The following is a 60948-nucleotide window of genomic DNA, read 5'->3' on the forward strand; positions in this document are numbered from 1 at the left end:
TTCATTATTGTCTAGGTTAACCTGAGGGGGTTTCCTGTGGTGGCTGCATGTCTTTAGACATTTTCCTTAAAATAACAGCAATGATGCATCTGCTTTTTTAAAGTAGTGTATCCAACTAGAATTCCTCTAAGGGTATGTCGACATGGCAGCTGAGCGGTGTGATTCCCAGCACAGGTTGACAGATTTGCACTAGCTCAGCTCCAGCTAGTATACTAAAAATAGCAGTGTGGACCTTGTGGCGCTGGTGGTGGCTCGGACTAGCGGCTCAAGTTCAGACCCTGGGGATGGGCAGGCTCAGACTCTGGCAGCTAGCTGGACCCACCACCGGTTCTGCCACACTGCTATTTTTAGCATGCTAGTTTGAGCTGACATAGCACAAGTCTGTCTACCCATACTGGGAATCGCACCTCCCAGCTGCAGTGTAGACATACCCCAAATTTTCCTAATTGTCTCAATTATCTCTGTAATAATATCCCAGATTAGAACTCTGTGATTTCCACTGACCTGTGCTCTGCAGGTTTGTGAAAAGCTTTTCTATGGGTTTCTTCTGTCCTTATTTAGGTAAAATTCCTGTTAACATCAATAAAAGACTGCAGGATTTAGCCCAATGACTTCTGTGGGAGTTTCACCTGAGGGAAAACTGAGGCAAGAAGGATTTAGTCCATTAAAAAGGGTTTGAGGAAGAAGTAATGATTTTTTTTTTAAATAATTCTGATAGTAACTATAGAAAATCATGCCACTGATGGTTCAGGGCTACATTGGACTAGATAGGACGTGGGCTCTGCCCATGCAAGGGAGTAAGGACAAGTAAGAATTTGCCTTACGCCCCTCTGCAGCATTAGTGAACAACACATTTTCTTTTTAATAAATAGATAAATATTCGCCCCATCATCTTCTGCGAGGAGACAGGTTTTTACCACCTCTACCATGGAGCAGCAGTTTCTATTTTAAATTATTCAAGTGGGTGTCTGAGTTCTGAGGCTGGTCCCCCCCCCTCCCAAATAAGTGAAAACTAAAGCCATTGGTTACCAGGTAATGGAGTGATCTGAGGAAAGCTTTGCTAGAAAGAAAATTCTTAATTCACTGTGAATATTCTGGAACCAAAGATTACAGATATGCTAATTTACACCTTCTGAAGATCTAGCCCTATAGCTCCTATAGGACTTACAGGGCCAGATCTCAACTGGTGTGAATTGGCATATACTGTATAGAACAAATTCCTATAGGATATATAGGGCTAGATCGTTCAGTAAACTCAATGGAGCTACACCAATTTTTAGCAGCTGAGAATCTGGCCTATAGTCTATAATTAGGTATTTTATAGATGCTATCACAATGTCTTATGGTCACTTATATTTTCAGTATAAGTGGCATAGTCCTGCTCCCACTGAAGCTGATTGGGATTTTTCCATTAATGTCAATGGGTTTGTAGTATGGATGCCCAAGGAATATGCAAACACACTTTTGACTTAAAAACGACTAAAATTGAAAACAAAAATCTATCCCTGAAACCATGGCACAGAGTTGTCTTGGGCAACCCTCGTTCTACTTTTTATCAGCTGTATAACTTGTGTACAAGAATTAGTTTGCCTAAAAATAATTATTCTATCTTAATGAGTCATTGTTCTAAGCACAGAGATATTGCACCTACTCAGCTTAAAAAAAAAACTATTAATATATGAAAATTAACTGAGACAAGTTAGCAACAACTGCTCTGTTCTCTAAATTGTCTAATTCAAAATAAGCTTTATAGACTGGTTTAAATAGGCTGTGATTTAAGTAGTTGGTTCCCTAATTTATTAGTCCCCTTTGAAAGTCCCAGCCATAGTCCCTTGCTGGATCTCAATATAAATAGATATGTGTCATTGCATGGTTATCTCAGAATTTTAGAGAAACATATTTGAGCTCAGGAGGAGTAATACATGGACTGACTTCTTTCCATTCTCTTATTCCTTCTCAACTATTTTCTTTCACTGTATTTTCCTGGGAAAATATCCCAAATCTGATCAAGTGGCTTGGAGTGGTGTTTGGTTTATAATCACTTGCACAAGCTGCTTTCATGATGCGTTTGGCCATCCTTCAACTCCAGATCAATAGCTGGATCTGTGTATTATTGGAAAACTTGTAGCATTACTACATTGAAATTCTTCATTATAGACGTGCTGCCTAGATACAGCTGTTGATGGGTGCTATGCCTTAAAGTTATCAGGGAATCATGCCCTTTGTACTTGGCACAATTAATGCATTTCCATTTCTGTACTTGCTGCCGTTCAATGGCTAAAAAGCATAGCAATAGAGGCAGAGTATACTTTAATGCTCATATAACTGTTTCAGAAATGCCTGCTCAGAGTGGCTCTTTTTAAGGTCTTAATTTTACTGTGCACACTGTTTTAAGTCCTGAACAGGAATGAACAAGCTAACAGGTTTGGATAAAATAAGAACCAACCTGAACCTGTGACCAAACTTTGAACTGCACCTGAATCTTTGAGATCTGGAAATATTCAGTCATCTATTTTTTTTTCCCTAGAGATGGGCTTGAATCAACCCCCAGATCTGAACACTCTGCCCCTTAGGTTTGTATTGTGAACTCCCTATTTTGTAGGTTGGACCCAACTCTTTGTGTTTTCCATTTCATGTGTGGTTTTTCATTGGACTGGAAGTGGATGTGCTAAAGAACAGGTACTACAAGAACACTTTAATCGTATTTCTGGGAAGTCTGGGGAATCTCAAACACGATACTGTTTTTGTGACTTTTCCAATCCAATAAACAGACCAAATAGGTTAAGCTTTGACTAGACTCCATACTTTAGAATGTTTTGTGACCCTTTTGAGATTTACCTGTCAATAATCCTGGGCTCACAAATCCCAATGAGAAAATAATGGACACAGATAGGATTCCAGCATACAAGTGTTTGAGTTCTCTGGGAATTCTAGTGGACTTTGTACGTGAGAAATGTGCCCAAGCTGCACATTAAAGATCTGAGTGCAACTTTCCTGAAGTTTGAGGGTGTTCTGATATGGGACGGTAGTTCAGCCCAAAATAGAATTCAGAGTAATAGAATTTGGATTTAGATCTGGTTCTGAACATACTTAAAGTTTGGGAATTTGTCCCAGCTCATCTCTAGTTCATTGTATATAAATGAATGTATGCAATATTTGTGACATACTACCAAGCGGGAGTAGTTAAGCTCTGACCTTACAGTTAAACATTTTTAACTAAACTTAACTCAGAAGATTTAGTAACTTCTTTCCTTCAGTGAACAATGTACTTTCCCTCAATTAAAATAAATGCATAGCTGGTAGTACATTCCATTGGAAGTTGGCTTCATCCCTAAAACAATAAGATGTCTGCTATAATCTTCACGTTATCTGTTAATTTATGATCTGTTTTGTTTTTTCTTGACTGCACATTCATCCCAATGCATTCTTTAATTTCTGCCATTCACAGTGCATTCTTATGTGAAGGTATGAGGCTTTTATACATATACCTCAACATGACTTTCCTGAAAGTAGGAATGCGTTCATCTCTGCATGCAGTCTAAGGAGTTTTGACCTTGATAGGTACATCTTACTGTTTTAGAATTGCTGACTTTTTCCATCTTGTTGCAACCTGACAGGATACTGAAAAGTCTTAAAAAGCAAGTGTAAAATAGAACTAGAAAATCTCTTTGCACTCAGTGTGCACAAAGATAGACACACTGGAGCTGGCAGTAATTACTGGACCAAATGTGCACATTCTTAATATTTCAGGATTGATTTAATTTGAAAAGCAAATAGTAATAGGGGACAGGCTAGCTAGACAGTAAACAATGTATCCCATGCTGATAACTGATTTAACAGGTTGTGGGATTAATTTCTAATATAGACTGTAGACAGGTTTCATGTAGGCATTACTGTCTGTTTGGCTGGTCAAACGGGAAGGTCTTTAGTGTTAATTTTTAAGTGGATTGAGGGTACAATTTTGTAAGCGTATATTTCAGACGTGACCTGGGCACTTAGGTGCCTAAATCTCATAGACTTTTAATGAGAGATGAAAGAATACTGGAATGAACCCTAAAGAAAACATAAATCAGACAGCACAATTGTGATGAATAAATGGCTGTCTTCATGCTATTCTAAAGACTTATCCACAGTTCGTAGGATCAAAAATATTTCTTTGGATTGCCAAGGGCTTAATTGCTTAGAGAGATAACTAATGGGACTCTAGTTCCTTTCACCTCTAGTCCAAATCCAGCCCATGGTGATAGTGTTTGAAAGGCCATCTCATGTTTGAACAATAGATTAGTGAACTTGCTTCAACTTTTGTTGGATGCATGGCCACCTCACAAAACCCACCAGGCTAGTTGGCAATTTTTGCTTCCCAAGTGGTGTTGGTAGCATCCCTCTTTGACAGTCTCATCAGAAGCCAAGAACTGATTAAGATTTTGGGTCAAATTCTGCACTTGATCAAACCCATTGGAATCAACAGAATGTGACCCATTTTCAATGACTGAATTCTCGCCCTCAAGAAGTAATTAATCCAAAACAAGGCTGAGGCACACGGGTGTGTGGGGGCAGAGGTAGCCTGAAGCTTACATACAGAACAGCCTGAGTGCTATCAGGGAGCACCCTGGGGTTGAGGCTACATTTAAACAGGAAAAGGAAGCTAATCAAGACAGAGAGAAGGGGCAACAGCTATGCTAGCTGCTATGGGTTGAAGGCTCCTGGCCCCCAGCCTGACCTAGGCCTTAAAGAACTTGGTTAAGCTGTGCCTTCTCTGGATAGGGTCCAGAGTGACCTAGACAAATTGGAGGATTGGGCCAAAAGAAATCTGATGAGGTTCAACAAGGACAAGTGCAGAGTTCTGACTTAGGAAGGAAGAATCCCATGCACCGCTACAGGCTGGGTACTGACTGGTTAAGCATCAGTTCTGCAGAAAAGGATCTGGGGATTATCGTGGATGAGAAGCTAGATATAACTGAGAAGTGTGCCCTTATTGCCAAAAAGGCTAACGGCATATTGGGCTGCATTAATAGGAGCATTGCTAGCAGATCGAGGGAAGTGTTTATTCCCCTCTATTCAGCACTGGTGAGGCCAAACCTGGAGTATTGCATCCAGTTTTGGTCCCTCCACTACATAATGGATGTGGACAAATTGGAGAGAGTCCAGCGGAGGAAAACAAAAATGATTAGGGGGCTGGGGAACATGACTTATGAGGAGAGGCTGAGGGAACTGGGGTTATTTAGTCTGGAGAAGAGTGAGGGGGGATTTGTTAGCAGCCTTCAATTACCTGAAGGGGGGGTGGGTTTCAAAGAGGATGGAGGTAGGCTGTTCTCAGTGATGACAGAACAAAAAGCAATTATCTCAAGTTGCGGTGGAGGAGGTTTAGGTTGGATATTCGGAAACACTATTTCACTAGGGGGGTGGTGAAGCACTGGAATGGGTTACCTAGGGAGATGATGGAATCTCCATCCTTGTAGGTTTTTAAGGCCCGGCTTGACAAAGCCTTGGCTGCAATGATTTAGTTGGTGTTGGTCCTGCTTTGAGTAGGGGATTAGTCTAGAAGACCTCCTGAGGTCTCTTCCAACCTTAATATTCATGATTTTATGACCTCCTGCTTAAGGGAATGGAAGAAAATCAGCCTGCCTCCTGGAACAAGAGAACAAGGAATGCTCCTGGCTGGGGTTGGTTTGGGTTTTGGCCTCCCCTCCTGAGACCTTGTGCAGTGGGTATTGCCACTAACCTTGTCATGTTTATTCTGTGGAGAACTACATTCTTTAGAGAGAACTTTGTGCTGAATTCAGCTGATAAGGAAATTGAGCCATTTGGATTTGTATCACCGCAATCAGGTTCCAACCAGAGACACCACTAATGTATTTCTAAATGTAAGCTCATGTATCGTACCCTTAGCTATGGATTTTGTTACCACTAGCAATCAGAATAGTCCTGAGCCTTACCAACTTTAAGGAGCATTGCAATAGCATGGCCCGTCTAGAAGTTACAATATTGGGAATAAACTCCTGCACATCAGTATTGCAACACAGCTCTTTGTAATCCAAAATATAACTTTCTTATTAGATACCTAGATCCAGAGCCTCTCAGACCAAGTCAAGTTGTTGGGCTCCAGCAATGTAAGTTCTGGCTCCACGGGGGAACTTTGAGATAACTGGTTCAGGAGGGAATAGAACCAGGCTTGTAGGAGATGTTTCTTTCTCAGATAGGAACCCTGTTGGTGGAAACTATGAAGCCCTGACTGGTTTAAATTTGCTCTTACCAGGGCTAAATCCTTCATTCAGGGTAGCCATTGTCCCACATGATTGGGGTGCAGAATATTCCCTAAGTTTTAGCATTTAGTGTCACCTCCTTTTACTAGCTCATTTTAATGGTTACATATGTTTTCATATAATTATCTATTAAAATGTATGTTTGAAATCTTTAATTTGTAGTTCTAAAAACAAAACCAACCCCTCCCCCCACAGATTCCTTGTTGTGACAGTTCCTACAGTGCTTTTCAGAGTTGGTTGGTTTAAAAAACCACAATCAAACTCAAAATCCAGATAACTTCAGCCAGCTCTAGTACTTGCCCAGTGATACATCTTTCCTGCTGTAATGAAAGAGCCTGTTTAGTGGCTGAGGACTGGGAGTCCTGGTTCCTCGGTTCTTTTTCTACCACTGAGTAAATTGTGAGTTTGGGACAAGTTGCTTACCTTTCTGTATTTCAAACTACCAAGCTGTAGCATGGGCATAACAAGTCACCTACCTCTAAGCGGTGTTGTGATGTGTAATTAATATGAGGAAAATGCTTTGAGATCATAAGAGGAAAGAATATAAGTAGGGAAAATAACACTTGTAATACATCGCAGCATTCTTCTAGCAGAAGACAGAAGAAGTCTATAGATATGGTGAATATGGTTAGTTTTATTTACATAGCTGAGTTGGTGAAATTTCATTTGAAAACTATTTGAAAAGCATCAAACACAAAAAGATCCATATGCAGCTGTTTTAATATTAATTCAGTAGCTGAATCTAATCTTTTCACAAAATACAACTGTGTGCTTTGCAAAATGGAACTAAATGCCGATTTGCTTAATGTAGTTAGCACCATACTTAATAGTGTAATAATGCTGCTTTATACTCTCCTCATATTTATTTTGTCTGATTGCTCCACACTGAAAGAAGCTATCAATATAGTATTTGCTGGTATGAATAAAGATGGGAGGATTATAGATGCAGTTTTATGGAACACGACTAGAGATGGTGATTCCTCAAATTAAGAACTCTGACATTTGGGAGGGAACATCCAAACCACACAGGTTTACAATGTTTATATATTTCATTATCTAAATGAAATACATAAAAACTTTAAGTGGGTTAACATTAAAAATCAAATTAGTCTAATTATTGGGTTGATTAAACCATAAAAGATAAACCAGCCATTCCTTATAAATTCTATGTAAGGAATGTGAGAAGGCAGCATTCTTGTCAAGTTAACACCCAAAATAACAGGGCATTATCAATCTCAGTGCCAATTGATATATTTAGGCTCCAGCCAAATAGCTGATATAGGGAGGATCAAATCATTCCCAGGTTGAAGCTAATTTGAGGTAGCTTGCCCAGGTTAATAGTGGTTAGGTGATAGCCAACCCATACAATGCAGGGTTATAATGAATTCCAGTATAATTCAAGATGACAGATTTTTGAATATTGAATGTAATAAATTTAGGTGAAAATAACATGATTTCTCAGGATTAAGCATACAACTCCTAACCCATGAAATGTGTGTGATCTTTTAGATAGCAAGGGTGTTTAACTTAGTGCTGGTTTTCACATCTGAGGAACTATTCTATAGTCACTTCTTAAATTCTAAGAGTTCTAGCCATGGCTCTACTAGCCATCTGCTGGAGTTAAAAACCAAGTACAAGGAGGCTGAGGTACAAATGTTCTTCTGCAAAAGCATCAACCTTTTTGATTTGGTTTTCCAATGTCTATTAGTAGGCGGTGGTTGTGACTTTTGTGGTTTCATTCAGCTTCAGGTATCTAGTTGAAGAGATTACCTGATGGTCTTGGTGATTCCAGTGTTTAATGTTGATAGAATTGCTGGCTAGATGTTACTTGCTTGTAGAGTATGTTGATGTTGTATTCTGTTGGACTCCCCCTTACCAGACAGGAGGGTGGAGGAAGCACTGGCCTCTTTGTTAGGTACAGTAGCCACAGACCAACCACCAATGGCCATAGCAACAGCCGTGGCAAGCAAGCAAGTCAGCAGCAATGTTCCTTCCTTCCACTTTTTGAACATGGTGACCTGGCTGGTATTTTCTCCTTTGAAACTTCTCTTAGGAGCTTTTTGGTACATCAGAATAGAGAATTATTCTTCTGAAGCCATTGACATCACCCAAAGGGGTCTGATTAGGTCCCCTTCATAGAAATGAAAAACCTTCCAGTCACTTCAGGCTCGGAATGTCCACAGATCCAAAAAAAATAGAGCCAGTCGGTCAGCAGGTCCCTGGGTATTTTGAGGTCATGGGTCAGTCCACAGACAGACATTCTTAACCATCCTAGAATGTCCTGACTCAAAAATTACACCCAAATGCAAAGGTAGCAAAAAGTTCTAACTGAAATCAGGAATACACCACTCAGACTTGAACTCATCCAGACAGGGACAGTTCCTGTTCTACAGATTCATGTACCTTCCCCTTTATATTTTGATCAACTCAATTTTGAACAGTGTTTTTTAAATACACCATCTGGGAGAAAGGTTGGATTTTAACTTTGAGTAAAAAGTCTTGTCCTCCTTAAATCACAATTCTGGCCTTCAATTTTTATGTGCAGGCCTGTCTGCTGCAGAATGGATTATAACTAGGCACGAAGGAGATGCAGAGGGAAGATTCCTGGCCCCAAGCATGTGGAGTGGTTGCAGATGTAAAGCCCACACTGTGGCCCCATTGTGAATGTTATGCCTCCAGCAGGGCCAAAGGATTTCTCTGCAATTTCTCCTCTTAGCCACTGAGGCTGATACAGTGCAGGGGTTCAGAAAGTGAAGTTCCTCCTCTCCTTCTGCTAGCTGCACTCCTCCTAGATCCAAATCAGCATGGAGCTGTGGTGATGAGGAGTTGATCACAGTTGCTGCCTCAGTGGCTGTCGTCAGTGAAGAAGGCAGGCAGAGCCATGTGGCCTGGGACCTTATTGTAGAGTAAAAATAGCACACATTTGCTGCACACCTTCCATTTCAGATTGTTGAAATATTCTGTGATGTACTCATCGCTCTGAGAAATGAGAATCCTCACATATAGAAAGTTCATCCATTCTAAATACTAAGACCTTTACTTAGTTTTCACTCCTTCCTACGCAAGTTCACACTAACTTCATGCACACGCCCACTAAAAGACTGAGTGATAACTGAATAAAATCTTTAGGGTTTGGCCATTGGATTTGAACTCCAATATATCAGAGAGTATGTTAATACTGGAAGTGCTCCCGTTGGATGTATACATTTTCTGTGTGTGCCATCTGCTGGAGTGTGATCACAACACAGTGCCCACTCTTAAATCTTTTCAATTGCCATTGTAATTAAACAATTACAAATTAAGTAAATAAAAAGAAGATGGTAAATATGTGAATAACACATCCTCTAGTTTTTTTGAAAGCACCTTTAAGGGGACTGTAGTGTGTGGTATGTATGTACTTACTAATAAGTGTCAATGCTGCACATACTTTAAAAAAAAGTCAATTTGTCTTAATAATGTGGAGCTGCTACAAAGTAAAAGGCACAATCAAAAGTCTCCATTTTAAAAGACAAACTTTAAAACTGAAAGATAAGTTGTCACAGGGTCACTCACCACACTGGTGCCTCCTGCTGGGCATTTCGGGAATTAGCTCAGTCTTAGCAGGTGTGCCCTTGGGTGGTGGAGGCTCTCCCATCCTCCCCTTTGCCTGCAGACCTGTTACGTCTCCTTTCTCTCAGCATCTGCTTTGTGGCACCATGTGTCTGGTTTTTGACTGGAACACCAAGTTGAAAAGGGACCTGGTGGCTTCAGTCAGCACAGCTGACTGGACCGTTAAAAGTCCGGTCGGCAGTGTTGCGGCACTAAGGCAGTCCTGGCACCATGCTGGGCCTTGGAAGTGGCCAGTGGGTCCAGCTCCTAGGTTGTGGGGGGGTAAGGGGCTCCACACGCTGCCCTCGCCCCGAGCACCAGCTCCGCACTCCCACTGGCCGGTTCCCAGCCAATGGAAGCGGGGGGGGGGGGAGGACAGTGCCAGTGGGCGAGAACAGCATGCATGGAGCCCCCCACCTGCCTACTAGCGCTGGACCTGCTGGCTGCTTCCAGGGCACGCGTAATGCGGTGTCAGGACAGGCAGACAGCCTGCCTTAGTCCCCCCACCCCACTGCACCGCTGACCGCGAGCTGCCCAAGGTAAACCCATGCCCCAACCCCAAACCCCTGCCCAGCCCTGAGCCCCCTCCTGCAAACACCTCATTCCCAGCCCCACCCCGTAGCCTACACCCCCGGCCCAAAGCCCTCACCCCCCTGCACCCAACCCGCTGCCTCAACCCACAGCCGCCTCCCATATTCCGAATTGCTCAGCCTCACCCCCCCAACCCAGAGCCCCCTCCTGCAAACCCCTCATCCCCAGCCCCACCCCAGAGCCAGCACCTCCAGCTCAGAGCCCTCACACACCCCAACACCTTGCTCAGCCCCCTCCCACACTCCAAATCCCTCAGCACCATGCACAGCCTGGAGTCCCCTCATGTACCCCAAACCTCTCATCACCGGCCCCAACCCAGAGTCTGTACCCCCTCCCCCACCTTAACCCCTTGCCTCAACCTGAAGCCCCCTCCCACATTCCAAATCCCTCAGCTCCCCCCCACACACATACCTGGAGCCCCCTTCTCCAGCTCAATCCCCTCATCCCCAGCCCCATCCTGGATCCTGCACCCCCAGCCGGAGCCCTCACCCCTCCCTCACCCCAAGCCTCAGCCCAGTGAAAATGAGTGAGGGTGGGGGACAGCAAGCCACCAAGGGAGGGGGAATGTAGTGAAGGGGGGGGCAGGGCCTTGGGGAAGGGGCAGGACTAAGGTGTTCAGTTTTGTGCAATTAGGAAGTTGGCAACCCTTACACCTCCAAGGAGAGTCCAGCCACTCCTCACAGTGGCTTGGCAGTTCACAGCCGGGCCGCTCCTTTAGCAGCTAGTGGGGGAGGGCCTAGGCCCACCCACTACTCTGTAGGATCCCTGGGCCAGGGCCCAAAGAGCAGCTTCCTGCTGCTTCTTCCTTACAGCTCCACCAGTCTGTCTTAATCCCCTGGGCCACTTCCCCACAGCCTCAGCATATTTGGCTCCTGCCTCTGGCTCCTTCACCATCTTCCCAGGGCCTCAGGCCTGCAAGCCCTAGCATCCCTGTTCATGGTGCAAGTCTCTTCAGCCCTCTAGGAAGCTGGTCCCTTCCTTTGAGCTTCCTGCAGCAGATTGACTTGCGCTGGACTACAGCTTCCTTTTATAGGGGCCAGCTGGGCCCTGATTGGCTGGGCCAGCTGCTGCTCTAATTGGCTGCAGCCACTGCCCTAATTGGCTGCTTCCTTGCAGTCCTCCAAGCTGGGTTTTAACCCTATCAGGGTCAGTGCTGGACAGATGCCCCATTACATAAGTAAACAATATTTGTTTAGAAGTTCTTTAGTATCGAGTTTAAGGCTGATGCAACTAGTAGCTGGGTTATATTATTTTCAGCCTTAATAGTTTTAAAAGCCCTGAAGTCCTGGGAAATGTATTCTTCCAATACCAAATTCTACTCTGCTACACAATGGAGTTGCTTCAGATCTTTACTGGTGTAACTGAGAGCAGAATTTGGCCCGATAGCTGGATTGTTTTCCTGCCCATAACAATATTAAATTCCTTTCCTTCCACAAAACTGTAATTTTAATAAAGGCTATAGTTTAAGATTTAATGTTTCAATCCAGTGGAATAGTAACTGAAAGGATAAAATTAAAGCTATTGGAGAATCCAGAGAGTGAACAATCTGAGTGCTATTGTTCTAATGTTAGTTTGTCCACTCTGACTTTTGGCATTTGTATTTTGTTAATAAATAATAAAATATAAATTTAAGCCTTTAAGACATCAAATCTTAGTTCTTTCCTTCAGACCTATGCTAGTGTGCCCTTCTCGATTTGTAGTGCCAGACCAAATTCTTCCTTGTTATACCTGTGCAACTGTATTGATTTTAGTGTACTGTCACAGGTATGAATGAGGTGAATTTCGCCCACTTTCTTTCCGTTGAAGACTTGTGCCATAATTTCACAGTGCATTCCGGAGTAAACAGACAAACTCATGTTTGAATTTTAATGATTTAATCTCTCATGATTTAATCGAAAACCATTGTGTGAAATCCAGGTCCCATTGAACAAAATGGGAGCTTTGTCATGGACCTCCATAGGGCCAGGTCTTCACCTATTGTATCTAATATTTTAAGTACTGATTGTGTAAATATACACGTTTTATTTTATTTTTTGTAGTTTGAGATCATGAAGTAAAGTGGACAATTTAAAACTTTTTTTATGCACAATACTTTTATTTGTACTTTTATTTGTCAAACACCTTTTCCATATTTAAGGTCTGTTCATCTATAATGACACTAACTTGTAAAATACTGATCTATATGAATAGATTTAACACTAGTGAAGTAGTTACTGCGCAATAGTAGACCCAATGTCATTCTGAAGGTCAATAAACTTTTCACAATACCTGATAATGAAACATCATTTAAATCCAGAGCAATAACAAGGTACAATAGCACATTCATATCTAAATCAACAAATTTGCTTACATCCACACTGCAAATTTGAAAAGTGTTTTCACTATTTGCAGATCTTGTGGGGATGAAGGAAAGCACAGGAGAAGAATATGGGCCTTACAAGTAGCCCTATATATACCTACAGCTGGCTTGAGTAATGTTTTGGAAGATTGGGGCCCAGATTAACTGTTTATGGGTCCAATCCAGTAGTCCTTTCGTAGGTACATAGCAATAGGAATAATGACTGCAGGATCAAGCCCACTATTATCAAAGCAGATAGGGACAAGGCTAACTCAAAATATTTATGGAAAATAAATTTACAAGTTTCTGTACAAATAACAAAACAAAACTTTCTTCATTTGACAATATTATTTCTGTCATGTTTCCAAATTCCAGGCCACAAACTCTCAAATAAGGTATTAAAGGAATGATTGTCATTCATTTTCCAGTTATCTACATAGTTTAATATAATCCTTTTTTAATTTGATAGCAAAATTCAAATATAATGTATTAATTCCATTACTGAGGAAAGCTTTATCTATTAAAGAATAATAATAATTATTAAATGGAAAATTAGAAACTAAGGTACCTCTAGAAAAGTAAAGTCTGTTTCCTTTTTTTTTTTTGTGCAGAGTGAACAGAAAGAGAATTAATATGTAGTTCGTTCTCAAAGAAAATGAAGGCACCATGATTTTTACAAGTTTTTGTACCAGTGTAAAATATGTGGTCAGCAAAATACTGTGCTTAACATTTTAAGGTATCAGGCATATCAAGGCATGTTCTTAACAGAAAGATGCAAATCAGTAAATGATCAAGTTAAAGGAGACACAATCAGGACAAAATGTTCTCCTTTTGTTTTCTAAATCTATATTAATGGAGGCATCTTAGTCTAGAAAGGAGGTACTGTGATCTAGGGGTGCAGGCATGGGCATGGAAAAGAAGAATTTCTCAGTTCTAATCCTGGCTCTGCAACTGAAGTGCTAAGTGGCCTTGGGCAAGACTCTTGACCTCTCTAGGCACAATTCAGATCTTAGTTGTACTGAAGTAACTCCATATGAGTTAATTTCATTTTGGGTGTGAAATTTTAGTTCTAATAAAGTCAATGGCAAAACTCCCAGTCACTCCAATAGGGCCAAGAATTCACCATGTGTTTCTGTTTTCCCATCTGTGAAATGTGACTAGTAGTACTTACTTACTTTCCTCATGTGAAAATGTATTAGTTAGTGTTTGTAAAGTGCTAAGTAACACTAATAGTACATTTTAGAGGTCCTTGGAAGGGAGATGGGATTTAAGCACCCTTTGTCTTCTATAACGTGCCCATTTATATACATTGTTTAAATTTTTAAGTTAGCAGTTATAATATTAATACCAGGTGGTTTTTAGAAGTATTCTCTTTTCTACTTTAATTAGGGTGTCAGATTTTTGATATCCAGTTTTTAAGAAAGTTGAATAAAAGTTTATTTCTTTTATGTTATAGTGAGAAAAAAATAGTCTAATCATATAACATATATGGAACTAACAAACCAGTAGCATTTGAACTCTCATCCTTCAGGTACCTGTCCAATCCACTGGCTGACACAGTGACATCAACATGTTCCTATTACATTTTTTAATGCCTGCAAAGAAAGATATTAAAACATTTTATAGGGATTACAGAGGTAAACAATTACATTCTATACCTTCCATACAAGCCTCTATCTGCAACATGTCATGAAAAATTAGATTTAATATTTTGTAGCTACAGCAAGAAGAAAAAAGATTAATTTCCCCACTTTTAGCTGTCTGTTTCTCCAGAGTACTGTATCAAAAACTAGGGCTGTTGACTAATCACAGTTAACTCACGTGATTAACTCAAAAAATTAATTGCAATTAAAAAATTAATAATGTATATTCACAGTTTTAATCACACTGGTAAACAATAGAATACCAATTGAAATTTATTAAATATTTTTGGATGTTTTTCTACATTTTCAAATATATTGATTTCAATTACAACACAGAATACAAAGTTTACAGTGCTCACTTTATATTATTTTTATTATAAATACTTGCACTGTAAAAATGATAAACAAAAGAAATAGTATTTTTCAATTCACCTCATTCAAGTACTGTAGTGCAATCTCTTTATCATGAAAGTGCAGCTTACAAATGGAGATTTTTTTTGTTACAAAACTCTACTCAAAAACAAAACAATGTAAAACTTTGGAACCTGCAAGTCCACTCAGTCCTACTTTTTGTTCAGCTAATCACGAGGATAAGCTTTTATAATAGGCATTGCAAGATATTTGTTTGCCAGATATGCTAAACACTGGTATGTCCCTTCATGCTTCAGCCACCATTCCAGGTGATACGCTTCCATGCTGATGACACTAGTTTAAAAAAAATGCATTAATTAAATTTGTGACTGAACTCCCTGGGGGAGAATTGTATGTCTCCTGCTCTGTTTGACCTGCATTCTGCCATATATTTCATATTATAACAGTCTCAGATGATGATCGAGCAGATGTTGTTTGTTTTAAGAACACTTTCACAGCAGATTTGACAAAACACAAAGAAGGTACCAATGTGAGATTTCTAAAGATAACTACAGCACTTGACCGAAAGTTTAAGAATCTGAAATGCCTTCCAAAATCTGAGAGGGATGAGGTGTGGAGCATGCTCTCAGAAATCTTAAAAGAGCAACACTCCAATGCGGAAACTACAGACCCTGAACCACCATTCCAGACCACATGAATCCATGCTGATTCCCTATTTGGAATGGTGGTTGAAGCATGAAGGGACATATGAATCTTTAGTGCATCTAGTAAAAACCTTGCAAAAATGTCTAAAACAGTGCCACGAGAACGCCTGTTCTCACTTTCTGGTGACATTGTAAACAAGAAGTCAGCAACATTATCTCCCGCAAATGTAAACAAGTTTGTTTGTCTGAGCGATTGGCTGAAGTAAGACTGAGCGGACTTGTAGGCGCTAAAGTTTTACATTGTTTTGTTTTTGAATGCAGGTTTTTTGGTACATAATTCTACATTTGTAAGTTCAACTTTCATGATAAAGAGATTGCACTACAGTACTTGTAATGAGGGAATTGAAAAATACCATTTATTTTGGTTTTTACAGTGAAAATATTTGTAACCAAAAATAATTATAAAATGAGCACTGTACACTTTTTGTTTTGTGTTGTAATTGAAATCAATATATTTGAAAATGTAGAAAATATCCAAATATATTTAAATACATGGTGTTCTATTATTAACAGTGTGATTAATGACAATTTTTTAATAGCTTGACAGCCCTATTAAAAATGCTTTTGTTCATGCAATGTGAGGGTCATCACATCTGTGCAGAAGCCCAAAGAGAATAAAGCCATTCCAGTGAGAACCGTTACAATATGTTTTCTGCAGAGACTTTATAATAACCTATCTATTCTCTACCAAGACTGTCAATACATTAATGCTCTGTTTAGGCAGCTCTCTTAACCTAGGGATCTGAAATAACTTACAAACAATTTACAACTGAACCAATCTATACCCAAATCTGAGGTGAATACATCAGCTACTAATTAATGGGACCTGAATTTTGTTGTTGCTTTTCTTCTAGTCATTCCACATGGGTTTCTACATCAGGATATCTGCTGTGCCCTAGTAGTGTAAGGTGGGGAATTTAACTAGTTCATTACCACTTCCTCTTCTTTTTTTTCTACCCAACTCTTTGGGCATGAATTTTTCCAAAGCTCCTGAGTGACATAGGCACACACATCTCAGTGGAAGTCAATAGGATTCATGCTCTGAAGTCACTTATGCTCTTTTGAAAATCACATTCTGTTTCTATAAGGTTTCAGTAAAAACATTTTCCTGGGCCTTATATTCAACACAAAGTCAGCATTACCAAACAGATACCTAGTATTGCCTATACACTTAGTTGACAGAATGATCTAGGGGCTGCACTTCATTAAGATATAATACTTAGATAACATGCCAGTGGGTATAAGGAAGGCACTTTGGAAAAGCCTTAGCTAGCTAGCAGTAGTAAATTAATCTGCTGCCATTTTGATCTTTGAACTCCCTTGTAGCACCATCTTCCCTGGAAGATCTCCTTTTTTCCTTTTCTTCCCATTCTTCTTGGCACTTGTGAGACCTCAGCTGGAGTACTGTGTCCAAGTCTGGTGCCACAATTCAGAAACAGAGTAACCCAAAGGGGAGCAACAAAAAATGATAGCCTTTCCCCCGGGTCAGATTTTAAAAAAACTTGGCATGTTTAGTCTTGAGAAAAGAAGATGGGTGGTAACAGTTTTCAAATATGTTTAAGGCTGTAATAAAGAGGATGGTGTTCTCCATGTCCACTGAAGGTAGGACAAGAAGTTATGGGCTTAAAGAAAATTTAGGTTAGTTAAACTTTCTACCTATCAGAGTACTTAAACTCTGGAATAGGCTTCCAAAGGAAGTTGTCTAATTCCCATCAATGGTTTTTAAGAGCAGGTTGGACAAACACCTGTCAGGGATGATCTAGGACAGGAGTGGGCAAACTTTTTGGCCTGAGGGCCACATCTGGGTATGGAAATTGTATGAGGAGTTCACTGTGCAGGAAGGGGCTCTGGGCTGGGGCACAGGGTTGGGGTGCAGTGGGGGGGGGTGAGGGCTTTGGCCGGGGGCATGGGCTGTGGGGATGAGGGTTTGGGGTGCAGGAGAGTGTTCCGGGCTGGGACCAAGGGGTTCGGAGGGCAGGAGGGGGATCAGGGCTGGGGCAGGGGTTTGGGGTGTGTGAGGGAGTCAGGGGTGCAGGCTCCAGGCAGTGCTTACCTCAAGCAGCATCCAGAAGCAGCAGCATGTCCCACCTCCAGCTCCTATGTGGAGGTATGGCCAGGCAGCTCTGCATGCTGCCCAGTCCGCAGGCGCTGCCCCTGCAGCTCCAATTGGCCATGGTTCCCGGCCAATGGGTGCTGTGGGGGTGGCACTTGGGTTGGGGGCAGCATGTGGAGCCCCTTGGCTGCCCCTACATATAGGAGCCGGAGGGGGGACATGCTGCTGCTTCCAGGAGCTGCACGGAGCCACAGTATGCATGGAGTGGGGCAAGCCCCCGACCCTGCTCCTCAACTGGAGTGCTGGAGCAGGGCAAGCCCTGGACCCTGCTCCCTGGCCGGTGCTTGAGGGACAGATTAAAATGTCTGAAGGGCCCGATGCAGCTCCCGGGCCATAGTTTGCCCACCTCTGATCTAGGATAACTTGGTCCTATCTCAGCATAGGGGGCTGGACTTGATGACCTCTTGAGGTCCCTTCCTGTTCTACTTTTTGATGATTCTGTGAGTCCCCAAAATATGCAGCTTCTTGTCTTGATCATTATTTACAACTGAAGCTGTTTCATTACACATGGCTGAAAACTCTTATTTGTTTCAGTGATTGTCATATTCTTATTTTAATATTCAGTACTGTATAAATCTTGCTCTTGACAGAGTTATATGAGAGCAGTGAGCTGCAAAAGGACACCAGTCAGAGAGAGATATTGCGGACCTCACTTTGCTATTCTCCTAAGTGGCATAAAACAGGATTTAGATATTTATTTGTTCTAGGCATAGAAGGATGTACTTTGTTTGACCATTTGTGTACAGATTAACTAACCTGTCAGGACAGGGCTAAATAAGAAGGCTTCTGACTGATTGTTTGGCCTTTATCAAGTCATTAATTTTGAGGACTCCCTTTCATATGCATAAAACCTGGAATTTCCTTGTCTAACCAATGTCTTTCATTAAACCACAAAGTATATTTTTATGACAGTTGCTACTGACCCATGTAACTGGTAACAGACACATTTTGATACACAGGACCTTGGGGTGCTATTCTGTAGGAATGTGCAATGAAAGATGTTTCTGCACCTAGCCACATTTTCAGCGGGAAATGTTGCTCTGCATGTAGAACTCCTGTTAGCTGACTTTCAAATATCTGATTTCTGGAAGGTCAAAAACTGGTTTCAGACCTGTTCTTAAAGCTAATCCTGATAAAAGGTGTACCTAGTTGTAAAAAAATACCCTTCACAATGCTCTATTCATGTCTGTTTACTGTTTCAGGATGTTTCCTGATTGACGTAGCAAACTTCTGATCAGTCAACCCCTGAACCCCACACCTGCCCTGGAGTGGATGAATGAAGTCCATTCGTCATTGTCAAGAGTGACCAGCATCCACATCTGGAGTCAGCTGCTGTTCTCGTTTACACCAGTGTAGCCCTATTGAAGTCAATAGGAGAGCACCCGTGTACTTGAGAGCAGCATTTGGCCCATTGCCTTGAAAAAGGAGCGATGAGGGTTGTGTGGGATTTGGAAGGGATTCTCCCTCCTGCTGGGGTCTCTTTAGGAGGAACAACCCAAAATCTTACCCTTTAAGACAGAAGTCCCTGGCATGTGTCAGCTGTGGTTTAAGTAGATGGGGTCCTCATCCATGATGATGGTTCCTAGGGGCCATGGTAATGTATGTAATAAATAATAATCATTGAAATAGGAGGATATGTTTTCATTGCAACAGCTGAGGAGGAAGAAGAACTCCTCCCGCCAAGCTGGGAGAGGTGAGAAAGCTCTCCCTCAGGGTTGGGGAATGCTGTGTTCCACCTGTTCCCTCTTCCCTTATCTCCTGGGTGTCGGGCTCCATACTTTTCAGTCATGATTGGGCATAAATGGTGTGAGGTGAAGACACTTATGGAGCTGCTGTGGCTATGACTTTGGGCATAGAGACCTTGGAAGCCTACTGCAGTTGTCTCAAATGCTATCTATTTCTTGATACCTTTAGAATTTAATATAATCAACAAAATGTATCTAACCTAATCATTCTTTGATCTTATCTGTTTAATATACCAGAAGGAAAAACATTGCAGAGGGAAAAATTGTTTCAAACTTCTCATTCTATAGACAGTATATTGGTAAACTGGCTATATCCTCATTACCCTTAGAGGAATTTAGTAATTGCTATAGATAAATACAGTTCATACATTTCCCAGTGTTTCTCATACTTTATACTTTATTTCTCATACATTAGTAGTGTTCACTAAAATGTTTTTGATGACAGATAATTAGACCTGTTATAACAACAGCTGATGATGCTTCTTGCGGGGGCCCACCTCTGCCAAAACAAAACAAAAACCCTTCACAGCGAATCCCAACCATATCACGCAAGCCTGCAGGCATGGAACACTCAGGACTTGCAGTGTCAGAAGCAGAACAGAATTCTGTTTGAATTGGATGTTTTTTAAAAAGTAATGACATTTTCTGCATGCAACATCTTATCAACTGAAGACAGCACTTGTCTATATACTTGGAACTTATTTATCAGTTTTGAATAGTGACCAGAACCTGGTTCTGCTGTGCAGCAGAACACGTGATCACCTAGAGCAGCAATGCATTAAGAACAACAAAATGTTTAGTTCAGAGCATGCGTGACTGCACCTAGGAGGGTGGACATTTCTCAGAATTTGACTACAACCTCAGAAACCTTAGACCTCTGAGACCACTAGTGATGTGTTGTTAGTCATCCTGACACTTGTCTATGTTTCTTCTTGGCATGAGAAACATCTCCAAAAAGGGCTGTCGTTCATTTGGGTGCATGGATAAGTCATTGCTTTTCTGGATGTTGTTAAGGCCTCTTCCTTTTGGGGTCTGTACTCTGTACCGTCTCAGAAGAGTCACCAGGATCGCCTTCATCATTACCATGGCAATAAACTTTCCTACACAGCCACGAGGGCCAAATCCAAATGGCTGAAAGTAGCGAGAAGGAACCTGTGTGAAACAATCAGAAAGGTGTATTGAAAGCTCATAGAACAATTTCCAGAACTGAATTATTAAGAATATCATTGAAATCTCTAAGCATTTTATGGGGAAATCTTTAGACAGATTCTTTTTGGTTTAAGTATTTTTTTACATGTAGACTTCCTGGCCTTAATATCATTTTGTTTGTTTTTATCCTTTTTTTTTTTTTTTTTTAAAAAAAAGATCAAATAAAAAAACTTGTGGAAATAACATTTAAAATTGCAATCTCATTCTATGACCTCAAGAACTGCAAAAGTGAGGCAGCCAAATTCTGCTGACTACAGTGGTCTTGCACAGGGTGTGAATGAGGGCAGGAACTGGTCTCGGAAGCTGGAAATATGTGTCTGGATTCCAATGATATCATAATCTCATCAGTTAACTTATTGATTGGTGTGGGTTGCTGTTCATTTAGAATAATGTGTGTTATGTGGCAAACAGAATGAACTAAGTCAGATTGTATTGCTCACATTACATTAGTTATGAATCCCAAGAAAATGTCTGCTTTAAATACTTGCTCAAAGGGGAATATTTTTAGCAGCAAAATGAGTTTAGAAAGCAATCAAGAAATCCACTGAGAGAAATGGTTAGAATGGAAATAATGGATAAGATTGATGAAATAATCTAGAGTGAATAATTAACTTGATAAATTTAGCCACTTTTTCTCTTTGTGAATTTTCCAGAATGATGAATTCTTGGGCTGAAGATTGTGTGCAAAGTTCATTGTTGGTAGTTAACTATCAGCATGAAAATATTCGCCTTGTTGGTTAGTTTTGATTGGTTGGACAGAGTACATGATACTATTTATTCTCTGACTGGATGAATGTAAATCCTAGGATCTCATTTCTGGTTTGAATCTTCACATTCGAGAGTTCAACTTTAATTTATGGCAAATATCCCCTCATATTTTCTTAATTGTTTCTGCAAAGATCCCCACCAGTAAACATGTTTCCTAAAACATTCACTAAAAATTAGCACAAAATGGGTGTCAAGGATTCTTCTATTCACTTTTTTATTTGAATATTATGTGTGGATGTTTTGGAGGTATTTTCCAAGAGCTAATAAAAGGTTTGAATAGGTAACAAAACAGAACCCACACACTGAGTATACAACAGGTGCTACTAAACCTCTGGGAAACATTAATACTAATGTTACCCTCAAACCCTTAGCATTTGGCAGGTTACTAGAGCATGGGGGAGGGAGTTTGCATAGTGGGAAAACCCACAAAACCAGCATAAGGAGGTTTGCCTTATACAATCAATATGGGGATGTACCTGTTTTAGGAGAAGATCGTGTCAAGCCCTCCAAGTTTGCATGGCTTTTTGGCCTGCTACCTCTTGAAGTTAAGGAACTCAATACTTGCTTCAAACCATTAAAGCCTGATAATCCTAAGTGCCTCTTGAGAAGTGCTAAATTGATCTTAAAATTTCATAATACATGTCCTTTACCACTGCATGCATTGCAGTATCTTCCGCTTACTTCCAGTTAATTTGATCAAAAGCTGAGGAACCAAATAATTTGTGTTATAAGTAATACACCCCCCGACCTCTATTTTGATACATTTTTACCACTTGAAACAGCTCTTAGTGGATAATCTAATTTCTAGCTATGGAAAGCAGCCATTTAATTAATGACAAGCCAAAATTCTGAATAGGAGAAGCAGAAAAGCCCAAGGAAGACCCCGATGAAGTGAGCTGTAGCTCACGAAAGCTCATGCTCAAATAAATTGGTTAGTCTCTAAGGTGCCACAAGTACTCCTTTTCTTTTTGCGAATACAGACTAACGCGGCTGTTACTCTGAAACCTGTCATTAATAGTAAAAGGTGATTGCAAATAAGTTTTGCTGTTCATACATTGCTGTTGACATTGGGCCCAATCCTACAAGTTGCTGAGGAGGCTATCCCCAATGGTACTACTTGTGTGCTTACACTTAAACCTTTCCTGAGGCGCTTGCTGGAGTGGTGCCATTTTGCTCAGCATCATGCATGATTGAGCCCACCATAATCATTATAATGTGCTATGAAAACTGATGTGCTTACATGGATAACGAGAAACTGACTTGTGGAAAGGACTTAATCCAATTAAAAGGAAGACCCATTCTGCATTTTAATTAGAAATAATACTCTATCCCCTAGCAGAAAGAAGACAGGAAACTTACGTTCTTCTCAAAATTTTTGAGAGAAAACTCATTAGGCTTTGGGAAGAATTCAAGCTTATGCATACGTCCAATGTTCAGAATGATGTTTGTCCCCCTTTTCACAGGATAGCCATCAATTACATCATCTTGTAAAGCCTTGCGCATGACCAAATCCACAACTGGCTGGTATCTCATACTCTCATTAATAAAATTCTCCACAACCTTTAAGTTTGACATGTCATTGCTCTGTACGTCTCTGTCACCTTGAGGAATAAAGCAGACAAAAGAAGTTGATTTTGCTATTCTAATTTTACCTGATTGATATTTGAAATGTTGCAGTTGATGCCAGAATGGTTTTGGAAATCTCTCCATTCAGTAAAAATGCTGTCTCCTTTCATGATACATGGTGACAAGGAGCCTATGGGTTCTTGTGGCTTTGTGTTGCCTCACATACTACGGAAGCCAGCCATACTGTTTACCAACATGGACACTATGTGACTAATAAAATGATCTGCCCCAAAGCCAAATCTCCTCTCTCCCACACAGTCTGGCTCTAATCCTGCTGCCATTGAAGACCATGGAAAAACTGCTTCAGTTCAGTGGAGCAGGAGCAGGGCCTTGTATGAAACTGATTTAACATGCCATAGATTCTTAAGCTGAAGGGCCAGATTCACTGACATGTGGCACAGGCTGTGCGTGTAAATTACACCTCCAGTGCACCAGTAAGGCCCTGTGCTGAAAGATGGGGATACATACAGAAGGAAGGCAATTAGCATTTCCACTGCCTTTCTCTCTTAGGGGTCGCACTAGTGGGGGAAGGCAGGAAAACAGGGCTAAGACCTGAAGGTTTCTCTACACAATATGACAATGAGCACTACGGAGGTGTGATTTTGAAAGCATACTAACATGTTGAGCACTAATTGGTCCATGTAGACCCTGCTAGGTCATTCTAGAAGTTTCCTAGTGGATTTTAATGGAGTACTATTTCAGAGTTTTCAAATTATGAAACGTTGCTGCATCATGTAGATGAGCTCTGGTTCAACTCCTGTTGGAGTCAATGGAAAGACATTCATTCATTTAAATAGAAATTGGATCAGGACTTTAATTCCTGCCAGGAACCAGGAGTGATATAGGAGATACAATACCCACTTCTCGGCCATCCACTCTTAGATTGGTCTACTGATCTCTCTATCTACCTTACAATGATGAGGACCATGTAAGTGTAGTGTATGAGATCTTTTCAGACATCTGCAGGAGCCCTACTATGGCTGGTCAGAATAAAATTCCCCAAACATTCATGAATTGGCAAACTGTGATTAAAACAAAATTGAAACCTTTCATGGTGATGGGTTGATTAAAATAAAACTCCACTGAAAACCAGGCAGGATTCTGATGGAAGCCTACATGCCAGGGGTTTCAAAACATGCCTGCCAGGCAGGTTTCCATCTGAAACCTTCCTGGTTTTCTGACAGCTCACCTGTCTGGCTTCTTGGGAATCTGGGCTTATAGGCTTCCAGCTCCTTGATGGGGAGCTGAGAGCCCAGAATCCTTGGTTCCCAGTATTTCAACTCCTTAACAGCCCAAACTCCCAGGGTGCTCTGCACCGGAGCAGGCCACCTGGAAGGCTGTTTCAGAGTGGGAGCTCCCTGTACAGATGAGGAGAAAACGTTTAATAGAAATTTTTGAAATGTTTGGGTTTCATTCTGAACTGTAATAAAACCAGACTTGGAAATCTCTCAACCTCCACAAAATGGAAGTACCCTTCTCTGCCCAGCTCTACTTGTACTCCCTCAGTGCAGGGGACAGTGAATCTCACCCAAATTTTACAACTATCCTATACTAAAATATTTATTTTTTAAAAAGTTAGCTAACTGTTGAACCTATTTGCTGTCTTCGCGCTGTTCCAGTACAGTTCTGTATCCTCTTCAGTGAACTTTAATGGAATGGTGCAGGGGACAGTCATGGAATTTTTTGAAATCCTGGCAATTACTGGAACTGTTTGAAAGCTAAACATTGGGAGAAGTAAACTTTCGGTCAGTTGTTCAAAGGAAACAAATATTTCTGAAAGCTTCCCTGCTGTATTAACTCTATCTTCTGCTCTCCCAAATGAGTCTGCCTTCAAAATTACAGGTCTTTCTGAAAAACTGGAGCCTAAGGCAGCAGGGGTTAGATCTTAATATGGGCGGAAAACTCTGTATTAGTAAAAGAAAAATAATTAATTAAACTTACTATCTCGCCAAGGTACACAACACTGACTGGGGAAATCACTGATGTGTATGAGATTATAGGAGACAATTTACTTTAGAAAACTCAGCAGTCTGATACATTGTGGCACATGTGGGTTTTGCTGAGGCATTTTGTAGTTGATAGATATGAGGCTGCCTTTTGGCATTAAATTATAGCTGACTGCTTCTAGGAAGCCAAGTATAGTTGTGAAAGAAGCCTTTCAGCTACATATTAATGAGAACTGTTGTTACTCGTGTATGGCCCATGGGACTCAACACTTAGATATCAATGTGCTGACTTAACATACAAGTCCAGAGTTTGCTGGATTCACTTGGGTTACAAGGCTCCTGGCCAGCTAGAAAGACAGACACATCCACATGAAAGAAAGATAGAAAGAGAAGAGAGATGCAGCTTGCTAGCTGGAGGGAAGAAAGGTGACAGGTGCTGTTAAGCTCTGGTACAACATTGAAAATATTCTCAAAATAGTTTTGCACAAATGTTACTTATTTCAGATATGCAACTTGGTTTATAAGCAACATAATGAACCAAAATAAAGGAGCAGAGTGCCTGGAGATAATGGTGGATGAGAGTGAATGCAGTGAATATTTACATTGTTTTTTAGGCTGGGAAGAGAAATCAAAGAAAGGGAAGACTAAAAGTTTAAGATAATTTGTGGGTCTGCTGTTCATTAGCATCCCTCAGAGAAGACCAGAAAATGGACCAGAGTTTTAAAAATCCTCAAGTCATTCTCTTCAGCCATTTAACCATTTTTGTTGCTTTTGTTTCAGCTTACTCCAGTTGATCTACAACTTTCTACTAATGAGGTGCTCAAATTCAGGGAAGCAATTAAGCACATGTTTAAATCCATACGTATTCAGGAAGTATTTAGGGACATGCCTAAATCCTATTAACTTCTTTGGGATTTAAGTATAGGCTTGAAGCTAAGCACTTGCTAAAGTGGACTCTGAAGAGGGATGCTTCCCAGAACGGGGGCCTCATTTCAGTATTAGAAATGTGGCTTCACCAGTATCTTAGCGAGGGACTTTCACGATGCAGGTGATTCATCCTTTGGTGTGTCCATATAATATATCTTAATGAGATTGCATATTCAAAATAAAATAAAAGATTAAGTTTATAGCTAATAGATCAACTTGCAAATTCTGACTTTCTCTTTTTTTCATATGCTTTTTTGATTGCTTGAATGGTTTGACTATTATGCAGAAAATATTCACATGATAGATTTCTTAATTTAAAATTTTCCAGAGAGAATGTAGTATTTTTAAACAGCTTTTTACCTGTGCATACTATGTATACAGGGATAATATGATGTGAATAGTTGTTAGCTCAGCTAAGCTGGAGAGATCATACCTAATTTCACAGTTCAATACCAGTGGTTAAAAAGCACCATGAATCAGTTTCTGCTCTCAGTTACACCAGTGTAAATCCAGAATAATTCCACTGAGGTTGGTGAAGTGACTACAGGTTTATACTGGTGTAACTGAGGGCTGAGTTTGGTCCCATTATTCTAGCCGATTGCCTCTGATCCTAATTTATTATTTCCTTACTAGTTGTTTATCTTTTATCATTTTTTTCCACTCAGTTTTGAAAGATCTTTCTTTTTACAGTATTATGCAGCAAGATAATTATTGCACCTACTTCACAATAAATAAACTTTAGATTTTTCTTCCTGAAAATGATTAGATCACTGCTCAAGCATAATTAGTTTCCAACATCATTGTCTTTATAGACAGCCTTTACCTATAATAGCTTGGATTTCCTTCATCATATCCTCTTCCACTTTAGGGTGCTCTGCAATCAGTACTAGCATGAAGAAGAGAGTCACAGACAGTGTGTCAGGTGCAGCTATCATCATCTCCAGCACACACTGGTTCACATTCTCACCAGTCAGATCTCCACGACTCTACAAAATTCAAGGGGGCAAATGTTGAATGCTGGACTTGAGATCCAGCAAAGGTTCTTAGGTCAACAGGAAAGGGAGAATGTAGAATATGTAGACTCACTTGAAACAACTGGTTCAAGCCCTATCAGACTTTACTCAGTCCTTTATACTACTGGGAGAGAGAAGTAATAACCACTTCATGTGTCTCTCAGATGAAGCACTGAAAACCAGTGTCTTGCCTGGCATATATGATCCTATAACTCTTTTAAGAAAAGTAAGGGTTTGTGCTTAACCCAAATTCCTCCTCCACTCACTGTGCTGCAGCATACTGTGCACCATTCACTTGCTATACTCCATCACAGAGTGTACTTGATTGCCAGACATTCTGCATGGTTATGATTTCTGAAGCACTTGGGGATCCTTTGGAGTAAAAGGTGTTTATATAAATGGAAAATATATGGGCCAAGGAGAGGGTGGAGGGGATATGGGCATGAGCTTGAGAGCCTTGGGCACGTGGATATAACCTGGAAAGGTTCAGACAAGCAACCAAACATTTGGATGCAATTATTCAAAGCCTGGAACTTTGTTGCGATGCTCCAAACACTAATTAATTTGTATTAGTTTTAAATGACATTACTTTCTGCTATATAGGTTAAGTCAAACTCTGTTTACAAATCCCATTTTGTTCTCGGTGACAGGAGCATTTTGGACAAATTCATATTTTGTTCATATTCTCAGTACCTGTGCAAAAATCAGTTGTGATGCAAAGTCCATGTGGTCTTCCAGTTTTTCAACAGTGGAAAGTCTCTGTCGTTTCTGTTCTATTAAGATTTCAATTGCTTCTTTCAAATCCTTGCTGAAAACAGATAGAACCCAGTATATCTATAAACATCTGTGATATTTTAGTGCTTAGTAATGCAGGATGGGAAATGTAACAATAAAACAGACAAACAAAAACATTCTTTGGATAATTCTGTAGTGAAGCAGTAAAATAAGGCAGATTGCCTCTAGAGAAGTGAAAAGTGACGCTGTTCTTATAATGAACCTATAAGAGCATAGATTTGCCCTGCCAGACCAGATTGGTCCATCAACTAAGGTAATATGTCTCTAGCAGTGTCCAATACAGGTGGATCCAGAGGAAGGTGGGCAAACCCACAGAAAACAGGTAGCCTACTGTAAAATGCTGTACATGAGAGAGGAAAAAATTCATGACCATTATTAGACTTGATGAAAATGTGGCAAGGAATTTCACAACTTGACTATATACTGAATGAAGTCCTTTTTTGCACAAAACCATGGGAGCGTCTACACTTGCCAATGACTTTTTGCAGTGAAACTCAGATATGCCCAGTAAAAATAATGTGTGTTTTACTGGCACTATATTTGATGTTTTCCAGTGAGAGATTTGACTGCCCTCTTCGTGACCAGGGGAATCCCCAAAAAGGCACACTTATTTTATGTATAGTGATAGAGCCATTTTAATAACAACTGTAGAGGGATTAAAATGTCTGTAGTTGATACAATTTGTGTGGAAATACTGTATGCAGGAAGTCCTGATTAATGCATCGTCCTCCCTTCCAGTTGAATCAGAAACCTGTGGGAAACCCTGGTATGCTACAGTTCTCTAATTCAGTTCACTTTAGGTTCAGGAGTCTGTCACATTCACAGTAAGAAGTAGTGGCCACTAAAAATTCAACATTTGCCTGTAGTTGTCATCTAGCAGTAACTGAGCACCACGGTTATCTCCTTAAGACATACTGAGTAAAGCTCTAGTATCATACATACCATTGTGTAGTGACTAATGTTGGCATTTTAGAGATTGACTGGAGGCAGGATTTCACCTTCTATGTGAATTTTGCCATTGACTTCCCTGGGGACAGGATTTCCACCATGGTAGATAGCCTTCCTTCCTTAAAATCCCATGAGTTCTTGTGACACAATAGTATGAAAAGTACTTAATACACACGCTTTTATAGTGAATATTTTATCAGACTAGTCAAGGACATCTGTCCAAGTAAGGACAAAGTGACTGCCCGTTTGTTTTATAACCAGTCATTTTTTGGTAGAGGAAAACAAAGGAGACCCTGAAAACTCAGTAGAAAAGGTTTTGGTTGTTTTTTGTGCTTGTCGTCTTTAAACAGAAAGACGGCAAAACTAATGTGTTCCTATTTGAGGGAAAAGAGATGACAACCAGCATGATAAATGCTAAGTTTAAATCTGAAATGAAGAATTTTGGCAAAGATATAAGCACCAACAAGCAGGATTATACTGATTGCCTGATTTAACATTCACTATATTGCCATGACTATAAAAAGGACTTGCTGTCTCAAGGAATTGCCAGCCTTCTAGGTTACTACTGGAGCCCTGGTTGGTTAGGTAGTAAGTGAAAGTGGATACCATAAGATGGCATTTCACTGCCTGTGTGAAGTGAACTGGTGATTTTCAGTTTTATACCTGAGTTAGCACTAATGTGTGTCTCAGCAGAGAAACCAAGACTAAATTGAATTAAACTGAATGGTCCCTCTCATTCACTTTTAAAACAGAGAGAGAAAACTGACAAGCAAGAGTGACTCTAGGAAGGAGGGATTTATGTTACTCAGGTGATCTGTAAATCCGTTGATCTTAAACATAAAAAAGAAGCTTACAAGAAGTGGAAGGTTGGACATATGACCAGGGAAGAGTATAAAAATATTGCTCGGGCATGTAGGAATGTTATCAGGAGGGCCAAATCGCACCTGGAGCTGCAGCTAGCCAGAGATGTCAAGAGTAACAAGAAGGGTTTCTTCAGGTATGTTGGCAACAAGAAGAAAGCCAAGGAATGTGTGGGCCCCTTACTGAATGAGGGAGGCAACCTAGTGACAGAGGATGTGGAAAAAGCTAATGTACTCAATGCTTTTTTTGCCTCTGTTTTCACTAACAAGGTCAGCTCCCAGACTGCTGCGCTGGGCATCACAAAATGGGGAAGAGATGGCCAGCCCTCTGTGGAGATAGAGGTGGTTAGGGACTATTTAGAAAAGCTGGACGTGCACAAGTCCATGGGGCCGGACGAGTTGCATCCGAGAGTGCTGAAGGAATTGGCGGCTGTGATTGCAGAGCCACTGGCCATTATCTTTGAAAACTCGTGGCGAACCGGGGAAGTCCCGGATGACTGGAAAAAGGCTAATGTAGTGCCAATCTTTAAAAAAGGGAAGAAGGAGGATCCTGGGAACTACAGGCCAGTCAGCCTCACCTCAGTCCCTGGAAAAATCATGGAGCAGGTCCTCAAAGAATCAATCCTGAAGCACTTGCATGAGAGGAAAGTGATCAGGAACAGCCAGCATGGATTCACCAAGGGAAGGTCATGCCTGACTAATCTAATCGCCTTTTATGATGAGATTACTGGTTCTGTGGATGAAGGGAAAGCAGTGGATGTATTGTTTCTTGACTTTAGCAAAGCTTTTGACACGGTCTCCCATAGTATTCTTGTCAGCAAGTTAAGGAAGTATGGGCTGGATGAATGCACTATAAGGTGGGTAGAAAGCTGGCTAAATTGTCGGGCTCAACGGGTAGTGATCAATGGCTCCATGTCTAGTTGGCAGCCGGTATCAAGTGGAGTGCCCCAAGGGTCGGTCCTGGGGCCGGTTTTATTCAATATCTTCATAAATGATCTGGAGGATGGTGTGGATTGCACTCTCAGCAAATTTGCGGATGATACTAAACTGGGAGGAGTGGTAGATACGCTGGAGGGGAGGGATAGGATACAGAAGGACCTAGACCAATTGGAAGATTGGGCCAAAAGGAATCTGATGAGGTTCAATAAGGATAAGTGCAGGGTCCTGCACTTAGGACGGAAGAACCCAATGCACAGCTACAGACTAGGGACCGAATGGCTAGGCAGCAATTCTGCGGAAAAGGACCTAGGGGTGACAGTGGACGAGAAGCTGGATATGAGTCAACAGTGTGCCCTTGTTGCCAAGAAGGCCAATGGCATTTGGGGATGTATAAGTAGGGGCATAGCGAGCAGATCGAGGGACGTGATCGTTCCCCTCTATTCAACATTGGTGAGGCCTCATCTGGAGTACTGTGTCCAGTTTTGGGCCCCACACTTCAAGAAGGATGTGGATAAATTGGAGAGAGTCCAGCGAAGGGCAACAAAAATGATTAGGGGACTGGAACACATGAGTTATGAGGAGAGGCTGAGGGAGCTGGGATTGTTTAGCCTGCAGAAGAGAAGAATGAGGGGGGATTTGATAGCTGCTTTCAACTACCTGAAAGGGGGTTCCAAAGAGGATGGCTCTAGACTGTTCTCAATGGTAGCAGATGACAGAACGAGGAGTAATGGTCTCAAGTTGCAGTGGGGGAGGTTTAGATTGGATATTAGCAAAAACTTTTTCACTAAGAGGGTGGTGAAACACTGGAATGCGTTACCTAGGGAGGTGGTAGAATCTCCTTCCTTAGAGGTTTTTAAGGTCAGGCTTGACAAAGCCCTGGCTGGGATGATTTAACTGGGAATTGGTCCTGCTTTGAGCAGGGGGTTGGACTAGATGACCTTCTGGGGTCCCTTCCAACCCTGATATTCTATGATTCTATGATACTTACGCTGACTTTTCATATTTCTTGTACAGCCAAGAAATCTTAAAGAAGATGTCAGGTTTCAGCAAAAGTGTTTGCCAAGCATCGAAGTAGTTCTGAATTTTAAGCACAATGGCATTTTCTGAAAATTAAAAATAAACAAACAGCAATGTAAAATGTAAACTTCAATAGCTAGTTCACACAAATGTCACCCTAAACTGCACAATAAAGGCCTGCTCCTGCTGAAGTCAATGGGAGCCTGATCAGGCCTTAAAAGTAGGGTTTCAATATTATCATATTTCTCTTTTACTGCCATGGCATTGTCATTACTGACATTCAAATATTTTGTTTTAATGTGATAAATAGCAGCGTGAAATATTTTTAGACTCCTGTGCAGATTGTGCAGTTTGTAAAAACCAAGGCACTTCAGCTGAAAGGAGGCTGCAATGTGATAACCAATGCCAAGCCACCTCCTACACAAGTGGAGTGATGGTGGGTGGGGGATTACAAATGAGTGGAAAACTTTAAAAGCACATAATCGTGGGATAGGTGCCTGCAGGTACGTGGAAATCTTGTTTTGCAGATTTCACAAACTTTTGTCTGCCAACAAACATTCTGCAGCTGGCAATTTGGTACTTTATGTTTGCAGCATGCCCACAATAGAGGAAGTGTGGATTACTTTGTGAGCTGTAGCTCACGAAAGCTCATGCTCAAATAAATTGGTTAGTCTCTAAGGTGCCGTAAGTACTCCTTTTCTTTTTGCGAATACAGACTAACACGGCTGTTACTCTGAAACCTGCCATTTGTTGACTATATCGTGATTGTTAGGAACATTGGAAAACTAGCCTAACTGTCAAGATGCAGATGCTACTTCTCGATACTTGGGTCTTGTCAGGCTTAAAAACTGAATACAGGTTTTTAAAGACCTTTTTAAGCTCTTGCTCATGATTAGAATTAATTGCAATCAAATCTGACAGTGTTATTAAAAACTGAGCATTAGAGCCAGACCATGATGTACTTACTCAGGCAAAACTCCCCATTCATGGCAATGGGAAATTTTGTGTGAATATGCACCTTAAAAGTGGATCCATTATGAGATATAAGAATGTTATCTGTACCATCCAAAGGGATCCCTAGAAAGAGTGTGTTAGAAGCGTCCAGTGTGATCTGTCTCATAAAATTCAGCACATTGATGTTTCCCAGTCCAGCAGTCACATCCTCCAATCTGTCCAGATGGTCTTTCGTTGATTCAACACAAATTGCTATCATGCGCACGAGACCTGGACCAGACAAAGCTGAAATGTACATATAAAATAGTCAGATTGTTCAACTTTCATGTTATCTGTATTATCCACCCAGTGGCAATAAAGTTGTAACAGATGATGATGTAACCAACGTAATTGGAATACAATATTTTTACAGTTTTTAGCTTTTTAACCTATCCTCTGATTTAAACAAAAAGCCCTCTTTGGACATATTGATTAAAATAGCAAAATGTTAAATCAAAGCAAATATACGCTCCCATTCCCCAGCCATTACTATTATAATACTTAACACAGTGTGAGGCTTAATTAATCTGGAATTTTCAATTCTCGGTGCCTTTGTTAGGTACCTGGATCCATATTTATGCACCTAAGTAAATGGCCAGATTTAGAAAGGAGCTGGGCAACAACTTACATTGACTTCAGTAGCTGTGGTGGTCAGCACCTGTCATGATTTAGTAAAACAACTTGAAATATCCTGAGCATGAAAGATGCTACATAAACCAAATTCTATTTAATTCTTCTCCATTTTCTAATTTTAACAAAGCTCTAGTAATAACATATACCTCATCATCTGCCCACTTTCTATAAAATTCCAGTAGACTCCAGTAGACTTTCCGTCTAGTCTATATTGGTTTCTAATGGTATCTTCTGATTTTTGCCAGGGTGGTTGTTCTCACATGGACTATAGGCTGTCTACAGAGCACTTGCTGGTGGTCTGTAGAGAACTAGCCAGCCACATGGTGGCTTGTCTATCTTACTACCAGATTGCATTAAAAGAATATAAGAATGGCCATTCTGGCTCACACCAATGGTCCATCTAGCCCAGTACCCTGTCTTCTGACAGTGGCAAGTACCAGATGCTTCAGAGGGAATGAACAGAACATGGCAATTATTGAGTGATCCATCTAGTTGCAGTTTCTGGCAGCCAGAGGTTAGGGACACCCAGAGTGTGGGGTTGCATCCCTGACCTATCCTCCATGAACTTAGCTAATTCTCCTTTGACCTCAGTTATACTTTTGGCCTTCACAACATCCACTGCCAGTGAGTTCCACAGGTTGACTCTGTTATGTGAAGTACTTTCTTATGATTGTTTTAAACCTGCTGCCTATTAATTTCATTGGGTGACCCCTGGCTCCTGTGTTGTGTGAAGCGGTAGATAACACTCTTTCTCCACACCATTCATGATTTTATAGACCTCTATCATATCCCCCCTTAGTTGTCTCTTTTTTTTCTAAGCTGAACAGACTGTCTTTTCAATCTCTCCTCATCTGGAAGTTGTTCCATTCCCCTAATAATTTTTGTTGCAATCCTCTGTGCTTTTTCCAGTTCTAATATATCTTTGATTCAGGGTGACCAGAACTGCATTCAGTATTCTAGGTATGAGTGTACCATGGATTTATGTAGTAGCATTCTGATATTTTCTGTCTTATCTATCCTTTTCCTAATGGTTCCTAACATTTTGACTGCCACTGCCTGTTGAGCAAATGTTTTCAGAGAACTATCTATACTAGCTCCAAGATCTTTTTATTGAGTGGTAACAGCTAATTTAGACCCCATCACTTTGTATGTTTAGTTGGAATTATGTTTTCCAATATGCATTACTTTACACTTATCAACATTGAATTTCTTGTGCCATTTTGTTGCCCAGTCACCAGATTTTGTGACATCCCTTTGTAACTCCTCACTGCCAGCTTTAGTCTTGACTATCTTGAGTAATTTTGTATCGGCTGCAAACTTTGCCACCTCACTTTTTACTTCCTTTTCTAGATCATTGATAGGGCCCTACCAAATTCACGGCCACGAAAAACGTGTCACGGACCATGAAATCTGGTCTTCTGCTGTGAAATCTGGTCTTTTGTGTGCTTTTACCCTATACTATACAGATTTCACGGGGGAGACCAGTTTTATCAAATTAGGGGTCCTGACCCAAAAAGGGAATTGTAGGGAGGTTATTTTAGAGGGGGTCACGGTATTGCCACCCTTACTTCTGCGCTGCTGCCTTCAGACCTGGGTGGCCGGAGAGTGGTGGCTGCAGACTGAGGGCCCAGCTCTGCAGGCAGCAGCGCAGAAGTAAGGGTGGCAATACCCTACCAAGGCATCCTTACTTCTGCGCTGCTGCTGGCGGGGGCTCTGCCTTCAGAGCTGGGCGCCTGGCTAGCCGCCACCGCTCTCCAGCTGCTCAGCTCTGAAGGCAGCGCTCCAGCCAGCAGCAGCGCAGAAGCATTGGGCAGCAGGACCACAAACCTCCCTACACTAACTTACGGAACCCCCCCACCCCAACTCCTTTGTGGATCAGGACCTCTACGGTTACAACACTGTGAAATTTCAGATTTAAATAGCTGAAATCATGACATTTACGATTTTTAAAATCCTGTGACCATGAAATTGACCAAACTGGATTGTGAATTTGGCAAGGCCCTAATTATTAATGAATATGTTGAAAAGCAGTGGTCCCAGTACAGATCCTTGGGGGAACCCCGCTATTTATCTCTCTCCATTGTGAAAAATGACCATTTATTCCAACCTAAAAATGTTATGGGTGGGATTTTTAAAAGCATTAGTCAACTCTGCTCCCAAGAAGTCAATGAGAATTTTAAAGTTCATTTAATGGGAGTAGACTTAGGCCAATTTTGAGTGTATTTGAAAATCATGCACTCAATGCTTACTCTACTCTTCAATGTAAGAAATTTCTGTAGTTGCCTCAAGGATGTTAAGCTATCATATATGGGGACAGGTGGTGAGTGGGAGGGGAGGAGGTCAACACTGTAACTGAGTTGGTGAACATTTGTGTAATTAGAAGTATACCTGCCCAGGACTGAGTAGACCAATCGAACCAAAATCTAGATGCCAATTGGAACCAGCTGATATTTTTCAGCAACAATGTCCGGTAGGGTGAAGATGTGGGACAAAACCCCAAAATAGGGGGTGGCAGAAGAATAATAGCATAGAAAACTTAGAATGATGGCAAATTAATACTTTTCTAATATTTCATGTCTTTTCAGCTTCTTAATTCAGGCCCCAAAATCACCACAGGGAGCTGTTGCAGTGAGCCCACAGCCTTTCTTGAATTATGGGGGGTTGCAGAAGGACAAAGTAATAAGGGAACTATTGAAACTCCGTGGGTTTGTTAAGAAACCTGCAAGTTTTGTTGGAATCATTAAAGTTGTTAGGTTCAAATGATCCCCAAATGTTATAAAAAGTCTACAATTGAAATTTGACAGTTTAGGTTTGTTGACACCATATGAGCCCAAAATTACAAACGTTGTGCAGCCCTAAAATAAAGTTTCAGGCCCAGATTCTCAAAGGAATTTAGGCACTTAATTCCCATTGAAAGTAATGGATGTTAATGGATCTAAATACTGCTGCAGATCTGGGACCCATTGTTTAGTATTGTCATAACACCTCACATTTCCTTTTTGAGTCTGGGCCTTGTTACATAGCAGCTAAGTTGATATTCTCAGCTGACCCTGTTACTTCCCTGATTTTCAATGTTCTAAAACAATTAATGATTCCTGCTGCACAGAGCTCTTAAGTTCATTCTGAAATGATAAACACATTTTAAATTAGGGTAGGAGTGAAGTTTCTTTGAAATCAGTTGAAGTTGGGATACAGAACCTTCTAGTTAAATAAATATTCTTACAAAATTGCCATTGAATTAAGATGAACACTGGGCCACAAATGTAAAAATATTCAAATCTGTGGCTTGTGGGACATAATTAGGATTTGCTTAGAGGAAATTAGGAATTTGCAAAGTTATTGAAAGTCCTTCTCTAGTGTCATGAGAATCAGGATGAGTGAGGAAAGAAGACTGAAATATTTTGAGGGGCTGGTCAGAGAAGGAAAAATGGCTCCTTATACTTACTTACACAAAATGCCAATCCCAGCATTTCAGAAGCACAAAATATATGGTACAGTAGATATGTGATAAATATAGAAATACATAATAATTTACCTTTGGTGAAAAAAGGTCGAATTTCTTTCCAGAGTGCTGGGTTATTATTAAATATAATACCATTTTCATGCATGCCAATGCACTGTAACCCAAGCTTGCTTCCAAATCTAGAGATATATTGCCCATGTTTCATTACATGGAAGATACTGGAGGATCTGGGAAAGGAAAAAAAGATCCTTTTGTAAATATATACCTTTAATTTGACTTATTCTACTTCAGGCCCAATTGTCTGAGGTGTTGATCACTTGTGAGACACAAAGCACTTTCAACTCAAACATACTATGCATGCAACATTGAGAATGCATCTGATGAAGTGAGCTGTAGCTCATGAAAGCTTATGCTCAAATTAATTTGTTAGTCTCTAAGGTGCCACAAGTCCTCCTTTTCTTTTTGCGAATACAGACTAACACGGCTGCTACTCTGAAACATTTCTTATACATACGATTCTTTAAAAGCCATGAATTGATTGACAGTATGATGCATGGCATTATTTTTATAAGTACAGTTTTTTTATACTTGGGCCTAGGCATGCACTGTTTTCTCAGTAAAATGGCAATTGACTGCTACGGAAATTCAACCGGAGTAAAGAGTGGAGATGCATAGAAATCTATCGGAACATAGACTTTGCCATACTGTCTCTGACAATGGCCAGTATCAGCTGCTTCAAAAGCAGATGTAAAACATTTGATGGCAGTTATGCAATAACATGTCTATAAGGGAAGTTGCTTCTTCACCCTCAACAGTTTTTGGTTGCATTTCATTTTGAATCATGAGGATTGATAACCTTTGTACATTTTTAATTTTGTTACATAATTCTAATGTAATAGAGAATGATGTTCTTATTATTCCTGTGTCTCATCCTTTAGTGATTTCTGTTAAGATTTGTTCCTCAATAATCTCTTATGGCAGGGAGTTCCACAAGGGATTGCATGGGAGTACAGACTTGGAAACCTTATATATACTCATTACCCTTGGAATGTGGTGGTGTGTTTTATTCGTGGAGAGTATTGTGTTTAGGAAGGTTGAGTCTGGTACTGAAAATACAACCCCCTACAACTGTTCACTAGCCCCAGACACATTAACAGAGTGAGATTTTCTAGGTTACCAGTTGAAATCCAGTCCAAATAACTGGAAATTGTTATAATCTAACAGCTTCTCAGTGACCTAAATGAAATGAGCTGGTGTTCCCGAGTGCACAGGCTTTCACATCTTAAAAACTACCAGCACCATTAGCACTAATTGGCAATAGGAAAAATTAAATACAAACAAAACAAACATATCCAAAAGTTTTGGAAGGGCTATAAATTCTCATGCTTCAGAGCATAAGCCAATCTCCATTAATGTGGGTTAGGAGCAAACCAAAGTAGTGAGTATTGCTAAGGAAACTCTCTGGTCACTTAAATCACATGATATTTATCTGTTTTCTAAGTAGATGATCCAGTCTTTATAAACTACTGTTGCTTCCATCCAAAATGAATGTACCTGTTCTCTTGTGAAAAAACAAATGTTGTGCTGAATGTAAAGATTTTGAACTATTGACCCCATTGGAGCTACTGACTTGCCACAGATAATTGTCCAAACTGAAGTTTCATTTTATGCAGGATATGAATGTGGCCATATTTTAATGTGATTTGGAATTCAGCATAATGGTTCTGAATTTTCTCTCTACTTTTCACTCAGCTCTCCTTAGGACCACAGTCATATTCTGATCATTTTGACAGGCTCAATTTATAAACTATGGGACTGCAAAACTGCATAGCCTGTCTTTGAGGGATTGAAATGTTCAGATGTTAGATCCCATCAGTCATAGCAGGCATATACTGCCACCTACGCATTTTATAGATATTTGATCATTGGCAAACCGATGATGAAACCACAAATATACATGTGTAATAAAATTCTGCTACCTGAACATAAACACTACCCATTGGAGAATAAGGGAAGTCTCTCACAAGGATGCTCCTTAGAGACGAGTAAATGTGACCTCAGTCTTCCAGTTTCATAGGGCTCAATCCTGCAAGGTTCTGAGTCCTGTGGACCATTAGCTGCTTTGCTGGGTCAGAGCCAGAGTGCTCATTGCTTTGCAAGATCCAGCCCATAGTGCGCAACATGCATCACATGATTCAGTGCCTGGTCTAACTATGTAACCCACGGTGAATGCACAATATAACAAGGACCTTGCTTTACCAGTATATGGTAGTTAGTTACATTACAATTCTTTGCTTTCATATGTTTAATATAAAATTAATAATTAATTAGCAGAGATTAGAAATACTCATATATATAAAACCAAAGAAGAAATATTACAAAAACAAAGTATGTGTCAAAAACAACCCTAAATAAATAAATAACCCCAACACCACCAGAATATACCCTCCTCTTTTTCTGTTAACCATGCTTATTCAATTATCACACTCTGGCAAACTGGCCTCCATCAGCATTACTGCTTTAGAACCCAATTTCCTGTAGAGGGAGCTAGCTGCTTAGAAATGCTGATCCAGTGGCACAAACTGATCAGATCAAAGACACCAAAGAAAGGAAGAGTGAGACTGGCAGAGATCAAACAGTCAGCCACTTTTCATGCCACACACGCTTCAGAGACCAAAGTCTGAAATCCTTACTCAGTGTTAACTGAGACAAAACTCTCATTGGAACTCATGGCCTGAGTGAAGACAATGGAGTTTTGCTATTGCCTTTAATGGGGCCAGGATTTCACCCAGGGAGTTTTGCCTGAGTAAAGATTGAGTGAACACTAAGGACTAGAGTACAGGGTAGAGCAGAGGCAGACAATCAGAGAGGAATTCTGCTTCAAGGATTCTGCCAGGGGATTGTGCTCAGAGTTGCAACCTTTCAGGGAGTGCAGTATATTCCCCCGTGTCCCTACTGCCCTGCTCTCTTTCCCTTCCTCCCCACCGCTCCTGGGCGTCCATTGTGGTGGATTGTGCAGGGAAGGAAGAGTCCCTGTACTTCCATGCGCGCAGGGAGTGGAATGACGACAGGCCCATCACAGATGTGCAATCGTGGGGAGAGGCTCCCTATGCTCTTTTCCAACCTGTACACTCACCTAAGTGCAGATTTCAGGATTTATCCCTGTCTGAGCAGAGAGAAAAAATAAAGGTAGCTATTAAAATTGGGTTGGATTTTGCTGATGGAAGCTATAAGATCATATTTCATAATAAAATTATGCAATCAAGGCCTGGAGGAGACAATGTAAATTGTATTGCAGACTCTGCAAATCCCTCTGTGCATCTGCTTTTAATCTAAGTGGAGTTGATGGCAAAAGTTCAATTGCCTTAAAGGGAGCAGGACTGTACCTGTATTTTTACAGAGCTCAGATCTTGCTGTTTAACTGTGACAGGCCCTAAGAACCACTGTGTATGCTCTATTGACATTGTAAAGGATTTTTAAATATTAGTTTTCCATGTCCTGTCGTGGTTTTTAAGTGAGAGGCAATCCTGACCAAAGCTGAGGTAATGACTGCACAGTCTGATTCATCTGCTGCATTAATTTGTGTATCTGATTATTTCTTATAGACCTGAATCAAATAGTGAAAGAGAGCAATAAGCAGTCTTTGCATTTACACAGTCTGACATGTTTTAAGCATTGTGTGGACATTAAGTAATTAATCCTCACTACCCCTATATCCAGTCAGGAGGACGGGTAGTATTCTCATTGTCATTACCAGTTAGGTAGAAACTGAGACAGAAAGGTGAAATGACTTGCCCAAATCTGTACAGAGTCAGTGATAGCATCAGGATTAGAGCTCATTTCCCTGGACTACAATGTCTTTCAACAAGCTGGCTCTGACTTTTATATGACTGACATATCTGAATCCAGAATAGTTAGAATGGCTAATCCAACAGTTGTTTTTGTTGTTCTTTATGTGTGGAAAAGACTTTATTAGAATTTTCATTTATGGAAAAATCCTCATCCTTATTACGAGTGCCCAGAACGTCCAATAAAAAAATCACTCCCCAAAAAACAAAACAAAACCCCCACCTCTATTGCAGTTAGTAAAACTACATGGTCCAATTCAGCAACATGTTTAAGAATATGTAATTTAAACACATGAGTAGTCCCATTGATTCCAACGGGATTACTCATATTCCTGAAGTTTTGCATGTGCTTAAGTACCTTGCTGAATTGGGGCCATAATCTTCAGCTTTTACTCACATTTTGAGAAAGATCTCCATGAGGCTATATGAAATTAATTTTTGGCTTGATCCTGCAGGTTATCAATCAATGTTCTTATATAGTGTCTTATACTCAGTAGTCGTATTATAATTAATGCAGTAGAAGTGAGAGTAAGTGTTTACAGGATTGGGCCTTAGGGTCTGATCCTTGTTCCATTGAAATAAATGGCAAAACTCCCATGTACTTCAGTGGTGCAGGGCCAAGCCTGTAGTATATAAGTATTGACATTCAGAAGCTGCACACAAAAAGAGAGTCAGCAAGTAGCAGAAGATAGAAGATTTCTGTTAGTGAGAAACAATTTTGAAAATCATGAAATAATTCTAATATAGCAAAGTGCCTGGCAATGTATATTATTAGAGACAGAGAACAAAGATTTACTTGCTAATAATGAGTGTTTCCTCTCCACTGATCCAGACTCTCATAAATTCTCCATACATCTTATTGTAATAGTTGCAGGCATTGCCCACTCCCATCCAAAGGAATCTCCCATGTGAAATGAGGGGACCAATTCCCATACAGAAACCAGGCCCTAAGGAAAAGGTTAAAGAAAAATATGACTCTTAACAACTGATTAGAAAATATATCAGTATCACTCTTTGCCAAGGATCCTTAACACCCAAGTCACAGAGTCTATTGGACATTTGATTTCACATAAAATTGGCTTATGCAACCTGATATGGAACACCTGTATCTGCAGAGTTGATCGTTTTATATCCACAGCAGCTTGATCCTGAGCCTGATGTACATTCTGTGTGCATGTAATAAACTAGACTCTGAACCTTTTTCTGATACTTCAAGCCGATGACTATGGGGTGGTTTTCATTTAGAGGTATAGTGGCTAGGTATCAAGGCAAAGGAGTAAGAAATAGTTCAAAGAATAATAATATCATACTATTGTTTATCCACTTGCAAATTTAACAAATAGTTTTAGTGACAAGGGCCTTTTTTAGACAGTAATATCACCTACAAAAGTCAACTTCCTAGCTTTCTTTTAATATAAAGAATAGTAAATGAGGAAAATACAGTTTTAGAGGATTGGTTTGTATAAGAGCATTCTACTCAATGAGTTTATGAAAAGTAACATTCTAATGTAAGAGGTCAGAATGGAATCATCTAAATTTAGTCAATGGTTATGATTCTGAACTGAGTTCCACCAGTGTAAATCTAGAATAACTCCATTGACTTCAGTAGAGTGATTCCAGAGATGCACTAGTGTAACTTAGAGCAAAATTTTGTCCCCTAGGGGAAAAAGTGTGGGGGAAGAGTCTTAGAATGGCTAAAGGAACCTGTTCTAAAGGGACCCCCCTCTGTTCTACGTGGTCAGTCTAGTCTGGCTTGCCTGCTGTAATGTCTTGGGATTTTTTCAGAGACATGAAAGAAAGCAAGTACAGTTCTTACAGAAAAGTTTCACACATTATGTTCACAAGATGTACAAATACCTCAAGATACTAGCCTTTATGAACAGGAATTAGAAGCCAGGGTTATTTAACTGTAAATTTAAGGCAAATGAATGCTGTTATCTCTCCTGGTTAATCCCATAAAGCATTCAGGCTGGACTACATAACCTTCTGCAAACGCTTTTCCAGTATTCTCTGAACTCTCCATGAATAAAGGTTATTCAAAGATAGTTTGCCTGGGTCTCCTCTCAATTAGTTTTACTCAGGTGTAACCCCATTAACTTGAATAGCTATTCCTTATTTACACCAGTGCACTATGGTCCAGTTTATGGAAATGTATTATCCTGTACCTAATGGAGAATAAACTGAACAAGTGACATCTACATATGTTCCTGAAAACCTAGCAACAAGGGTCATCTGAATGGGAGGACTTTTGATGTTGGTCCATAAGGGGGCTGTTCTTTAGTGTCAGATACATGGGAAAAGGTGGGTAACCAAAAAGCTCCAAAATGACCCCATCCCCTAAATTAGGCTTGTTTCGAGCAGAAAGCATCTTCCAAAGCTCTGACGTTTGCAACTGTAACAAAATGTGAAGCTCTAAAACATCCATGAAAATAATCCAGACCATAAATATCTAGGCACCATGCTTAAAATTATATACTATTATTCTATCATATGCACACAAGGAGAGATCTGTTCTGAAGAAAGTAAATAATGTGATACTTTTAGCTGACTAAACAAACTTTAGTGCACAAAGTAGGGGGCAAATTGGGCACTTCAGATTTTTGTTTTTCTTAGCATTAAATCTCTCCTATATTTTATACAACATATTCCTTCTGTGTTTCCTTGATATACACTTATTACCCATCACACCCCTTTTTAGCATAGTGTGAACAACCAAAAAACCCCTTTGTAGCATTTTGGGGGATACCATGTCTAAAATCAATTTACCTGGTATTGATGTTTCTTCATAATTCCATATTAGGAAAAGAAAGCACATGAGGAGGAGTATGGGCACGGTGGCAGTTGGCATCACTTCTGGCACCACTCTGGTGATATTGTAATGCATCAGATTCAGGGTTTCCAGTATCATCTTTTCTAAGAGAGTCTACTTTGCCTTCAGGGGGAAAAATATGGAAAGAGGCAGAAAGTTTCAAAATGCTAAGACACCTTTAATCGGTACCTTGCAACCCCTTTGCAAGTCCTGTAACTGAGCAAATTCATACCAGTAGTAGCTTTGTTTTATAATGAGACTGGCTGCTTAGACAAGACAAGCTAAACCACAAGTCAAAACAGACGTACAGCAGATTTACTTTTTGCCCAGAAATAACAAAGCATTTCTGACCTTGGTATTGAAGCTCAGGTTCCTTTGGATGCTTTGGCCAATAGACCTTTTATCTTTGATATTGCCCTTGGCTGGCCAACAATGACGTTAACTCCAGACAGAGTGCCAAATTTCTAATCATAATAAAAGAAATTAAACACTCAACACATATGGAGGGGTTGAATGAACTCACTTGTAGTCTTTTATCTAAGATACCTACCTTTTTTCCCCCTCCATGTCACTAGCATTTGTGAATGTCCTTGGGTTTCCAAAATAACCAAGTATATTTCCCAGTAAACAAATGTAGCTTGCCCTGGGTAAAAATTAGCAGGCATCTGGATAAAAATTATATTGGGCTTTATTTTTATCTGACACTGAGTGTTGTAATGCTTTGCCTTTCTTTACTTTTTTCAAAATATTTAGCAGAAGAGTATAGTACTTGTCAGACCAGACCATAGATTCATCAGGCCTAGTGCCATATTTTCTCTTTGACAAAGACCAATGCTTGACTCTTCAAAGGAAGTCAAAAACATAACAAACCATGCTGTAAAAAAGGGAGAAGAAGGGTTCCTTGCTGGTCCCTGCAGATGTTAAGTTATGCCATAAAACATGGGATTTGATTGTCCCTGTGGAGGCAGATACTGTTATCTGTATGAGGATGACCATGCAGCGGGGTGGGGGAGCATTGTCCAGCTTGCCAGGGAAGAGGGAATAGTGCTTTACGTGTGTGTGTGAGCGTGTGTGTGTGTGGGGGTGCAGGGTGCTGCAAAAAGGGGGAGTGGGTCAGTGTGATGACACTGACTCATCCCCAAGGACCAGAAGGGTTGGGGAGTTGAAAAGGGACAAGCACAGCAAGAGAAGCCCCTTTTCCCCTGGACCAGGGGTTCAGCACCCACCCACGCTCCCTCCCCTTGAGGCGGCGAAATACTAGGTTTGGTTGGGACCTGCTGTGGGCATCATGCTAGCTGCTCCTTCCTGGGGGGCTGGGCAAGAATTTTTCCCTCACCACCATATTGGCCTAGGTGGAGTGGGGTGGGGGTGGGGGTTTGTCTTCCCAACAGTGGGTTCCGGGAGAGTGAGTAGGGAAGGGAGTTAGGCTATGACGTTACAACTCATTATGTAGGTGTGGGGTGGTTGTGCAGTGCACGGAAGGGATACAATGACCTCATAAATGGCTTTGTAAAGGACATATAAAAGAGGTGTTGGTTAAAGGAGCAGAATGAGGGAGTTCAGGGCTCCTATGACTGCTACAGAAGGAAACCAGCCCCTCTTTCTTATAGCCCACCTTAACCCTTGTTTGTGGGTGGTGGTGGTAAGGTCCCAGCAATGGGTTGGCTGGGGGACCTGGATGGAAAAAGGGGGGGGGGGCTGGTGAAAGCCTGCCAGGTAGATATTGAATGAACATGGAGTTACCTGCATTGTACACTTTCATCTGCTGGGTAGTCCCAGACATCTAATAACAAAGTCGTGGCCTGATTAAAACCATATCAAGTGTCTCCTGTCCTTCTTTTGGTATAGCCAGACAAGAGATGTTTTACAGCTTGTTACTGTGCAATACATTAGATTAGATGAGTAAAACACCCTTTTAACTCTGGTCTTACAATAACTGTCTATTTGTGTTGTTGCCTAATCACTTAATATCTAAGTTCCAGGGTATAGGTACTCAGCATGTCCAGGTACAGCTGTTCTAGCTATTTCTTCCCAATAGTTTGTGTTTTCATAATATTTATCTTGAAACTTTCTCTCATATTGTGCTTTTATTTATTGTGTGTTTTTGTCTCGTACTGTAGACGAATGTACTACCATACTCAGTTAGCATTAAGAGTATTATTATTATTATATTTATGTAGTGCACAGAATGTGCTAGCTGCTTTACAGAAAACAAGAAGATGAGCTTACAATCTAAGTAGAAGATGTACAGAATACAAACGAAGGATGGGGCAGGGAAGTAATGATTCAGAACCTTATGAATTGAAGTGTTGCTACAGTGTTTTGGATCATTACTGTGAAATACTTGTAGCACTTTTTAAAGAAAATGTCTTACTGTAAAACAAAATGCCAAATGACCCTTTGGAAATATGTGTACTACACTGATAGGTACTTGGATCTCTTGATGCCTTTTGTACCTCTGGATGCTCCTATATCTTACGTTGCTTTACTGTTGTCCTCTCTTGCATGCTGGGAAAGCTTTGTGGATAAAAGCACAGGAGATCAGAGCTATATTCGTTGCTTTGTCACAGCCTTACCAGGTGAGTCTGGCCAAGTCACTTGACCTCTTCAAAATGCAGGTAATTATACTATAGTTATCCACAAGGTACTATGAAGACTAATTCATTAATGTCTGTAAAGCGTTTTAAGATTCTGGGATGGTAGTATAATTGTATTCTAATTATTGTTGTTCTGACTTCAACAATGATTTTGATGTTAACAATATGTGGCTCCATAGTAGCAAGAAGGTAACTGCCTTAAAGATTATAGATTTCATATATGGTAATGGAGATGTCTGCTTTTATATGACCGTAAAATATAAGCATAGAAAGTGCTGCCTATGAAAAAGTTTGCTTTCTTCTACAATTCAAGAAAATATACCCTGAGAACAGGGTGTGCGTATCACCGCTGTGTATCTTTGCTCTCTGGTAAATTTAATGGACTGTGATTTAAAATAAGTACCATTGACATGCCCCTATATCTGCTGCAGAAGATGAAGACAGCAATGGAAGTTTTAAGAATGCAGTGGAGATGCAGAAACAGAGGTTGAGAGTCCAAAGTAGCCCCTAGTGTCCTTTCTGACCCCCAAGTCCTCTCCTCTGGAACCTTCATCTCCTAAAAATCCAATCCCTACTGTGTAAGACATTACGTCTCCAATATGTCTCCAGTACATGTATGGAATGTGATAGATTAAATCCTGGATTAACATGAATCCCATGACTTTTACTATCACCTTCCCAGAACCTAACTCTAGGGACTAGATTTTCAAAAGAGCTCAGCACAAGGGAATGCAATTGGATGCTGAGCTCTTTTGAAAATCTGGTCATCCACAGGTTTCAGAGTAGAGTGAGCTGTAGCTCATGAAAGCTTATGCTCAAATAAGTTGGTTAGTCTCTAAGGTGCCACTAGTACTCCTTTTCTTTTTGGTCATCCATAGAGGCTTGTTTGTCCTGGTGAACCTGGTATTTCATTGGTTAGTATTAAATGAGTGTTTTAATTTGAATTGGAACAGGAATCCAATTTCCCCATAAGAATGAATGTAAATAGTGGGAGTTACGTTCTAGGGAAATTTTTTTGCCAGTCAGAAGACATTATATACATATACAGTATAAGTTTTAAATAACTGTAAACAAGCAATTTAATACTGTACTCACCAATGATGATTGTGAAGCTTGGTTGAGGCAGGGGCGTAGTGGGGTCGGAGTGTGGGGGTTTGCCCCATTCCACCTGCTCGGCACTCCTGCCTGGGAGCAAGGTCGGGGGCTTGCCTGCTCCCTGGCTGGAACGCTGGGCAGGCAGAATGGGGCAAGCCCCTGCGCCCCAACCCCATTCCCCAGCAGGAACACCAGGCGGGCAGAGCGGGGCAAGCCAAACAACGTTATAACGGAATATTGTGTGTCTTTAAACGAGGATATTCTGTAATAGATCAGCAACCTAATAACAAAACAGTGTTAACCAGGACGACTTTAAATGAGGAGTTACTGTACTTTCAAGTTAAAAGTCTCTGGCATAGGAGAATGACGTTGTTCAGTTCCTTCATCCATAGATGTATGTTTCCCCAACCTATCTGCTACCCCAAATACTACGTCCTAGAAACACCATTGCCCACAGCCACCACCCAGACAGTGAGATAACAAGTATCTAAATGTTTCCTTGTACTACATCTGTTGTTTAGAAAACAAAATATGGGGCCAGCTCAACAGCTTAGAGGCAGTTCTGTGTGCTACCAAACAAGAGACCTACCCTGGGCTCACTTTTTCACTCCAGATTGTTGGTCCAGCGCATGATGCAGTTGAGGAGCTTATCTCCCAGATGAAGGTTTAGGCTTGTGTCACTTTTGTGACCTGAGCCAAAGGATAGGCAAAGTGAGGGGCAGTATGGATAGTGGTAAGAGAAGGAGATGGTAGGAGTGGGGAATAAAGAGAAAAACAAGGCTTAATGCAGGTACATTTTTAGAGTGGTCTTCCTGGGTGTCAAGCCCGAATGAAGCCGTTGACAGTCGGCTTTTGGAGGTTTGTGTGTTGCAGAGAATGGAGCTATCACAACTTGTGAAATGCAGCTATTGTGACTGCAGTTGTGTGGGATCTGAAAAACTTGAGTGGAAGAAGTGGCTAGTAATTGAACAAACACATTTTTTAAAAATGCAATTGTTTTCACTGCGCAATGATATTTATATTAATGACAGTAGTGCATGATTGCAAACTAAAAACAAATAGAAACACCTAGCACTCTTACTTGAAATTGAGAGATTAATTAGAAACAAGTTTGGGTGCTTTATGTGTGTTACCACAATATCTGGATGCAAGCATGCTTGAATGTATAGTGTACCAATGGATGAGTTCCTCCATTTTTCACCTAGTCTCCATCCCTTTCCACCTGCTACATCACTTCATGAGCCTACAGTCTCCAGATGGTAGTATGTACCAAAACAAAAATAGCACATCTGTGTGGATTAGACATGGAGGAAATGAAGGTGTTTCTTTTCGGAAATGCCAAAATTTTAGCCATATATAAGCCATATATTCATTACAAATTCAAACTCTGCGACCCTGCTTTTCAAGGGCTGCTGGTCTCTCCTACCAACCTTTGGCAGCCAGTGAACAGCAGATTCTTTGTTAACCTGCCAGTGAAAATTAATATGCTACATTCCCTTAGCAATGCAAAACATGACATTATTTTTGTCTTGTGGTGGGTTCATCCTTTGCCTCTGTCTTTAGTAATCCATGGCAATAAAGGCAGCAAACAGAAATAAGTGACAGCACATTTGGATGCTACAGCATGGAATAACAGCTGTGCAAAGGCCCATACATACAAATATTTCAACTGCAGGCTCAAATGCCATGTGAGGGTCCTGAGCACCTAGCAGGAAGTACTCAACATCTTGCAAAGTTGAACCCCAAAGTATCTTCCAGGCAATCCTAGATTTTGAACATGTTCACAGCTGGGATTTTGTCCCATTGTAAAGATATGGACCAGCTGCAAAATTCAGACCAAGAAATCGATGCAGACTTCAAACCCCTCCAAAATTCAAGGATTATGGGGGTTTGAGGTCAGACTACTTCTACTTTTAACACTTATTCTTCTGTCAGAATAAAAATTGCACCTCTCTGATCCTTTGTGCGGTGGCATGAAGACAACTCAGTTACACCTTGTCATTAGTTTGAATTTTACACTGAGGACTAACTTATTTTGGATGGGTGAGCATTGATGTTATTTTTCTACTTTACTAAGACACAATCTATTTCAGAGTGGCTTGAGAAATAAAATGGAAAATTACAGCGTCTTTCTTTTAAGTGTTACGCTTCACAATATGTGCTTCAGTGTTTAAAGGTGTAACTTACAAACCATCAATCAACACTGATACAAACACATTCATGTGTTTAACTTCTTGTAATTCAGCCTTTTTCCATGACTCTCCACTTTCTACTTTTAACTGTCATTCACTTCCCTTTTTCAATGAGTCATTATATTTCTAGATAATAAAACCTGTTGAATGTAAATGTTTACGAATAAATGTAACTTAAATATACTTGGCCTAATTCTTATTTACACTAAGACCTTTTAACATTATTCTGCCTTAAAGTTATGGCCCCCTTTATACTACCAGAGTGGTGTAAAGGACTCTTAGGGTATGTATTCACTGTAAACAAAAAGCAACAACAACAAAGGTGTGTTCTTAACTCAGGTTAGCTAACTTGGATTAAAATAGCAGTAAAATGAGGTAACTCAGGTTAACAGCTTAAGTTATAGTTTATACGAGCGCCTTGGGTTGAATTTGACCTGCTAATCTGCTTAAAACCCAAGTTGCTTTGTCTTCACTGCTATTTTAACCTAAGTTAGCTAGCCTGAGTTAAAAACACACCTGTACTTTGCAGGGAAGACATACCCTCAGTGTAGATAACAATCATAGAATCATAGAATCATAGAAGAATAGGGTTGGAAGAGACCTCAGGAGGTCATCTAGTCCAACCCCCTGCTCAAAGCAGGTCCAACCCAACTAAATCATCCCAGCCAGGACTTTGTCAAGCCAGGCCTTAAAAACCTCTAAGGATGGAGATTCCACAACCTCCCTAGGTAACCCATTCCTGTGCTTCACCACCCTCCTAGTGAAATTGTATTTCCTAATATACAACCTAGACCTCCCCCACTGCAACTTGAAACCATTTCTTCTTGTTCTGTCATCTGCCACCACTGAGAACAGCCTAGATGCATTCTCTTTGGAACCCCCCTTCAGGTAGTTGAAGGCTGCTATCAAATCCCCCCTAACTCTTCTCTTCTGCAGACTAAATAACACCAGTCCTCTCAGCCTCTCCTCGTAAGTCATGTGCCCCAGACCCCTAATAATTTTTGCTGCCCTCCGCTGGACTCTCTCCAATTTGTTCACATCCCTTCTGTAGTGAAAGGACCATAACTGGACACAATACTCCGACCTCAAACTCTTTCATAAAGAGAACAGATTTCACTTACATTTCTTAAATATATTCTCTCGTGCACAGAAAAACGTTGGTCCTAGATTCAGTGAGTGTTAAGTGCCCAAATTTGCAGGTTTCTATTTTTTATGTCTATTTACTTTAAAAAAAAGTTTGTTGTGAGGAGAGAGTGGGACGATATTTATCCATAGAGAATCACTTCAGCTGAGCCATCCTGCCTACCAAACTGCTTATACTCCTTCCTGTATCTGCCTCTCCTGATGACAGCCATATGTGGCCTCACTTCAGTGTTATTCTAGGAAATAATATGGATCTGATGCAGAAGAGTTTATTGACAGACAAACTTGCCTAGATAATAGATCTTGCTGCAAAGACTCTTATTTTCTTGAATTTCTATTATATATCCTTTGAATCTTTTGATAAAAGACTTAGAAACTTAACAAAACCAGGAATGACAACTGAATTAGTGACAGAGGCTTAGCTATTCCTGGTAATTTCTTCCTGGAATGTACCTTGTGTGTATTATTCCTTTCATGAATAAAACAGGCTGATTTGTGTATTTGGTTAGATTCTTGCTAATGGACTGTGTCTTTACTTTACTTTACTTTAAGGAGAAAATTAATAGATTTTATATTTTCAGGGAGGCATGTGGTATATTGTAGATCAAATAATTAGTGAAGTGAAAGGGGAAGCAATGGTGAAATTAGCAAAAAAAAAAAAAGAAAAAGGGGGGGGGTTATTGCTTTCACATCTTGATTTTTATTTTGAGTAGAAAATGCTTCAAACATGTTAATTCACTTTGCCTGTATCTTGACTAGGAGACAGCCTTAAAAAAAAAAGTAAAAGTCAAATACTGGGGGGAAGCGCATCTCTATTCAAGAGAGAGGGTTTTGTGAGACAGAATGTTTCTATCATTGCGGAGCTATGAGTGTTTACTGCAAGTTTCAACTGCTGCTGAAGTATTTGCCACCAGAGGTCGCTGTAGATTATAAATCTAAAAGGTCTGTAATCAAGTAAATTAGGAAACTTCTAGACTGAACTGAATTCCTTAAAATAGATGTTGCTGTGAGTGATTAGATGGGCTTCAGTCAAGCATAAGAATGTCCAGGTTTTAATGATTTTTGTTTTTTTCTCTCAGGTTATCAATGTTGTAAATATATAAGTTTTAAAATAAAAGTAGGGAACAATAATCCTTCTCACCTGGCTCACAGAATGTGTGATGGCACAGGCCATGAGGTCAGAACTCAGTGTGGTACACTAAGTATGGAGGAGTTTATGATTCCTCATTGGGAGAGAGGTTAACTAATCCCAGAAGGTTCTTTACAGAGTCAGTCTTGCCTGTAGGAATTTTCCTCCACTCCTAACAGCGAATCAATGCTTCAGGGGAGGGGAACGTTCCATCCTTTATTCCAGGAAAGGTTTTAAGCCTCCTTGAGAAAGTATAGCTACCTAGTTAAAATTATAAGGCATCAAGAGTTTTGCAGAGTAACATCATCCTCACAAATGACTCTGGCTTAGCTCAGGTCAGAGTATTTTCTCTGAATAGCTGGGGATAACAAATTCGGATATGTTTATTTAACTGTACACAGGTTTTACAAAAGTGTAACTCCACTGACTTCACTGCTGATTTACCTTGGTGTAAGTGAGGGGACCTCAGGTGTTAATTGTATAGTACTTTCCTTATTCTAGGGGTAAATTTTACCGATTGCCTGCTTTCATTGCTAGTTTAAGGTTGAAGGTTTCATTCAAATAGCAAAGGCTCAGCCATCCAATTGTGAGTAGACACCTGCCAAAAGCTGTGTGTTGCACATTACATGTTCATCTCTGGCCAAAAAATTATGTTATGTTTATTCTGTGGATGCTGCTTAAATGTGATATAAAGAAAGAGCTAAAGTGGAGAGGAACCAGGGAAAATGAAGTACACCTTGATGGGGATAAAAGGAGTTAATTTCATAAATAAGGGAAATGGGTAGACAATCCCCATATAAAAAGTTTCCAAATCAATTCTGTTTTACTCCAACCAATAATATTCCAGTGCAGGATATTCATAAGGAATGTGACTATTCACATAAAGAAGATTTTTTTGACTGCTGTAGTCCACACAGTTGTAGTGAACTCTATGACTATTCTAAACATGCTTTTTTAATAATAAGGCTGTGATGTGTTTTTCTGGCAATAAAATCCATAGCTTGAAGAAACTATTTATATAGATTATAGTTTGTCTGCAAGACTTGTGCAGAACTCCTTCAGCATTAGTGCTCTGATATGAACAATATGATTATAATTTATCTCGTTATGGGCATGATTTTGCCAGGTGCTGAGCATTATAGCCCAAACCAGAAAAACAATCATGCTGTAAACTAAGCACATGAATAATCCCACTGAAGTCAGTGGGACTCTTCACATGCTCAAAGTTTAAGCATGTGCTTAAGTGTTTTGCTAGATTGATGTCAAGTACTCAGCACCTTGCAGGATCAAGCCATGTAGCTTTTCCCTTCTGATTGCAAAAGGATATTGAATATGGCCATAGAAATTCCTCTGGTGCTATATGCAGTTTTTCTCTAATGCTGTAATTCTTACAAGATGTGAAGGAATGGCAATAAAAGAGTTCCTTCAGGATGTACCATGCACCTGATATCTGCCTATCACTCCTTCCTGATATTTTTTTGTTTTCAGAAGTTCCATGATTTCTTATTTCCCTTTTTACTTGCTTAATAGTGACTCCATTATGACAAAGCATACACCTTGCCATAAATGATGCTATCCGCATTTTCTTGCATTTTGTAATAGGATGTGCAGTGCTACCTTCCAAGAGTTACTTGTTTACATTTTTCTACACCAGAAAAAAGACTTTTTTATTTTGGTCCATATAGTGGGGTTTTTGTGTTTTTTTTGAAAATCTTCATTCCACATTAGAAAAAGAAACACAATTCCCTAATCTGCACATTTAACCATAATTAATACCCAATGCCTACAGTTAACTCTTCCCCAATGGTTTCTAGAGCTATAGTCAGCACATCTAAAACTAGGTCAGTCACATAGATCTGACTTTTTAATCAATTTTACATAAAATCATTAGGTTATATTCCAACATCTTAAAGATGTTGCAGGTTTGGTGTCTTGTAGTTAATCCTGCAGTATTTGGCAGAGTATGAGCTCAACCAAAGTCCCCCCAGCAATTCCTTTAAACTTTCTTTTTTTCTTTGAAAAAATTTTTGGAGGGAGTAGAGGCAAAGTGGGTGAAGTAACCAAGACACAGGGTCTTCATTGAGGGGCTGAGATGGAGTGGGGGACTTTATACTGGACCTCTTTGCAGTCTGAGAGGAATTCAGCACTACTCTTGTTTAATGATGAAAGGGTGAGGAGTTTGGCAATTTATTGTGTTTTGGGGCAGGTGAGGTATGAGAATGTGGGGTATGTGTCACCATAGACAGTAGAACCTAGAGGTCCTAGTTGAGATCAGGGTCCCATTGTGCCAAATACTGCACAAAAACCTAACAAGAGACAACCCCTGCCTTGAAGAAACTGTAAAGAGAGACAAAGATTATCTCCACTTTACAGATGAGGAGCAGACACACAGGGTAGGTTTAAGTGACTCGACCAAGGTCACACAGGAAGTCTGTGGCATACATAGCAATTGACCCCAGGTCTCCTAAATCCCAATCCAGTATTATAATCAACCACTATGTCTGTCAATCCTGGCAGAGAGAGAGAATTGCATGTGAATGGGTCTATTCTCTCTTTTCTTAGGACCCAGAGAGCCATATTGGGACAAGCAAGGATCTGTTGTCACTTCTGTTCAAAGAATACTAGAAGGTGGTGCTGGAGATAGGGAGGCAGTTCGGGTTTCGGTACTGTCCCTCAGGTGACATGTTTTTCATTTGATCACTTACCTTTGAGTGTCGGACTAAGAGTGGGGCACCGTGCTGAACTAATTAGTTAATTAATAAGAGTGGGGTGATGTTGGGATGGGGGGACAACCAAAGCAAAAGGAAACGTGCCCTTTCAGTTGAGTGGATCCACCCTTTTGTGACACAGGTAACGTAGGAGTCTTATTGGATTCTTGGCTCTTTTATATGTCCAGATAAAAGTTGTAGATAAGAATATATTTTCCATCTTTGCGTAGCAGGGTGGTTGTTACCTTGCCATTATTATCCATGCTTTTGTCATCTCCTGTTTTGATTACTGTCATGTACATTGGGTTACACCAGAAGACCATTCAGAAACTTTAATGCAAAATGCAGTTGCCACTTGTCATTCAGGGAATGCATTATATCCATGTCCCAGAGACTGTGCTGGCTTCCGATTTCCCTCTGCATGATATTAACAATGCTAGTTTTGAGCTGCAGTGCCCTGCAAGATTTTGATCATAATAATTAGTATCATGTTTGAGCTAAAAATCCCTTTAGAAATCAAAGGGTAGGGGTTAGGCTTTTCCAATGAAGTCACTGCCCTCCCACCCCCCATTGGTGCTCAAGTTTGTTGACCTTCCAAGTAGTCAACCAATCTTCTCAATTAACTCAGGCCATTTCTGAGTGGTGGATTGGGAAGTATGTTCATTTTCATTATACTGGATATTTTAAAAAGTCCTGTTGCTCATGCACGCAGAGAATTATAGGTGAACAATAGAAGTTTATTAAAAATATTTCACCAGCTGAAGCAATAGAGTCAAAGAATTCCTATTCACAGCCTCATAAACATGCACTTGATACGGCACTATTAGTAGTAAATCTTTTTTTTCCAGAGGATATCTAGAAAACAGAAGATGAGAGATCTGGCCTTAATTTCACTGTATGATTAAGTTTATTAGTAGTACCCTACCTATACACCACAAACACAGAGAAACAAGCACCTTTCCAAACCCATAGAAATAAATACATGAACAAACCAAAAGCCATCTGTTAATTTTATTTTATTTATAATACCTGGATGCACTCAAAATATCTTGTTAGTCATTGCTCCACCACCACATGCAAATTTCAGGTCTATGAAAAAAAGAATCTGAGTATAAGTGGTTACTATCAAACACCAATAAACATTAGAAACATAAGGAAAAGTTAAACCAACCAACCCTGTGAAATACAATCAGAGTGGAAAACTGTGAATAAACAATCGGCACAAGGAAAATAACGGGCTACACTCTCTCCACTTCCAGGAGAGAATTTGACCCACTACTTCTGTGTCCTCCAGTCTTTTTGCAAACTCCTCCTTCACTCTCCACCATGCAATTTTCCCCCATCTCCAAGATTTCAGTCACATTCTGGTATCCTGGTACAGCACTTCAGCTTGTCTGCTGCCCCTCAGCTTTTCCTTCTTCTATCTTTGCAACTTTAGTGTGTGTGGGAACACTGCAAATCTGAAAGAGAAGAGAAGGTCATGCCATGCTGGTCTGACAGTTGGACATTGACTCAACAGTTATGGTTATTTTATTGTTCATAAAGTAAGAGCATTGTCTGCGCACATAAAGAACAGCTAGATAAAAAGCCTACCTACAGTACACAGATGTTTTGCAGGCAAATTCTACCATAGAACACCTTAGCAAAACTCCTCTACACAGTGACTAATGATCAAACAAGATACTGATTATCAAACCTGAAATAATATAAAGCTTTACTTACAGCCTGGGAAGAGCAAGATCCACAATTGTATCCCATCCTAGTCTCCACAGATGGTTGCAGGGGCCATGTGTAGCCTATTAAAGGTTACCAGTTGTTCCTGGGTCATTGGGATTGCTACTTTGATGGTGCATCTTGTTGATTTGTAGCTATACATCAAACGTGCGTTGTTTAGTTAGATTTCTGAATGGTGCCTATCTAAAACTCTAGGTACCAGTACAGTAATTATATGAATATATTCCTGGATCAATACAGAAAAAAGAAATACCCCACAGGAAAATGAAACCTTCAACCCCAGTCTTCACAATCGCACCCTCTATTCCTATGTCAGTGAAAATCTGAGAAATTGGCTACGCATTGCAATCTGACCTGGAGAGCAGCACGTTAGGCCTCTGATAGAGGAACGGGGTAGGAGCGAGGAGAGAGTTCCATAACTGGGGACCTCTTGGGGAAAATGTGCTGCTGCCATCCTTTCCCTGTTTATACCAAATGGCTGTTTCTGATCAGCAAAGCTGCTTCAGCTATTGCTGCATCCGTGTCACACAGAGTCCTCAAGCTCCTTAAAGATCAAACCCCACACCTCTAAATGCATCCAGAAACTAACTGGAAGCCAGTACAGATTAGAGTATTGGAGTAATGTGGTCATTGTACCACCTGAAGTTTCCAAATGGTCTGATGGTGTAGCGCCATGTTGAGAGCATTGCCAAAATCTAGTCTTGGGGTGACAGCAGTGGGATCGTCTACAAGGAGGTCCACTTCCAAGAGGAAAGGTTGTACTTTTGGCCACTGCTTATACCTGGCTTCTTGGCAGATTATGGAAATGCCAATAAGACCTTCAGATTACAAACGTGACTAACAAAGAACAAGAAAACTGCCCTCGTAGGGGGGATAATTGTAATCTCTGTTTGGGTGCATCCCTAGCCTAGCAGCACCCCTCCTTCAGGCTTACCTGACAGAGCTTCAGCACGCTACCCTGCTCTATTTAGTGTATGTAGTTATTATGCATCTTTGGTCATAGTTGGTCACCATATGCCAATTAATCCATGTCTCCAAACATAGCAATGCTCCCTCCTTCCTCGTAATTCTTATAATTTTTTATGTGTATAAAATATTTGCTTAGGTAATACAGGTTTATCTAACACATTTATGTGACCCCTTTCTGTAGTATCTGAGCACCTTACAATCTTTAATATATTTATCCTCACAATACCCCTTTGAGGGAGAGTACTACATGCAATGTTTCCTGTACCCTAGTTGATATATATTCTATCTTTTGGACGGGTACAAACCTATGCAATGATTTCTCCAGAACAGGCATATTTTTGCAGACTGCTCTGTTGCTATATTATTTCAAGGAAATTTTGTCCTGATGCTTTTAGTGGGTTCTCTCCTGGAATACTGTGCAAATTGCCACTCCCCACCCCCTGAAAGAGCAGTCTCATTTTGACAGGGCACTCCTGTACCCTGCAAGGTATTAAAATGGTCCCAAATATCTTTTGGGACGATGCAACAGGATAATAGAATCTCTTAACATTACAACACAATCACTGTGACCTAGAGGACAGTGTCTCTAATATGACCAAGGCCATGTGGATGCCTTGTTTAGTTGTGGAGCTGTGAAATGGCAGACTCAGTGTTATACCAGTATGAACTTAAGCCAAGACTTTCAAAAGTCTCCAGTGATAATGGATGCCTCAATTCTTAGGTGGCCAACTTCATTTTTCACAGCATGGTTGCTCAGTGGTTTCTGAAAAATCAGGACCCAAGTTGGGCACTCAAAAACTGAGGTACACAAAATCTCTAGTAACTTCTGCAAATTTTGCCCTAGTGAATTAATAGACCTGCCCAGTTATAGAGTGATGTTAGTTGCCCATAGTAAATGAGACTAGAAAACACACCTGCTTTGGGTAACTTCATAGCGAGTATTGCATCCACCTTTCTTTCATGCCAATCACTGTAGTACCTTGGGAGCTGTTATTTGCCTTAGATCAAAATACAAGGGAAGGTTCACTACATGGTGTCCCAGTGCACAATAGGGCTCTTCATTTCCACAATGATCTGTGATTGATTAAATTACAATTTCCACAAAAAATAAGAAGGTTCTAAAATTAGAATTTGGACAATGGCCCTTTCTGAGATTTTAATTACATTCTGATGTATGATTTGAAAAATACCTTGCCAATTGTGTCGCTTTTACAATAGGACTTTTTGTTGCTTAGAGACCGAAGTAGTGTTCATGAAAAGTGGCATCCCCAGTAGAAGCTAGATGATGATTTTTGCATTGTACCTTTTAATCGAAAACACTGGATGATGCAGAATGAGAGTATATTAGTTCATGCTAGCCATCAGATTGAGACATATATACTAACAAAGCAGATTCAAACATATATATTAACAATGATCTAATTTGTAGGGACACTTTCGAGGTTTTTTTTTAATTCCTGGTTTGAGAGTCTTGTAAACCATATTATTCCCATGTCTTGTCCAAAAGAAACTTTTAGGACAACTTAAAGTGCAATTATACCATCAAAAGTGACAGGAAGATTAGTGGAGAATGGATGGTCAGTATTTATCTCTAATTTCTATATCAAATTTGCTCAGTTTACACGTCAACAGCTGTTTTTCTTAACTGCTAGCAGCCCTGCAAACTCTACCTGTTATCTGAAAATCCAGCTGTGTTCTTTTTGCCTCTTACATCACCACTAGCAATATAGATTATGCAATTATAACTGAGCAGACAATTTAGTTTATCATATATAGAGAGAACAGAATCCAGATCTCTTTGTCATGATTATATGTCTACCATGGCAATACTAATAGTAGTAGAAACCTGTTTTCGCTGGTAAATAGATATGACTTTTAGAGATAGAGGGAGCTATTTTATTAAGTGGCATCACTTTTCACATAGCGACTTTAATGTCTGTAACCTCACCAAATGTTACCTAGGATATGAAAACCACTGCATATATTCCAATGAGTATGTTAATAAAATTTAGAGAAGCAAAAACAACTTTGCTTTGGAAATGGAAATAACAAAACTCATTTAGAATACAGTTTTTCCAGACATAATTTTCTGTTCAAACAACTGTATGTATCAGAAGTGGACAAGGAAGAAATTCTAGTAGTTTAAGTAAAGACAGATCCTTACCACAGAAAACACCAGTGGCCGTGAGACAATTAACCAACTCTCCAGATCAGTTATAGATGTGTAGTGTTCTACCCAATGCCTTCTTTTTCACCTCCATTTTCATAATTCTGACAGTTGATTTCTCCCTGCTATGGCTGTGTTACTTGGAAACCATAGTTTGCCCAATTCCAGTCATTTTCTGCTTAGCTTTACTTTGAGAATCCAGCTAACAGTTGACAATATCCATTCTCTCCCATATCTAGTTATGGAGCAAATCTTTCTCTCGAGCAGTGCATACGGACAGAGAAAAGGTTATTCTAAGTAGAAGGAACCCAGAAGGTACTAAAACATTAGACAGCGAGCATATTTCTTGCCCATGGAATTTGCACCAAAAATGCAAGAAGTTTGTAATTAAATACTTTTCATACTGTCTAAATGGTTTGAAAAGTTGAATGAAACGAACAATTTCATTACTGCAATAGTTCTGCCAAAATGTGCTCCTTTTTTGAAAAAAAAGTGAAACATCCCATAATAAATACTTACAAAATGAGTTTCTATAATTTTGTTCTAAATTGCAAGATGTGTTTGAGTAAGAATGCTTTATGCTGTAAGTCAGAAAACATGTAAAGAGCTATTCAGACATTATATCATTTACAGAAAGTTAGCCAGAATAAAGTAAGATCAAAACAACGCTAACATTCTAAAGATCAAAACAACTCTAAAATTAATCAAATAGAATCTATGTCTCTTTCACAGTTGTTCTAGCTTAATTTTTAAAGAAAAAATGCTAAAATATGAATGTTAAATAAGTTACCTGTGTCCTTTTGTTATTACTTCGTTCAGTTCCTGATGAGAGCTACCTGTGTTATCGGGTGTGCTCCTTTTAAAGATCAGAACAGGTTTTCTGATGACCACTCTGTGTGGCATCTCTTATGAAGGTGCTTCTTGTTGCTAAGAGATCAGTTGCTTAGAGATGAAGGTTTTTTGGTTTTTGTGTGTGTTTTGCAATAGGTTGGGGAAGGAAGGGTGTTAAAAAGGATAGCATAGTGAGGAATAATGGGATAACGTTAATTCCTTGAAAACAGGAGACTTTTAGAAACAAAGCTTCCTTACACTGAGATGTATTAAGCAATCAAATAATTTCCAGCATAAATGCGAAGAAATGGAAGCTGCAATACTTTGGCTATATAAAACTGGAACGGACAAAACAATATAAAATGTGTTGTATGGAACAATCCTGAAATGGCAGCTGCATGACTTTTAAAGATCTATCTTATGTGACTTTCTGACTGTATACAGATACAGTACACATAACAACACATACAGGTTATAGTCATAATGATTCTTTTGAGGAATTGCATATACATTGCTTGTTTCTTTAAACTTCTGTTTTATAGTGCTCCTAGTTACTTGTATAGTTTTGGCCACCTTTGTAACTCTAATTTACCCTATGGAAGTATAAATGAGTTATTTTGCATTTGTTTAAGATGTTGCTACAAGACACACAGAATGCCCACTTTGCTTTGGAAAAAGATTTGCAGCTTTGTTAAAGGGCAAGATTAATAATGATACCTGAGGATAATATACCTACATCAATTAATTATTCTCAAATCCAACATAGAGGTCACCCTCACAACTTCTACTGAGGCTTTATGTGAACGGCAGATCTTTAGTCAATTAATTGCCTCTGCCAATAATCTATAGAGGAAGACTCCAGGATTGTCACTCTGTGTGGCGTGTCATTATGAAGCCTAGAATGTCTGTATAGTCAGTGTGAATGATGGAAACAACTACAAGGATGATTCTTTTTGTTCAGAATATCACCAGGTTCAGTCATCACTGGGATTTGTGCTCTGTGACTGCCCAATCTTTGCTGTGAGCCATTTTCAACTCACCGGTTTTCCTTATTACTGACAAGGGGACTGTAGCCAGCAAGGTGGCAGCCATTGCCCTATATTCTATCTCCATTTAGAAGCGAGGCTGCCCTTAATAAAGTTGGCTGCCACCTCTCACTGTTTTCAGTAAGATTGAAGTTGTGCCCACAGGCACAGAGGCTGCCCTGCTATGGTTCAGGGATCTAGACAGCA

General features: G+C 40.1%; 1 protein-coding gene across 1 annotated transcript; it reads right to left on the reverse strand.

Annotated features, from left to right (window-relative positions):
• Positions 1-19745: 19745 nt before the first annotated feature.
• On the reverse strand, positions 19746-59717 carry CYP19A1 (cytochrome P450 family 19 subfamily A member 1). The gene is made up of 10 exons (XM_084640492.1): positions 59676-59717; positions 43109-43274; positions 41139-41289; positions 36567-36721; positions 32468-32644; positions 31377-31491; positions 27540-27654; positions 26657-26819; positions 22694-22935; positions 19746-20509 (listed from the first exon to the last, which is right to left on the reverse strand). The coding sequence occupies exons 2-10, from the start codon at positions 43248-43250 to the stop codon at positions 20258-20260; spliced, it is 1512 nt and encodes a 503-aa protein (XP_084496618.1). The 5' UTR covers positions 43251-43274; positions 59676-59717; the 3' UTR covers positions 19746-20257.
• Positions 59718-60948: the final 1231 nt, after the last annotated feature.

Source organism: Lepidochelys olivacea (genome assembly GCF_965140295.1).
Source record: "Lepidochelys olivacea isolate rLepOli2 genome assembly, chromosome: 10".
Lineage (NCBI taxonomy): Eukaryota > Metazoa > Chordata > Testudines > Cheloniidae > Lepidochelys > Lepidochelys olivacea.

Coding starts and splice junctions, on each gene's coding strand:
- CYP19A1 (XM_084640492.1), bottom strand. CDS start 43,250: ATGATACTGGAAACCCTGAATCTGATGCATTACAATATCACCAGAGTG. Junction 32,645..36,566: donor TCGACCTTTTTTCACCAAAG/GTAAATTATTAT, acceptor TGTACATTTCAG/CTTTGTCTGGTCCAGGTCTC. Junction 22,936..26,656: donor GGAAATCCAAGCTATTATAG/GTAAAGGCTGTC, acceptor TTATTCCTCAAG/GTGACAGAGACGTACAGAGC.